At 34.4% G+C, this 72,089-nt stretch overlaps 4 protein-coding genes and 1 non-coding gene across 5 annotated transcripts; 3 read left to right on the top strand and 2 right to left on the bottom strand.

The window, feature by feature from the left end:
- Positions 1–15,402: 15,402 nt before the first annotated feature.
- Positions 15,403–23,889, top strand: LOC112772816 (uncharacterized). Its single transcript, XM_072224923.1, has 13 exons — positions 15,403–15,453; positions 18,566–18,823; positions 19,134–19,181; positions 19,360–19,437; positions 19,538–19,604; positions 19,710–19,778; positions 20,408–20,530; positions 20,812–20,869; positions 20,948–21,021; positions 21,379–22,709; positions 22,994–23,056; positions 23,141–23,257; positions 23,644–23,889. The coding sequence occupies exons 1-6, from the start codon at positions 15,403–15,405 to the stop codon at positions 19,736–19,738; spliced, it is 531 nt and encodes a 176-aa protein (XP_072081024.1). The 3' UTR covers positions 19,739–19,778; positions 20,408–20,530; positions 20,812–20,869; positions 20,948–21,021; positions 21,379–22,709; positions 22,994–23,056; positions 23,141–23,257; positions 23,644–23,889.
- Positions 23,890–48,010: 24,121 nt separating this feature from the next.
- LOC112770016 (phosphatidylinositol 4-kinase gamma 4) lies at positions 48,011–49,458 on the bottom strand. The gene is made up of 4 exons (XM_029295173.2): positions 49,211–49,458; positions 48,957–49,020; positions 48,745–48,848; positions 48,011–48,528 (listed from the first exon to the last, which is right to left on the bottom strand). Coding segments are annotated over exons 2-4 (327 nt in total). The 5' UTR covers positions 48,958–49,020; positions 49,211–49,458; the 3' UTR covers positions 48,011–48,306.
- A 3,215-nt stretch (positions 49,459–52,673) lies between these two features.
- LOC112770015 (probable arabinosyltransferase ARAD1) lies at positions 52,674–53,096 on the bottom strand. Its single transcript, XM_025814450.1, has one exon. It carries the CDS (start codon positions 53,094–53,096, stop codon positions 52,674–52,676), a length of 423 nt encoding a protein of 140 aa, XP_025670235.1.
- A 2,921-nt stretch (positions 53,097–56,017) lies between these two features.
- On the top strand, positions 56,018–58,280 carry LOC112772253 (glutathione S-transferase 3). Its single transcript, XM_025817157.2, has 2 exons — positions 56,018–56,843; positions 57,671–58,280. The coding sequence occupies exons 1-2, from the start codon at positions 56,529–56,531 to the stop codon at positions 58,016–58,018; spliced, it is 663 nt and encodes a 220-aa protein (XP_025672942.1). The 5' UTR covers positions 56,018–56,528; the 3' UTR covers positions 58,019–58,280.
- An 11,702-nt stretch (positions 58,281–69,982) lies between these two features.
- Positions 69,983–70,090, top strand: LOC112774642 (small nucleolar RNA R71). The gene has a single exon (XR_003189117.1). It is a non-coding gene; the product is annotated as a small nucleolar RNA R71 (small nucleolar RNA).
- The last annotated feature ends 1,999 nt before the right edge of the window (positions 70,091–72,089 follow it).

The following is a 72,089-nucleotide window of genomic DNA, read 5'->3' as shown; positions in this document are numbered from 1 at the left end:
TTTTATTGATTAAAATATTTTTGTAATTACAAACAGATTGTTCGTTTGAATTCTGTGGTAATTTAACTGGGACATTAAATGCTTGATCTATGCTACTCATGCCTTTGCCTGCATGCCAATAAACACCTTGCATTTAATTGTCATCATATGCACTTCCTATACTTCCATTTATGATTTTTCACATGTAGTCATGACCATGTGTTAACTTCATTCATCTTTTAATGTGCATTGATTACCACCTTACCCACCCTCTTCCTTGCTTTATCCCTTGACATTTTGACATACTTTCTCTTTTCTCCCTTTTAGGATGGCCACCAAGAAAGGCAAGGAGAAAGCTACTCCCAAACCACCAGCAAGGAGAGGAACAAAGAGAGCATTAGTGGCAGAGCCATCTTCAACTGCAGTAAGGCCCTCAACAAAGAGAATTAAGAGGATTATAAAGGTTGAGAAAAAGGCGAAAGCCTTCCCAGCAAAGGACACTGCACGATTTCCTAATCGCTTCTGTGAGCAGATGTTCCCCATCCTGGCAGAAAGGAGTTACAACAATGAATACCTTCTTATCCTCCCGACCCGTATTGCTGAATTTGTTGAGCCGCAAATTGAACGAAGACAATGGGGTTTCCTACAGAGATAGCCACAGCAGGTTAATCTTTCTTGGGTAGTAGAGTTCTACTCCAATTTCCACCTGCCAACCCTGCAGTCTGTCTATGTCCAACAGAAGCAAGTCCCCATTACAGAAGAGGCCATTCGACGAGCTTTAGATCTTCTCCCTACTCCAGAAGGACTGGACGCATTTTAAGAAGCCGCACTCAAGCGCCAGATGTACCAATTTAACTAGGACGCTGTTCTTAGAGTTATCGCCCTACCTGGCAGCAGATGGATCTACGGATACCATCGTTCCCGTCCTAAGGGAATATTGGCTTCTGTACTTACCTTGGAGGCTCGCGTATGGGCACAGATTATGTCCCATTACGTCTTTCCGAGCACTCACGAGTCCTCCTTCACTGCAGACATGGCCGTTCTACTATGGTGCATCCTTACAGATCAACCTCTGAACCTCCCAAGACACATCGGAATGCCATGGGACACGTACAAATTGCGGGCAACTTACCTTTTCTTGCCTTGGTCTCAGATCTTGTCTCAACAGCCGGAGTCTCCTATAGAGCTGGGGACACCAAAGCCATGCTTCCACGGGATGATCAGTATGTCTCTAATGGGAAATATATTAGACCTCCAGCAGCCACTACAAGACAGCCTACTGAACCGGCTGAAGACATTCCTCCTTCAACACCACAAGCACCTACAACCAATCAACTGCTCCATCAGATACTTGAAAGGTTGGATCGGCAGGAACACAAAGCAAAGCTAAGAGAGCGCCGTAACAAGCGCCGATTCACGTACCTCAAGGAGCTACTTAAGGGAAAATACAGAGACTCAGACACCCCGGACTCCACTTTCTTTACCAGCACAGGGAGCCATGATGGTCCCGATTGTGGAGATACTGCTACCAGCCCACCCTTGTTCCTGACAGACGGAACCGAGGACGGTGCAAAGCCTTAAGTGTGGGGAGGTCGGTCAGTACCTGACTTTCGGAGGTAATTTCTCTTCCCTAATACCAATAAAATAGGATATTTAGTTAGTTTTTCTTTTGTAGAATAAGATAGATTGCATAGTAATAGATTAGTTGCATGCATGTTCTACTTGATTGAAAAGACAATAAGTTTCTTCTAAGCATAGTTGTCAGAACCGAACCGATAATTGAACCGGTCAAGTCACTGGGTCACTGGGTCACTGGTTCAACCGGTGGGTCACTGGTTGAACCGGTTGACTCGGTACTATGCAAATAAAAAATAAAAATAGTCAAAAACCTAAAATTAAATTTTGAAAAATTATATTTTTACTAACATTTTAAGAACAATTAAGTCGAATTCTATAAATAACTAATACAAAAATAGACATATAATTAGTTCATACTACTATATAGTATCTTAATTAGGCACAATAAGAATAATAATCTATGAATTATATCTAAAGAATAATTTCAAGGTCTAAATATTTTTATATAATTAAATAATTATATAAATTAATTTTTTTCTCAGAATAAATAATTTTTATTTTATTTTTATATTCATTATTATTTTTTATTTTAAAATTAATTAATTTGTACTTCAATTAAAAAATAATTAATTTAAAAAATATTGAGTTAAGTATTTCCATGTATATATATATGGAAATATATATATATAAAAAGCATTAGTTATAAAAAATTGAAATATATATTATAAAAAGCATTAGCAATACTAAAGCAATGGGTTAGTGCAGTGGTTGTCAACTTGGTCTTCAATCTAGAAGATCCAAGTTCGATTCCTACTCCTTGCATTGTATTTTGCAAATTTCACAACCCGCATGCTGACGTCAACGTGACGTCATCGGCACGCAGGTTGACTACGTTGTTGACTGGACCGGTTCGGTTCTGGTCCGTGTCGGTTTGAGCCGGTTTGATCGGTTCGTACCGATTTTGACCGGTTCGTTTTCTTAAACGGTCAATATATCAAACCGGACCGGTACAAGATCCGGTTCATCGGTTTTCCGGTCGAACCGGCCGGTCAGGTCTGGTTTTTACAACTATGCTTCTAAGATCCTATTTTTAGAACAAAATTTCACTAATTTTAATCAAAACTTTCATGTTAAAATTTGCTTGAAGTTATGTTTGGAACATGGTTTTTGAGTTAAAGAACACACAACCTGTGAGATTTGAGCCTTTATACATGGTTACATTATTTAATCATAATCATTTTGTTCTTGTGTGTTTACTTCTCTATGATTGTAATTTATATTTTGTTTCATCATATATGTCCAATGTTTAATATATTTATATGCTTGCATATGATTGAGGCCATTATTTGTTTAGCTCACTTATCCCAAATAAGCCTACCCTTTCAATTACCTTTGTTAGCCATTTTGAGCCTTCAAATCCCATTTGTTCTGTATTTCACCACATCACTAACCTTAAGCAGAAAAACAATTTTATATCCCAATTGAATCTTTAGTTAGCTTAAGATAGAATTGTGTGTTAATTGAGTATGGGAAGATTGTGAGAACAAAGGATAATAAGGGGATGTGTCATGATAATATAATGGGAATTTGGGTACCTACTCATGTGAAACTATAGAAAATTAAAAATCTATGTGCATTGATAAACTATGTTTACTTTTATTTAAAAAATAAAAAAATAAAAAAATAATAAAATAATAAGGGGACAAAATTACCCCAATGCTAAGTTAAATTTCAAAGATCAATGCAGGTATGATAAAATTAACATAAAAGTTGATACATGAGTAAGGAATGTGAAAAGAAAATTTTGGGTAGCTAGGTGTGAAATTTAAGTCATATAGAATATATATATGTGTTAGGTGAAAGCTTGGGTTAATTAAAGATTCAATTTATAAGCTTACTTAGCCATATATGTACCTTTACCCATACCTTGGCCCCATTACAACCTTGAAAAGACTTCATGATGTTTGCATTGGTATATTAAATGTTGTTGATTGGTTAGGGGAAGAACAAAAATTAGAAAGCATGATTAGAGAAGGATAGAGGGATTGCCCTATACACTAGAGAGATTAGAGTGTACATACATCGTCAATGAGGGTTCAATGCTTAAATTCTATGTTCCCTGCTTTCATGAGCTACCTTCTTGCATTTTTTTATCTGTTCTTACTGTATCAGAATTGAATTAATGGAATTGATTTGTGATTGTCTTGAAGAGCTTATTTACTTTTGACCAAGTGGACAAGAATCATATAATTGCATTCACATATATAGGTTGCATTGCATTGCATGAGTTTTACATGTTCCTACTCATTTATTTTATCTCCTTCAACTAAGCATGACGACATGCTAATGAATAAGTGTGGGGAGGTTGATAAACCGTTATTTTATGGTTTATATTGTTCTTAATTGTGTGGTTTTATCAAATCTTTACCCACTTATTCATATGATTAGCATGCATTGACAATTCCTTCCTAAAAATACTTCATGGTTGAAAACTTGCTTCCTAGAGACTTTTAATTTTGTAATTTAATTCTCCTTTATTCCATTCGATGCCGTGATCTGTGTGTTAAGTGTTTCAGGCTTTGTAGGGCATGAATGACTTGGAGATTAGAAAGGAAGCTTGCAAAAATGGAAGGAACACAAGAAATTGAGGAGATGACCAGCGAGAAGTGACGCGGACGCATGGCTCACGCGACCGCGCGAAAAAGAGGAAATTGCAGTGACGCGCTCGCATGCATGACGCGAACGCGTGAATTGGAAGCTGCACAAGTGACGCGAAGGCGTGGACAACGCGCACGCGTGGAAAAGCAAAATGCTGGATGACGCGAACGCATGACTGACGCGACCGCGTGACGTGTGCAGAATTCACTGGGGGAGATTTTGGGCCCTGTTTTGACCCAGTTTTCGGCCCAGAAAAGCATATTAGAGCCAGGGAACATGCAGAGACCAGAGGACAACATTCATTCCGCATAATTTTAGTTTTAGATCTGGTTTTACTTCTCCTCTAGGTTTTCTCTCTATACATTCATAGTTCTTAGGATTTTGATTTTATTGCTTTTTGGATTGGGATATTGAGAAGAGTTATTACCTCCGTCAAGACTTCGTCATTCTAGTTTGTTTCCTTACTTGTCACTTACTCTTCCATGTCCTTTATTTACTCAGAGTTACTCTTGGATTATTTTTAGAATTTATTAATACAAGAACTATTTCTATTTTAATTGATCCTTTTGATTATTATTTATCATGTATTTCAATATTTCCCTTTCTTATTTCGTGGATTTTACAATCATAATGAGCGAGTAGTTCCATAACTTGATTGGGAGTTGATTGACAGGAAGACCTTGAGTTGGATGCTCAAGAGTAAAATTATAGTTGGGTTTCGCGTTGGGTCGCCCTCTAATCACTGACACTAGTCCTTCCCAAGGGAGAGGATTAGAACTTATGAATAGAAATTGACTTCCAACTTGCTTAACTTTCCTTTACCTAGTAAAGGATAACTGAGCAGGCAACCTTTAATTATCACTTTTACTTTGAGAGAACTCCATCAAGGATAGGACTTCCAACTAATCTACTCCCGGTCAAGGTTTTTATTTAAATTACATAAATTCTCTGATTTAATTTCCTGTTTATCAACTTAACCCATTTTTAGAAAATATCTTATTAATAAAATAGCACATCTTCCTGCAACTCGTTGGGAGACGACCTGGGATTCATACTCCCAGTATTTTAATTTTAATTTTGTGACAACCCCTTCTAAATTGATAAGTGAATTTTTGGTTGGTTAAGAACTGTACTTGCAACCTATCTCTTATAACAATTTCTTAACTCGCCAATTTCCGCCACGTCAGCATCAACCCCTTCCACTAATGGTCCGGTCTTAAGCACATTTTGAATGGCCTCCTCCGTGACGGGAACTTGCCGTCGGTGCACAAATACCGATGTAAGAGAAGAGGAGTGGTAGTTGTTGTAAAATTCAACTACCCAAGACAAGTTTGCCTCCCGTGGCTTTCTCAATAGGAATTCCCATTGCCTCCATTCGATGCGGGACATAATGAGCGGTATGACATGAGCCGAAGGGGCTAGAAGGGGCTCCGCATGATAGTTCTTTGGCTTGATCAAGGGATACACAAGTTCACAATAGCGGTTGGGGAACTTGTTCGGATCCCTCGCCGGATTGTCTTTTTCCAAAACATCAATGTTAGTGACGCTCCTAGTCTTGGTGATGAGGGACTTAGCTCGCGGGCCTTGTTGTGCTTTGCTAGTAGACCGTGGTGGGGCCTTCTTGGGCACCTTTCCATTGTCTCTTTTGATCACCATCCTAGAAGAGAAGGAAATGTGGTGAAATAAAGTTTAAAGAGGCGCCAAGAAAGAATAATCATGCAAGTGATAAAGCACAAAAGAATAAATGACTTAGATACATGACAGCTGCAACATGTAACCAAGGCAACAATGAAGATCATAACTAGTCACTAGCATGTGGTACATGAGCGGTATAAGCATGCAAACAATAAGCATGAGAAGCGCATACTCTTAACAACAACAAGAAGAAGTGGGAAAAATAGGGGATGAGCTTGTAGAAATAAAGCAAGAGATGTAGTAAGCTCAATGTATACATGAACAAACAAGTGAATGAGAAAGAACGCCAAAATAGAGAACACTTAGTCAAAATAATTCCAATAAGTCATATGGGTCTTTCATCAAACACTTGGTGTGCATCCCTTTATGACAAAAACTTAGAGGAAAGTGACAATGTAGCATCCCATAAAGCATCATCAATCATCATATCACACCACTAAATACAAAAGAAAGTAAGCAAATTAAACAAACTCATCAATGCAAGAGTGAGCTCCACTTAGAACACCCAAAAAAAATGAAAAAAATAAGGAAAGAAAATGCAATCAAATAAAGAGAACATGAATGCAACTACTTAAGAAAAAGAGTAAAAGCATGTAATTAAGGGAATGGAAAGAGAGAAAAGGAAACAACAAAACAAAAGAAAGAATTAGAAAGGACGGGTACCTTGAAGGGGAAGAAGGAAATAGGGTGTGGAAGTGAGAGAAAGGTTAGTGAAGAAGAGGAGAGGGAAGAGAGGTGTGGGTCCGCCGGTCGGAGGTGGTTGTTACTGCCGGTGGTGGCGGAGAGGAAGAGGTAGGGATGGTGGAGGAGGGTAGAGGTGAAGAAGAGAGATGATGGTAAGAGGAAAGAAAGAAAATGGGGGGAGAAAGGCACACTCTCAATTAAATTGCTCGCGAAACCGACGCGCGCGCGCCATGCATGCGTGCGCGTGCACGGGCAAAATCAGTAACGGCGTGGACGCGCACGGTGCGCGTCTGTGTGAAGTAGCGAAATGTGAGTGTGCGCGCGAGCGCCAGGTGCGCATGCGCGTGCATATGTGTTGTGCCCTCAGCACAGGTCGGGCACAACTTTGGCCCAACTCTCGGGAAAAAAGTACCAGAAAATAAAATTTGGTGAGAGACGCGGACGCGCACCGTGCGATGTCGCGTCGATTGGTATTATGGCCGAGATGCGCGTGAGCGCCAGGTGCGCCTACGCGTGAGTTGAGCTGGGCCAGTAGCATGGAATTTGCTCAACCAGGGCACAACTCTCTGGGCGATGGCCCAGGGTCGCAAAATGTAGTAGTGACGCGTACGCGGCTAAAGTGCGCACGCGTGTTTTTATGCGAATGGCCATGGGCGCGTACGCGTCCAGTGCGCGCACGCGTGATGAAGGTTATGCCCAGGGTCCAAAGCTGGCCCAGAATTTTCACAACTCTCTAGTAAATCGCCCAGGAGTTGCGAAAGCCTAGGGACGCATACGCGCATTGTGCGCGCATGCGTGCCCCCCCCCCCTTTTTTTAACAGAAAAGTGCCTAATTATCATGTGTTTTCAAGCCAAACAAGCCAAAGAAGTCAAAAACACCTAAAATCAATGCAAAATCGAAGGAGAATTGTGCTTCTACCACATAATCAAGTCATTCATGGAAAAATCAATGTAGGTCTTTAGGAACAAGTTATCCAAGGTACTCACAAGCAATTCTAATCAAAGAAGGCTATAGCTAAGCAATTACAAACCAATGAAAAGGTTAAAAAAACTATATACAAAAGGGGAAAGAGGATAGATCTCACCATGGTGGGGTGTTTTCCACCTAGCACTTTTGTTTAATGTCCTTAAGTTGGACTTTCACTTGTTCATTGTTCTTTGCCAAGAGGTGCATCTTCCAAAAGGAATACCTCAATCTCTTTGTTGCTCTTCGTTTGCTCACCATGATACAACTTGAGACGGTGCTCATTGACCTTGAAAATATCCGAACTTGAGGGATGGCGCAAATGGTAAACCCCATAGGGCTCCGCCTTCACTACTTGATATGGGCCTTCCCATTTCAACCTTAGTTTACCGGGCAACAATCTCAATCTAAAATTGTAAAGAAGGACGAGATCACTGGCCTTGAATTCTTTGCCTCTTATGTTCCTATCATGGACGGCTTTCATTTTCTCCTTGTAAAGTCTAGAGTTCTCATAAGCTTCAAGCTCAAACATTCCAACTCCGCTAGTTGAAGCTTCCTTTAAACTCCGGCTCCACCCAAACTCGGATTACACTCCTTGATGGCCCAATACGCCTTGTGCTCTATTTCCACCGGTAAGTGGCAAGCTTTGTCGTACACCAACCGAAAGGGACTCATGCCAATTAGCGTTTTGTATGCCGTTCGGTAGGCCCATAATGCATCGGTGAGCTTGGCACTCCAATCTTTCCTATTAGGTTTCACAATCCTTTCTAAGATGCGTTTAATCTCCCGATTGGAAACCTCGACTTGGCCGTTTGTTTATGGGTGGTAGGCCGTGGCTACTTTATGCATGATGCCATATTTCCTCATTAGTCCGTCCATTCTTTTGTTGCAAAAGTGTGAACCTTGGTCACTCACAATTGCTAGTGGCGACCCAAACCTACAAATGATATTATGTCTCACAAAAGAAAGGACCACATTAGCATCATCCGTTCGGGTGGGTATCGCTTCCACCTATTTGGACGCATAATCAATGGCGAGTAGGATGTAGAGGAAGCCATTAGAATTTGGGAATGGCCCCATGAAGTCGATTCTCCACACATCAAAAATTTCACAAAATAGCATGGTTCGTTGGGAAATTTCATCCTTCTTAGAGATATTACCAAATCTAATGTATTGAGAACAATATTTACAAAAATGAGAAGAGTCCTTGAAAAGAGTTGACCACAAAAAGCCACAATCTAAGATTTTTCTTGCCGTTCTTTGAGGTCCAAAGTGGTCTCCTCCTTCGGAGGAATGGCAAGCTTCCAAGATTGAGTGGAATTCGGTTTGTGGAATGCACCTCCGAATTACTTGATCCGCCCCACATCTCCAAAGGTATGGGTCATCCCACACGTAGTATTTGGATTCGCTTTTTAGCTTATCCCTTTGATGTTTGGAGAGATTTGGAGGGAATGAGTGAGATACTAAGTAATTGGCTATTGGTGCATACCAAGGAATGGTTTCTGAGATTGCATGCAAGCCTTCAAAGGGAAATGAATCTTTGATAGGAGTAGTATCGCCTTTTGTGTGTTCAAGGCGACTTAAATGGTCCGCCACTAAGTTTTGCGTACCACTCCTATCCTTGATTTCCAAGTCAAACTCTTGCAACAATAAAACCCATCTAATCAATCTTGGTTTGGATTCCTTCTTAGCCAACAAATACTTTAATGCCGCATGATCCGAGTACACTACCACCTTTGAACCGAGAAGATATGCTTGAAACTTGTCCAAGGCAAAAACAATGGCCAAAAGTTCTTTTTCGGTAGTAGTGTAGTTGGATTGGGCTCCGTCTAATGTTTTTTATGCATAGGCTATAACATATGGATTCTTACCCTCGCGTTGTGCTAACGCAGCTCCTACGGAAAAGTTTGAGGCATCACACATGATTTCAAATGGCCGACTCCAATCTGGCCCTTGCACAATGGGAGCTTGGGTCAATGCTACCTTGAGCTTGTCGAAAGCCTCATGCATTCCTTGCTTAAATCAAACTCAACATCCTTTTGTAGCAACCTTGAGAGAGGCAATGCTACCTTGCTAGAATCCTTGATGAATCTCCGATAAAATCCTACATATCCAAGAAAAGAGTGGACCTCCCTCTCGGAAGAGGGGTAAGGCAAACTAGATATGACATTAATCTTATCCGGATCTATGGAGATACCATCTTTGGAAACAATGTGTCCTAAAACAATACCTTGCTTGACCATGAAATGACACTTCTCAAAATTTAAGACAAGGTTGGTTTTAGTACATCTTTCCAAAACTTTTTCAAGACTATCCAAGCAATGATAAAAAAAATCACCATATACCGTGAAGTCATCCATGAATACCTCCATGCATTGCTCTAGAAAATCCACAAAGATTCTCATCATGCACCTTTGGAAAGTTGCCAGTGCATTGTATAAGCCGAATGGCATACGCTTGTAGGCATAAGTTCCAAAAGGGCAAGTAAATGTTGTTTTTTCTTGGTCCTCTAGAGCAATGTGTATTTGGAAGTATCCCGAATAGCCATCTAAGAAGCAATAATGAGATTTACCGGATAATCGATCGAGCATTTGATCGATAAACGGAAGTGGAAAATGATCCTTTCTAGTGGCCACATTCAACCTTCGGTAGTCTATGCATACTCGCCAAGAGTTTTGCATCCTCGTTGCGATGAGCTCTCCGCTTTCATTCTTGATTGTGGTTACCTCGGACTTCTTAGGCACAACTTGAATGGGACTTACCCATTCACTATCCGAAATAGGGTAGATGATGTCCGCCTCAAGTAACCATGTCACCTCTTTCTTGACAACCTCCAAAATAGTAGGATTTAATCGCCTTTGAGGTTGTCTCACGGGTCTAGCTTTCTCTTCCAAAAAGATCCGGTGCTCACACACTTGGGGACTTATTCCCACTAGATCCGCCAAACTCCACCCTATTACCCTTTTGTTCTTCCTCAAAACACATAGCAACTTTTATTCTTATTGAGAATTTAGTTCCCTTGCTATGATTACCGGAAACTTGTGGGCTTCATCAAGGTATGAGTATTTTAGATGGGGTGACAATGGCTTCAATTCTAGCTTTTACTCTTGGCTTGTCACTTGAGCTTCTTCACTTGGATTGTCACTATTTTCTTCAATCATATGTTTCTCTTCTAGCTTCGCACAATGTACTTCTGCCACAATGTTATCAATTAGATCACACCGAAATATGGAATGGTTCTCCGGTGGGTGCCTCATTGCTTTTTCTAGGCTAAAACTTACAACTCTCCCATCTATCTCGAATGAGTAGGTTCCCAAATGGGCATCCAACTTGAATCTAGAGGTCCTCAAAAATGGCCTCCCAAGTAGGATAGATGACGTCCTCTCGGATTCACTTGGTGCCATCTCAATGATATGGAAGTCAATTGGAAATATCAAACCCTTAATGTCGACCAACACATCTTCCGCAATACCTGACACGGTTATTATGCTCTTGTCCGCCAAGACAAACCTAGCCGCCGACCGCTTCAACGGTGGGAGCTTCAATAAATGATAAACGGAGAGAGGCATAATGCTAACGCATGCACCAAGGTCGCACATACAATCAACGAATTGGACCCCATCAATGATACAAGAAACTAAGCAAGGACCTGGATCAACACACTTTTCCGGAATGGATCCCATTAAAGCCGAAATGGAACTACCCAATGGAATGGTTTCCAACTCATGAATTCTATCTTTGTTCATACACAAGTCCTTAAGAAATTTTGCATATTTAGGCACTTGATGTATAGCATCAAAGAGGGGGATGGTTACCTCCACTTTCTTGAACATCTTTACCATGGTTGGGTCAAGCTCCACATGCTTTTTAGCTTTTCTTACCAATGTAGGAAATGGAATTGGTTGAGCCGCTTCTTCTAAAATTTTCTCCTTTCTAGTGACTTCACTCCTTGGTTGAGGATTTTCATCTTCAACTATTACATGTGACTCCTTCTCCTCTTCAATTTCTTCTATCTCAACTCCATCTTCCTCTTGAGCAACTTTCATTGGGTTAGGTGCCTTTGAGTCTCTTTCCTTCAATTGCGTTATGGACCTCAAGGTTACGGTGTTGATGCCACCTTTGGGGTTGGGTAAAGGTTGAGAGGGTATGGCGCTAGAGGTTGAGGCTTGAGGATTGGGAATAGAAGGTGGCTCTATGCAAGCAATGAGAGCTTGGAGAGTAGAAGTGAGGCCATTAAGACTTGAGTTGAGGGTGTTTTGGAGTTCTTTTTGTCCCTGGAGTATGGATCGGAGTGTGTCATCTTGATTTGGGGATGTGGAAGGGTAGGTAATTTGTGGTGCTTGGGGTTGGTTGGTTGGAAGTGGTTGTCTATGAGGTGGTATGTAGGTTTGATAGTTCCTTCCTTGATTTGGTTGTTGGTTTGGAGGGTTTTGTGAATAGCGGTTTTGTGAAGTGTTGTTGTTCCATCTTTGGTCGCCTCCATTGTCCCTTCCTCCTTGTTGATAATTGTCCCGCCAACTTTGGTTGGAGCTATCCCTCCATCCTTGATTGGAGTTGTTACTCCCTTGGCTATAGTTGCCTCCTTGTTGGGGGGTACCCTTGGTTATAATTGCTCTCTTGGTTATGGTATCCTTGATTAGAACGTTCATAGTAGGGGCGATCATAAAAGTTGTGGGTAGCCGCTAGAGTGTTATCTTCTTGGAGACTTGGACATTCGTCCGTGTAGTGGGAGTAGCATGAGCAAATGCCACACACTCTTTGGGGGACCAATTGTTGACATTGTTGGTTTTGAGGAGAAGGTTGTTGTTGAGATGGAGGTTGTTGTTGATTTACTTGGAGTTGCTTTAAAAGGCTCGTCATTTCACACAAGGTCTTAGTGAGGGTAGCAGTCTCACCACTAGAAGAAACTTCATTTATGGCCTTTGGACGGTTGACTCTCTGTCTAGCATGTTGAGTGGACTCGGCAAAGTCAGTAATGAGTTGTCATGCCTCCTCCACCATCCTATACTTTGACAAAGAACCGTTGCTTGAAGCATCCAACAAATTCTTATCTTGCTCCCTCATGCCTTGGCACACATAGCTAAGTAAGACTTGAGTGTCAATCATATGGTTAGGACATGAATCAAGGAGTTTGCGAAACCGTTCCCAATATTCATACAAAGTTTCCATCTCATCTTGTACAATACATGAGATCTCCTTCCTTAGCTTGTCCGTCATTTCCACGGGCATGAACTTATCAAGGAATTCTCTCCTAAGCAAATCCCAATCAGACACAACATCACTAGGTAAGGTATAGAACCACTCCTTGGCTCTTCCCTCAAGAGAGAAGGGGAAAGCGAACAACCATATAGCCACTTCATCGGATCCTTCCCGCCTAGTAGTCGAGCATACACCATGAAAGTCCTTGAGGTGTCTAATTGGATCTTGTGCGGGAAGTCCGTGGAACTTTGGTAAGAGATTGATGAGAGTGGTCTTGAGTTCAAAGTTTGCATTCAAGTTGGGATGAAGCACATGTAGAGGTTGGAGAACATAATCCGGTGCACCCGCTTCCTTGAGAGTAACTCTCCTTGGAGCGGCCATGTTATCAAAACCTAGATCAAAAGAAAAACTATTAGTAGTATCAATAGAAGAGTAATTGGTGCCTTCGTTGGATGACGATGATATGGTTGGTGAATCGGTAAAAACCTTTTCACCTTCCTCAAAGACTAACCGCCTCCGAGCTTGCCTAATATGAAGCAAGGTTCTTTCAATTTCCGAATCAAAGGGTGCTAAGCTTGGGTTTGGTAGTGAACGCGTCATACAATGAAAGAGATAAGAAACTCATGACATCAATTGGTATCTAAGCAAAGACTAATCCTAACTAACAATCAAACAAGCAAACAATCAATTAAGAGAGAAATGTAAGTATTCACATATCAACATATTCACACTAACCAATAGAATGGCACACATAAGCAAATCCCCAGCAACGGTGCTATTTTGATGAACGTAAATATCCTTATGCCGGTTAGAAACTAGTGATGAATCCGATCATGAGTATAGTCTAACCAACACACGAATACCGCATCAAACAAGTCTAAAATCTATGACCGAGAGTGTTGATCCCGAGTCGTTCTCCCTAGGAATTGCTTTAGAATGTGCATCATCGATTAGAAAAGCTTTTGTGGTTTTGAGAATTGGTGCAAGAATTCAAACTAGCAAGACAATCAACAATTACTTGGAATAAAAGCCTTGGCCAAGGGTAAGTATTGGAAGTTCCATCATTATAGTTTCCTTCAATTGTGATAGGAGTTGATTGTTGCTTCACTTAGTTAACCTCCTAAACAATGGAGGAAAGTCAAGTGAAATTAACTAACTTGAGTCACAAGTCCTAGTCTCACCCTAGGAAAGTCTAGCTTTAGTGCACTCCAAGTCAATTAGCAATTCCCAATTCATAATCTACAATTGATATCCACTATTCAAGTGTCTCCAATAACTCAACCCCTAAGCCAAGTAAGGGAAATCTACTCCATAGCTAAGGTTGTCATTATCACAAACAATTGGTAGGCAATTATAGAAAACATGATGTAATTGAGAGAAGAGGATTGAATCTAAGCTATCTAATCCAAATAATCATCAACAATTATAAAATTGAATAAAACCTCAATTCATTAATCCAAATTCAAAGTAGCAAAATGAACCAAATTTAGATCTAAGGAATTGAATCAAAAGAACATCAATTAAGAGTAGAAGAAGAGTAGATCTACACTTGTAGCAAGACAAAAAGTCAATTATCAATGGATCTCACCAAGAATTCCAAGGAAACTTGCAATGGAAGATGAAAACCTAGAGAGAAGTTGGAGCTTCTCTCTCTAGAAATAAAATGTAACTAACTTTTCCCAAAAATCTAGAATTATCACTAATTGTCCTACCACTCCTAATCCTTGGTCTTCTTAAGCTTTTCCCTCCAAAATCTGTTCCAAAACAGGGCTTGGGAACCCCCTGAAATCGCTGGGTACGTATTTCATTTAAAAAATCATGTGCGCACATCGACGCGTACGCGCACTACGCGCGCACGCGTCCCTGGTTCCTTTGCGATATTGCGCGCAGGCGTAAGGTGCGCGCGAGCGTCATAAGGGATATGGCCCAGCCATATAGGCACGCCGGCTCCTTGCTCGACTCTACTGCGCTGGCTCTGGATGAACGCATCCACGCGTATGCGCACGGTGCGCGTGCGTGTGCAAATTCAATTCTTTGATTTTGCTTCATGCTCCTTCCATTTATGCATGCTTCCTTCATTCCTCTTAGCCATTTTTGCCCTGTAACTTCTGAAATCACTCAACAAACGGATCAAGGCATCTAATGGAAATTGAGGAGGATTACAATGTATCAATTTTGATACAAAAGAAGCACATTTTCATCTATGAGGAAAAACGGGAAAGAGCCACAAAATCATGCAGTTTTATATGAATAAGTGTGGAAGATCATTGATAAAACCGTTAGATTCTATGCATGATAAACCTTGAAAATGGGGTTTATCAGCACTCTCCCTGCCACCGGTGCTGAGCCTCCTCCAATAACTGATATATCACAAACTCCACGAACTGGTTTTCGGAACATGTTGGGCTTGTAACGCACGTTCCATTGCTTGGAACCAGTTGTCTGCTTCAGTAGGATTCACCAATCCCTTGAATGTGGGTGGCTTTAATTTAGGAAATGCAGCTAAAGTTATTGGTCCAACCCCTAAGTTGTTCCCAGTTCCTTCTCCAGTTCCATTCCCATTTCCTTGTCCCATTCTCTCCATGGCATGAGCAGTCGCAGCAGCGCTCGTTTGTATCATATTCGCTAGGTTAGTCATTGCTACCATGAATTCAGCATGGTTGTCAGCTAACGGATTACCCTCACTCACTTCTCGTGTACGTGGTCAACCTTGCTTGCGAGGTGCCATTTAGGTATCTTGTCCATACCAAACAATCGATATCAAGGTGATCAGTCTCAATACCTCAAGTTCAGTACTTCAACTATCCCGAAAAGATACTCACAAAGCATGCTATTTATACCAAATAGATATCCTAAATAGAACGAAAGAAAAACAACCTAGAGTATGCAATGAAGCACAATCGGTCTATCCCCCAAGCTCACAGAGACGAACCGCTCTGATACCACTAAATGTAACCCTCTATCATACTAAGCTTTACCCTATAGCCGTAAAGCAAAGGCGATAAAGCATCACGACAGTTCTGAAGCTCTATACAATAGTATATAACCAAGAAATAGTATAACTAGAAGCCCAATGAAGGGAATAAAGGATCAAAGACTCATAGAACGAAGATACAAAGCGCAAAGCGTCTACACACGATAACTAAACGCGTTAACACGAGAAGAACAAAATATAATATATTAAACCTTGCAGATAACTCCAGGATACACAAGGTAATAATTAAAGTAAACAATATATATATATATATATATATATATATAAAAGAGAACTAGTCACAGTGGTGCGCAAAATTAGAACTCGCACAACTTAGTCGGCAAGTGCACCGGGTCATCCAAGTAATACCTCAGGTGAGTGAGGGTCGATCCTACGAGGATTGTCAGACTGAGCAAGCAATAGTTATCCTGTTGGACTTAGTCAGGCAAACAATAAAAGATGGTTGTTGTTTAAAACGCATAAATAAATAAATAAGAAAAGAAATAAAGGGTTTGGTATCTAAAAACAATATAAGAAAATAGTTAAGGTCTCGGAGATGTTTATCTTTCCAGATTAAAACTTCTTATTAACTATTTTAACAATGAATGATTCATTCTTTGGCAAACTATAAGTGATTAAACTCTAATCCGTTAGTGATTTAATCTCCTCTGATCCTCATCAAATGCCACTTCCGTGGCCATTCAGTTCGGATTGGAGGGTGAAGTTCAAAAAGCTAGTTTATACCACAAAGGCCCTAATCACCCCAAATCCCGGCTGAATAGATGTTGCTTATCCCCATCAGGTTATAGATTAGCCATCTAGGAGGTGTGTTCTCAAGCTGTAGTTCAAGCGAAATAACTCTCCCGAGAATCACAAGAACTCATGTAGAAAAAAGGGTCATACTCCCGTTCCACCCAGTTTCATAAGATTAAGAACAAAAACACACCTTATAATTGAATCAAACATATATTAAAATAGAAGAATAACAATCTTAATCCATAGAAATAAACAGAGCTCCTAACTTTAACCAGGAGGCTTAGTTGCTCATAACTTACAAAGAAAACAGGGTTCTGAATAAGTGGAAGGAAGAAGATCCTAAACCTAATTGATCTTTTCCTTTAAATACTAACCTCATAATAAATGCTAAACCTAAAAGATATTATTTTTAAATAAATATTACAAAGATAAAATAAGATAAAACTAATAAGTGCTAAATCCACTTGGAGGCCCAATTGAGTGTGATTCAGGCTGCTTGCTGGCATTCAGTGCCAAGAATGGGCGTTCAGGGGGAAGCTTGCTTCTAGTCTCTGCCCCCTGATGGCATTGAATGCCAGGTTGGCGTTCAGCGCCCAGGGAGGGTGCTACCAGCATTTTCCTTTCTTGCTACAAGCTTCTCCAAACTGCTCCGAATTTCACCTAAAACCATAAAAAGACCAGAAAAACTCAAAGTAAAATCCAAAGGTGATTTTTGCACTAAAATCAAGCAAAAGTAAATAAAATCTAACTAAAAATAATATAAAAATGACTAAAAAAGGGTATAAGATGCTCACGCATTACAACACCAAACTTAAACTATTGCTTGTCCTTAAGCAACCAAAACAATATAAGACCAAGAACAGAAAATACACAAGATTAGAATTGTCACCTAAGCTCAGGTCTAATCACTGAATGGAGCTAATGACACTTTATTTCTGAATAGTTTTGGCATCTCACTATCCTTTGAAGCTAAGAAATATTGGTGTCCTTCAGAACTAGAACTCCGATGATATTATTGATTCTCTTCCTTAAGCTCTAGTCGATTCTTGAACACAGCTTTTCTTTTCTTTGGTGCTTTGCACCTGTGAGCCTAGTTGTGACTCTAAGTGTTTTGTCTTTAAGCATAACTTGAAACAAGAACACCATAAGAACTTAATGTGGGGGAACCTTTTGGGTTCGAATTTTTCTTTTTATTTCTCCCAGACAGTGGTGCTCAGAGCCTTAGGCATACTCTATAACAGCAATAGGTCACGACTTTAAGTGTTCAGTCTCAAGGGTTACCTGACACTTTCACACCACAAGCATATGATTAGGAAAAACCACTCTTTGAGCTTTAGATCAATTTTGACCCTCCTAATCATTGATGCTCAAAGCCTTAAACCTTTTTCTTTTGATTTTTCTTTTCTTTTCAATTCTTTTTGCTGTTTGTTTTTATTTAAGAATCAATCTTTTTCTTATTTCAGATAATCAATAATATTGCTCTAAGTTCCTGTTCCTCAAGAACCAATATACTCAACTCCAATATCAAATATACACAGTTAATTTATACATAAGAAAATAGAGATAAGGCCACCACATCAAAGTAATAAGAATAACTCATAATATAACTCAAGATCTTATGCATATTACTACTTCTTTTTCCATAGATTTTTCTTTTTAAGCTTAATGCGTAATACATAAGACATCTTGAAACCATAAAAAAAATTTGAAACTAAACACTACTAGAAAACTAGTTATTACAGACGGATATTTCTGACGGATTTTATCCCACGAAAATACAGACGGAATTTCAGAGGGATTTTTTGTTAGAAAACAAAAAAAATGAATTAGCATAAATTACAGACAGAAAAGAGAATCCGTCGATAATTCTGTCGAAAAAATAATTTTTTTCGTAGAAAATGGTTACAGACGGAAAATCCGTCTGTAATTAAATGGACAAAAACGATGCACTTTATTAAATTATTACAGATGAAAAATCCGTCTGTAATTTAAAATTTTCCGTCGAAAATATTCAATTAAACCTAAATGAAACACGAGCTTCTTCCAAATCAAACACGAGCTTCTTCTTCTCTCCGTAGCACGAGCTACTTCTTCTCTCCGTGGCTGCTACTTCTGCTTCTTCCGCCGCTGTCGCTGCCGCCGTTGCGTCGCACAATCTCTCTCTGTCATCCCTTGCGTCGCACGAAATCCCTCCGCCGCCGCTCTCGTCGCATCTACTCCCATCGTTGCAGAGCTCTCTCTGCCGCCGCTCTCATCGCATCTGCTTCCTCTGTCTCCTCTTCCATCTAATCTCAACTCACTCTCTCAGTTCTTCTCCTAACCATCTCAAATTTCAGGTATATATATCTTGATTTTGTGATTCTGTTCTTCGTGATAAATCTTAGGGCTCAATTTTTCTGTGCCATTTTTAGGTTTATCATACTATGCTTTTGTGCTTTGTTTGAATCTACAAGTTTACTCTGATTTTGATGAATTATTTTCTGCAATCGAAGCTTTTTTGACCTAAAATTCATGGTAGGCCATTGCTTTCTAGAGTTTTTAATATTTTTTTTTGTCATTGTGCTCTTGAAACTTGTTTATTGTGTGTTGCCTTGTTGTTCTATTTGAACTTGGTGACCTGAGGTTTTCTTAATTATGACTTGGAAGGTCCCTGAAGAATATAGTACTAAATTTGATGGATCTTCTATTTTGAAGGTATAAAATTCTAATTCTTCCTCATATTAATCATCTAAATGTTAGTAGTTATTAACACATAAGCTTTCTTGTTGAACTGGTGGCAGAGATGTAGTTCCAAGCGTTGAAGGTAACTTAGCTTCTTTTTTTTTAATTAATTTTATTTTCCTGTATAATAGTGTTTGGTTTTTCCTTGCAGGAGACTGACATTGGGAGGCACGTGAATCGGTTGCAGAAGCATTCCTCCAATGACGTTCGTAGATTGGTGAAGCTACTTGTGAGGTTGTTGATTAAACACTACTTTTCTTTTTATTTTCAAAATTGAATTAATCTTATCATAATTTCAGTGTACTTGATTGAGCTGTTTTATTTGCAAGAAGTGGAAGGAAATTGTGGATGAATGGGTGAGGTTGAATCAACCAGGTGGAACAGCTTTTCTCATGGGTAAAACCAAACCTCAACTCAAATGTTTTGGGACATTTTTCATGAGTGGAGTTTCAGTTGTTATTCTTATATGGTGCTTCTCTTCTTTCTTTTTCATGAATATAGACAGGGCTTATGGAAAAATCGCTGATTGAGTTCCAGTCTAAAAAAGGAGATGTTCTTCCTGCACACAAGGTGAATGATTGACTTTCTTTTATCAATTACTTTGCATTTCATAAATCTCTAACCATTATATCGTTCAACTCATATTTGAAGAAGTTATCTTTAGTACTCAGTTTATATGAACCTATTCGATTGTTCACATTTCTCGGTCTTTAAGTAATTTTCTGTGTTACATTCTCTTCCGCCTTTTGTTATTCATAGTAGAAATACTTTCTTCAATACAATTTCTCTTTTTAAAAGGTTACCACTGTTAGGTCTAAGCTTTGTCATTGGGTCATTCTAGTTTTATTTAAGCTAAGCTTCTCTATGCTTTCTTATTTCAATGGTTACTATAGAGAAACCTGCTGTTGACTGATAGTGACTAGTTGATCCTCTTAAGGATGAGAAAAAAAAAGATCCCTTATTTGGGGTTATTTCTGTTGGAAGCTTTGATTGTTTAACTTCCCTAAGCATAAATAATTTCCTATCAATAATATTCTTTTATCATTTTGATATTAAGATATTGGGTATTGGCCTGTCTGAATTTTAAAACTAGAAATTCTATTGAAAGAAACAAAAAAGACTTATGGCTTTCTTTGCTCAACATTACATGTAGACATGTAGTAGCATCACTAACTGAAAGATCATTGTGCTTGATCCAGAATCAGAGCCAGTGCTTAGTAGATCTATGTGGCGCATTGCACTGTGACATTGAAATCAATTTTGGGTTGAAAAAATCAAAATGTAATCCTGCTGCTGCTGCAAGAAATAAACATCTGTGCGAGGTGTGCATCAGTCTATCTATTCATTTGTTTTAACCAGATTTGTTTCAAGCCACCAATTTATCTCAAAAGATTGAAAAGTTGACAATTTAGCCCTTGAAGGAATAAACAAGTGCAACATCAGTTGCTATGTGGGTTTGGGAAATTTATCAAACTGAGTAAATCATTTGAACACAATGGACTTATTTAGTTATTTAGAGGTTAAATTGTCTATGTTATTAAGTATTCAAGGGCTAAATTGATGGTATAAACAATTTATATCTGTCTCTAATTGTTTTCTACAGAGCTTAGCAGATAGTTGTTTTCCTGTTAATGACGGTTCTGCAGCAAGCCGACTCCATGGTATGATATTAGTTTCTTTTCTGTAAAATGTTGCATGTTATTGGTAGCTACTACTTTCTTACATTGACAGTTTGTCAGAATTCTTCTTGCAACAATTCTGTGATGCACACAGCTGCACTGGAAGCAGGAAACCTTTCTCCAGAGGCCGCCGGGTAATTTAATTAAAATATATAAATGATTTCTATCCCTTTCTTTAATTTGCCTTAAGAGGATTATTCTGAAAAATCTTAAAAGATTCAGAAATCCTGAAGAATTTAACTTGACAAATTGCAAAATAATGACAGAGTGAATTTTCAAAGACTCCTTAATGCCTTGTCCAACTATGTGGTGAAAATGAATCTATTTAATGTAATTCGTTTGAATTCATTTAACTGGTTCTTGATATATGCAGAAGAAGACAAATGCATTCTAGATCGTTGCTTCCATTTTGCTTTTGATGTTGCTGCTACTTTACTATCTCTATATCTACTTTATCAACTTGTGATAAGGTTTTGATTTTTGTCTTACAGAGGGATGAAAAGGGAAACTCAACTGTTGAGGCGCATCTTTCAAACTGGCAGAAAGAAAAACCATCTTAATGGATAGATCTGTCGCCTTTGGAAGTTCTCGCTTCTCCAACACTTTCAGAATCCATAGAAGTTTACTAATCTGTGACAGTGGTTACTGCACTCCCAATTCGGCCATAGGCGAGTGCAGTTGGAGGAGAAGAGCGAGAAAGACCGCCAAATCTGCTCCTCATTTTACATGTTTTTTGTAAGCCAATTTCTTTACGGAGACTTAGCAAACACAAATTTGAGCTGCAGGATTGAATTCGCCCTTGGTGGCTTTTGTATTTGATTCTAACTGACATTACTAACAAGAAAAATTATACCTTATCATCGTGTTCTTTTTGTTTGTTGAAACTTGATCAGGATCTATTTATAAACTTTTTCATTGTGTAGCATCAGTGTAAACTCCTTTTGTAATGCCTTGCATTGAAGCTTGGTTCCCCTGATAAAGGATGCAGCCCTTTTGGCAAATATGCAAACATTCCCTCCCAGCAATGCAGGAGGAAGAAGAGGACAAGTATATCAACCTATTACAGCTCAAACTGCTGGTATGTCAAACTTATCTATCATACTTCTTTACAACCAAATATGAGATGCATGTTTCTATTTGTAGCTCTTGTTTTCTGGTGTTATATTCTTGACAATTGACATGCTACATACCTTGGTATGTCTTCAGTATTTTGTTGTCAACGGATGGATTATATCAAAGGAGAAAAGGTAAACCTCAATCTTGTCTCTAAACAAAAATATAGACATCAAATTAGTTCCTCGGGATTTGAAAGTAACAAATTTGTCCTTCATCATTCAGTTTTTTATGCTAGGATTAATCTGTTACCCTTTTTCTAAATTGTGAGGGAATTTGTCATTTCTAAATCTGTCACTCTTCCATGTGTTTGGCCAAGGATGAGATTGGGAGTCTAAAAAGTTAGGGTGAACTTCAGCATATGGCTCCCAACTAATTAACCTTGTTTCTAGATTCTAAGCAATCTTCTGTTGTATCGGTTGACCTAGAGAAGATTCATACTACTGATTTATGCTGCAGTCAGATACAAGACTGATTCCAATTCTGTATTTTTATTGCAACTTAATTTATAATAGTGCCATTCATTCCTGTCCAAAAAAAATGACGTTCATTGATCTTTAATTTGTTGATCAGTGCAGGGAGTTTTTAGTGTCTCATCTTACTCATAGTATTTCAATGTGGAGACGGATGTTGTTGTTGATAGAATAATATGTTCCTTGAATCCAGTCCGTGATGATTTTTTCAGCAAGATAGATGCTAACCCTGATTTGTGAGTTTTGACTTTTGACTTGTGCAGCACTCCTGCTATGATTTCAATAATCAAAACTAAGTTACCGGTTTGGTTTAGATGTGAAAATATTATTCATCAAGCAAAAATAGAACTACTACCATAACATTTACTGGGAGAATGCTTCATGTTTGCTTCTTCCATCTGCTTTCTTTATTAATATTATGATGGATTTTTTTTGTCTTCTTCCCTTACCAGATCTCCAACTTTATGATTGGACTGTATTCCATCTCTACCTAATTCTCTTCCTTTCCTTTGTTTTGCAGAACTACAACACCACCTCTTCCTTTCTCGCTTCTTTGCAAATTCTTCTTCCTTGTCCTTGTTGGGTATAATATTTTCAGAAATTGTTCTTATATCTTTGGTTTCTCATTCAGTGATGATACCTTTTGTTGCTAAGATATACATTTCAGTATAACTATGATGCAGAATTGTGTTTTCACTGGCATAAGCTACAACTCTCACACTCTTGGATCAGCTATGAGCAACTTGACTCTGACAATTACTTTTTTGTTGGCTATCATCTTCAGGTAACTAATTACAGGGCATACATCTATGCATCTATGCATGTTTGGATATTTGCATGCATATGGATTTTGACAATGTCTCTTTCTATATAGACTCTTAACCTTGGAAAGTTAATTTGAAATTGTGCTCATTGGCCTTTTCTTTCCATAAAATTTGTTTGTGGTCTTTTATTTCTAAGAGTTAATAAATTATATATTGAAATATTTTCATATTGTACAGATCATGGTTAGTTCTTATGCTTTCAATTGACATAATTTTCATTAAGGATGTTGAGTAATGAGTTTTTTGTGCCATAACAAAGTGAATAACTTTTATTATTGACATTTTTTCATGTATTTTTTTCTGCTGTGTACTTTTACTGACATGCACTACTTTGAAATTTTTGTAGCCAAGAAGTGTATCCCTTTTCTAATTGCATTAAGAGATATAAAGCAACACGACATTACTCAAAGCATGTGCGGGATACTGGTTGATTGGCTTGTAGAGATTTGCATAATGTAATTTTTCTCATATAATACAATGTTATGAATTATAGTTGATAAATTTAGTATGGTTGAACAATACACTGAGGACTATTGTTAATGTATCAATACATTTTGTCTATGTTTTGAATCATATTGACTTGCTTGATAAATACGATGAATTTGTTTATTTTTTGAAATATTATAAATATTCGAATACAAATTAGATAAAAATTTGTATTAAATTTATATTTATTTTGTATGAAAACAAGTTTATTTTGTAATTGGAAAAATAAAAAAAATTCTATTTTACCTTACTGACGAATTTACAGACGGATTTTCTGTCTATAATCAGAGTGTCAAATGATTTTCCAAGGTTCAAATTACAGACAGAAAATCTGTCGAAAAATTCGTTTGTAATTACAGACGGAAAATTTGTCAAAAAATCCGTCTGTAATTACAGACGGAAAATCCGTCGAAAAATCTGTCTGTAATTATCGACGAAAAATCCGTCGGAAAGTTCGTCGCCTTTTGGAAATGGATGGAGAATTTACAGAGAAAAAATTCATCGGTAACTGGTAAAAATCCGTCGGTAATTTTTCGACGAAAAAAATCCGTCGGTAAATAAATTTCGACGAGGCTTTTACAGAGGCACAAAATCTGTCAGTAATTTCGTCGGTAACCAAAAATCTGTCTGTAATAAAGACTAAATCTGTTTGTAAATCTGTCTGTATTAATTCATTTTCTAGTTGTGAAACTACTAAGGCAAAGAAATCCTAAGAGTGATCATGCAACTAGAATAGAAAACAGATAACATAGTGAAATACTAGGAAAACAGAGATAAAATAAAGGCAAGGAGAATGAAACTAGACCACCTTAGTGATGGAAGCTACTGCTCCCTCCGGGGAATCCTCTGGAGCGTTTAAGCTCCTCAATGTCACGTCCCTGCCTCCTCTGCTCCTCCATCATCCTCCTTTGATCTTTCATCATCTGATGGACAAAAGCAGACTAGTCCTGATGCTCCAGCCTCAGCTGATCAACTAATGATGTCAACTCCCCTAAAGATGTGGTCAGCTGATCACAGTAGTCACGGGGAGGGAAGTACATTCCTTGAGGAATCTCCGGAATATCCTATGGAGGTGGTGGAAATAGCTCTTGCTGTGATCCTTGCACGGGCTCCCTAGCATGCTCCATACCCTTCTTTGTGATTGGTCTCTCCTTTTCGATCAGGATATCTCCCTCTATGTGAGCTTCAACTGCTACACATAGGCGGTAAATGAGATGAGGGAAGGCCAACCTCGCAGAGGTGGAGGGCTTGTCAGTTATTCTGTAAAACTCCTGTGGGATCACCTTGATAAACCACTAGTTTAGGGTATATTTTGGATTAAATTGAGTGAATTTTGTCAACTATTCTCACATTTATCCATATAAATTGCATGTTTTTAAGTTTCCTTCCTAATTTTGTGCTATGATTGGAAGCATACTTTTTTGGCTTTAAAATTGCTAATTTTTAATCCTCCTTTATTACCATTCAATGCCGTGATATGTGCGTTAAGTGATTTCAGGTTTTATAAGGCAGGAATGGCTTAGAGGATGGAAAGGAAGCATGCAAAAGTAGAAGGAACACAAGAAATTAAGGATTTGAGAAGCTAGCATCGACGCGTACGCATGGCTGAAGCGTGCACGTGACCAAGCCGTAGTCCAAATGACGCGTACGTGTGGCCAGTGAATTATCAAAGTGACGCGTACGCGTGGCTGACACTTTTGAAGCGTGTCCAAAAAGTTGGTTTTGGGTATGCTTCAAAAGCGTGCCAATAGAGAAAGATATGGCTACGTTTTTTAAGCGTGCCAATAGGGTAATATATAGCTGCGCTTAGTAAGCGTGACTATTGATGATTACAAGATATGGCTACACTTATAAAGTGTGCCAATAGCTACATAAACCTTTCCCTAGGCCACTTCATATTACTTTTAACATTTTGAAAGCCAGCATAATCAAATATTAAATAACTAATCATTATGGAAAAACTAAATCATGTTATTAAAACAAACTTCATATAAAAATACAAACATAAACTAGTATAGAAAAATTGAAAAAATAAAAAGAAAAGAAAACAAATTCACTATAGAGTCATTACTTTGCAAAGTATAATTTACAACATCTAAAACATACTATTCAGCTGAATGTACAGCTTCATCTAAGACTTCATGATTTTATATCTAATAGAACAGTTGAAGTGGTTATTATATTCACCATCTGTCAATATCATAATCCACAAATGGCTCTTTTTGTTCTCATAAAACTCAGGGAAAGATTCAACTAATCTATAGAAAAGCAAAAATGGCTATTGTATGATTAGTATTTTATCAGTTGCATCCTATTTGTTTCTGATGTGAAAAATTTAAGCTAAAATGCAAAACTCTGTCAAATTTATAACTGTTTTCATATTGAAGGCTTAAAAAATATGGGGTTGATAGCTATCAATGATTGAAATCAAGAAAAGCGACCACGCTTGACAAGACTGGGACTCAGATTACCAAATTCTTGAGTTAACTTGCTAGAATATATGTACTACCCTGCCAATATCATCATGTCATAAATCTCAAGCCTTTGCTCTCTAACTAGAATAATTTCAATGTTTACACTTTGTTTGGATGCAAAAAAGAAAATGGAAGGAAAGAAAATAAAAGTAAAGAAGATAAAAAAAGAAAATGAAAGAAAAAATGAAATTATTTGTGTATTGTTTGAATGAATAGAAAATAGATAGAAAGAAAATAGAGAGAAAATTTTCTTTTGTTTGGATGGAAAGAAAAATAAAAAAAAATCATAATAGTATAAAATTACATTAATACTCTTATCATAAAATAAAGTATAAATATTTTTATTTATTCATGTTTTATTACATTTTATAAATATTATAAAATATTATAATTTTATATATTTGATTTAAATTATTTATCTAATACATATAATATTTAAATATAAATCTCTATTATAATAATATATTAAAATAAATTTATATTAAAAATTATTAATAATAATATAACTAAGGATAATATTGAAAATACAAAAATATAGAATTTTCTTTCTTGTTTTCTTACTTGTGATAGAAAGAAAATTTTTTTGTGAGACCCATACAAAAATTTTGCTTCCTTTCTATTTTTTTATAACTAAATAAAAAAAATATTATTTTTCATTCATTTTCTTTTCATTCATTTTCTTTCAACTCATTTTCTCTCGAACCAAACATAGCGTTAGTGTTGAAACTAATGTACATGAACACGCCCACCAAATAGTGGTTAAAATTTTTGTTCATTGGATTTCTGAACAAGCAAAGAAGCAATTAAAGAAACAAAAGAAAACAAAGTCATTTTTCAAAGTAAATTAAGGCCTAGTTTAAATAAACAGTTTAATTAAGCTCCTTTTGAAAAAATAACTTAAACAATAAATGTTTATATTAAAGATAGCTTATAAATAAGTTATTTTGTATTTGATTTTTTAATTTTAAAAGTACTTATTTTAAAAAAATGTGATAAAAAGCTTTTTATTATGAGAGAAGTCATTTTTTTTACTTCTCCATAAGCACTTAAATAAGTTTTAGAAAATTACAATTTGATTTTAAAAATTGTACCAAATATTAATACTACTACTTTACATTAGTCAAAAGTTAAAAAAGTAACATATAAAGCATCCGAAACGGGCTTAAAACATCACAGACCATTGTATTTCATAAATCACAAACACCTTAAAAGGGGTTCATATTCCAACTTTGTTAATATGGTACAAAGCATGGACACTTTTTTAATTTATCGTGTTCGCATGTCGAACACATTTTAAACATGACACTCACTGATACTCGCTGTAAGAAATTACCGGAATAGCAACTGATTTAGTGACCGATTCTGGTGGACGCTAAAACCTTGGTCGCTAATTTAAAAATAGCTACCAACTTCGGTCGCTAACTATTAGCAACCGATATTAGCGACCGATTTTCAACCAATACTACCAAACTAGTACCAAACGATATTGGTCGCTAAATCGGTCGCTAAAAGGCGACCACTTTTTTTGTTGCTAAATTGGTTGCTGAGAAAATCGGTTGCTAAATAGCAACCAACTTTTCGGTCACTGATAAAATCGGTCGCTAATGTCTGATATGAAAATCTAAAATTGGTAGCTAAATCGATCACTGTTATTGATTTTTACTAATTTCACATATATCACTAATAAAACTTGATTTTAATAAATAATTATATTTTAATAAAATATAAAAAGAATCAAACATAGATCAATTTTTTAAATAAATACAAAAAATATTCACAATATCTATATCAAAATAAAAAAATTTTACAATATATTAATTTTTTTGTTACAATTACAATCTTAATTGTGTTCTGATGGGAACAAACCGAAATAGAGCGAGGTTCACCACATTAACATTTTTAGCATCACAAAATTCAATTCATATAGTAATTAATAATTATTGTATTGACTTATAAAACACAACCCTAAATCAAGAGAAATTAAAGACGGTAACAATTAATTTAAGGATGAAAGAGGTTCCACAGAATCTCCACTAACATTAAGTCTCTCTTTAGCTTCAGCATCTTCAGAATCCAATTTTAATCCTGGATGTGGTTTCCTGCCTCTTTGACTATACGTATAATTTCTTCAACACTCTGGCTTGGTCGCTCCTCCTTTTCCTTCACACTTTTTTCATTGATTCTTCTATCAGCCTCAATTATCTCTCTAGGCAAGTTCTTCAAGAACCATGTGTGCTGTTTTATCTCTGGGATAGTAATCCTCTTTAAAAACCATCACATGTGTGAGTTAAGAGAGAAGGGGATAGTGAATCAAATAGCGCAATTCTTCAAGGCATGTGTTACACATACTTTTCTTTAGGCTTAATTCGCCCCCACCAATATACAATGGTGTGCAAAATGGGTTACTGGAGAATTTCCTGTAGGATACAATGAAGAACACTTGACTTGTTTATGCACTCACACAGTCAAGCCTTACACTAAATGATAATTTACAAAATAATATTCTCTATTCTTTCTTTTGCGCATAAAGAAAGTGTTGATATGGATTCCTGGCAATAATGAAATGAGAGAAATTTATAGAGACGGAGTACATGCAGCTACGTACTCAACAGACACAACTTTTCAAATAGTTACAACCTTTCAACAGACATAACTATTCAAATAGTTGCAACCTTTTAACAGACATAACTTTTGATTAAGTCACAACTCTATGAAGAGATGTAACTCTTCAAAATAGCTTTTCACATATTTTGAAAATATATCTCACAATCCCCCACCATTTTCAAAATTTCTTTTCAATCCTATTATTCTGGAAGTTTTATGCTTCCAGTAGAGGTATCTTGCGATTTGAACCTTTACCTAGTAACCAGTGGTATTCACTCATCCGAATTTAAAATGGTAGACAAGCTTTGAACCATTTAACTCATATGAACAAGCGTGCATTGATGACACATAAAATTTCGGTATCATTTAAATGTTATATTTAATATGACACATTTAGTAGGCCTTGTGTCTAGTATCCTTTCGTGAGTGCTTTAAGAGTAAAATCTTAACTCTAAGAACCGGCCTCAGTTCACACTCATATAGGTAGACTCTATCAAAGTATCCCATAATTAAATACTTCAGCAATAATATACTTGCTATAGGTCTATTAAGAGCAAAGCTCATCCTGTTCCTTTATACCATTATGGTTCCAAGTACTTTTTACCTTGGGATGAAAGAAATTATTATGAGTACTTGCAATTACTCTAATAGTGTACTTTACCACATTGAACTCAAGACTTGATGTTACTCAAGTGTGAGTTGGGTTTCCACCATTGGTAATTATTTAAAATACGGATTTTAGTCCCATCCCTTTTGATGTTTTAAACACCAAATCCCTTGTCAATCCTTTCGTCAAAGGATCTGCAAGATTTTGTTCTGACCTTATAAAATTTATAGATATAACTCCATTACCAATAAGGTTTTTAAGATAGCTATGTCTTACTCCAATGTGCCTAGATTTTCCATTATAGACTTGGCTGTAAGCCTTTGATAATGTTGCTTGGCTATCACAATGTATAGAGATTGGTGCCATTGGTTTTAGCCAAACTGAAATTTCATGTAATAAATCTCTAAGCCATTCAGCTTCCTTGCTTGCAGTTGCCAAAGCAACAAATTCTGCAGCCATGGTAGAGTCTGTTATGCAAGTTTATTTCTTGGATCCCCAAAAAATAGCACCTCCACCAAGAGTAAAGATCCAACCACTTGTTGATGCATGATCCTCTGTATAGCTTATCCAACTGGCATCTGTATATCCTTCTAAAACAGAAGGTTCACCACTATACAACAAAGTATAGTTTATTGTTCCTTCAAATATTTTAATATTTTTCGGACAGCATGCCAATGGTCTTTACTTGGATTGCTTGTATACCGACTTAAGTGACCTACAGCATATGCTATATCTGGTCTAGTACAAGTCATAACATACATTAAGCATCCAATTATTTTGCATACTCAACTTGTGAAACAAACGAACCTGTATTGGGTACTAATTTAATACTTGGATCAAAAGGAGTACTCACCGAATATCCTTCAAACTCATCAAACCTTTTTAATAATTTTTCTATATAATGAGATTGAGATAATCCTAAATTATGACCATCTCTAACAATTTTAATTCCTAAAATTATATCTGCAGCTCCCATATCTTTCATATCAAAATTACTAGACAAAAAATGTTTAGTTTTTTCTACCTCTTCTAAATCAGTACCAAAAATAAGCATATCATCAACATATAAACAAATCATAACACCTTTACCATTTTTAACTTTACTATACACACATTTATCAGATTCATTTATTTTATATGCATTAGCACGAACAGTTTCATCAAATTTTTTATGCCATTGCTTAGGGGCTTGTTTCAGTCCATATAAAGACTTAACTAATTTGCACACTTTATTTTCTTGACCAGCAACTATAAATCCTTTGGGTTGCTTCATATACATCTCTTCGTCTAGTTCACCATTTAAGAAAGTTATTTTAACATCCATTTGGTGAATGACAAAATTAAAGATTGAAGCAAGTGCTATAAGCACTCTAATTGTAGCAATTCTTGCTACTAGTGCATATGTATCAAAGTAATCAATTCCTTCTTTTTGTGCAAACCCCTTAGCAACTAATTGTGCTTTGAACTTATCAATAGTTTCATCTACTTTTATTTTCTTTTTGAAAATCCATTTAGAACCAATGGCTTTTGACCCACGAGGAAGATCAACTAATTTCCAAGTGTTATTTCTCATTATTGAGTCCATCTCATCTTGTATTGCTTCTTTCCAAAAATCTGAATCTCGAGACCTTATAGCCTCTTCATAGGTCTCAGTATCACCTTCCATATGAAGGCATATAGGTGCAATGCTATCTATTGATTCTCCTGTCCCTTCCACAAGGAACATAAAGAAATCTGGTCCATAAGTCTTTGCTTTTCTTATTCTTTTACTTTTTCTAAGTTCAATATTTTCAACGGGCTTATTTTCTATATTTTCTTCTATTTCTAAGTGAATTTTACTTTCAAGTCTTGGAGTTGAATTAAATCTATCTTTTAAGAAAATTGCATCTCTTGATTCAATAACTGTATTAGTAGAGTATGATTCATTAGATTCAATAACTACAAACCTATAAGCTTTACTGTTCTCAGCATATCCTAAGAAAATATATTCTATACCTCTTTTTCCTAATTTCTTTCTTTTAGGCTCAGGAACTTTTACTATTGCTCTACAGCCCCAAACTTTAAGATATTTAAGATTAAGCTTTTTATTCTTCCAAAGTTCATATGGAGTTATTTTATTCCTTTTATTAGGAATTCTATTTAAAATATAACAGGCAGTTAACACAGCCTCACCCCAATAACCTTTTGCTAGACTAGAATAAGATAGCATAGCATTAACCATTTCTTCCAGCACCCTATTTTTTCTTTCAGCAATACCATTCTGTTGTGGAGAATATGGTGCAGTAGTTTGATGAATAATACCAGTGGACTCAAAATAACTAGGATTATAATATTCTCCTCCACGGTCAGACCTTAAGCACTTAATAAAGGCTTCATGTTGTAATTCAACTTCAGTTTTAAAATCTTAAATTTATCCAAAACTTCATCTTTAGAATGCATCAAATATATGTAACAATATCTACTAAAATCATCAATAAAAGTTACAAAATATTTCTTTCTACCTATAGTAGGCCAACCATGCAAATCACATACATCAGAATGTATTAATTCTAATAACTTTGAATTTCTTTGTACTCTTTGAAAAGGAAGTCTTGTTATCTTGGTTAACATACAAGTTGTAAATACATCTGAATTTTTAATTAATTTTGGAATAAGATCATATTTTATCATATCATTTAATTTATGAAAATTAACATGTCCTAAACGATTATGCTATAAATCAAAGGACTCAGCAATATAAACAGAAACATTATTATTATTAATAGTATTTACAATATTCAATTTAAACATATTCTCACATAGATATCCTTTACCCATAAACACTCCATCCTTAGAAAGAATAAATTTGTCTCCTTCAAATACAGACTTAAACCCATACTTGTTAAGTAGAGGGACAGAAACTAAATTTTTTCTGATTTCGGGTACATAATATACATCAGTAGGAGTCAGTACTCTTCCAGAAGTGAATTCAAGTTCCACCGTTTCTTTGCCCATTACTTGAATAGTTGATGCATTTCCCATGTACAGAATAGTCCCATTCTCTTCTTTGAATGTCTTGAAAAAATCTCTATTCTTACATACATGTCGAGTTGCACCAGAATCCATCCACCATGATCTAATGTCTTCAATCATGTTGATCTCAAAAATTACAGCAATAAGATTATCTTTTATTGTTCTGTCATTCTTTTCTTTCCTTTTTCTTAAGAAATGACATTCTTTCTTAAAATGTCCTAGTTTTCCACAATGAAAACAATTTCCTTTCTTTTTATTTTTTTTGAAATCACCATTGTTACTTTGAGATTTATTAAAATCTCTGTATCTCTTCTTGTTGGGCTTGTTGGATTTTCCATCTTCCATTACGTGAAGATTAGCATGAGTACTTTGCTCTTTAGTATCGTCTTGTTTACGATACTCTTCTTCAAGACGAAGGTTGATTACTTAGTTGCTCAAGAGAAACATCATCCTTTCTATGTTTCATAGTTCTTTGAATTCTTTCCATGATGGAGGGAGTTTGTCAATAATTGAAGATACAATGATGGTATCATCCATGTGTATGTTATGTTGCTTAAAATTATTTAAAATACGCTCAATTTTATGCAGTTGTTCCATGACAGATCTACCATCAACCATCTTATAATTATTAAAGCGAGTGACAAGAAATTTCTTACTTGTTGCGTCCTCGGCCATATATTTTGCCTCTAATTTGTCCCATAATTCTTTTGCGCTCGCAACATTTTGGTAGACATCAAATAGTGCATCAGTCATGCCATTGAGTATGTGCCCGATGCATATATAGTCATCGTTGTCCCATTTTTGCCTGGCTCATGTTTTTGCAATGACCTCCCTTTTAATTTCTGGTGGTCTTGGTATGGTAAGAACATATGCCACTTTTAGTGTTGTGAGAAGGAAGTACATCTTTTTTTGCCATCGTATGAAATTTTTACCATCAAATCTTTCTAACTTGACAAAATTCGACGTCATCTCCTTAATTGATGCGGTGACCATTTTTGTTTTATTGGTGAATATTAAGCCTAAAGATTGTGAGTTAAGAGAGAAGGGGATAGTGAATCAAATAGCGCAATTCTTCAAGGCGTGTGTTACACACACTTTCCTTTAGGCTTAATTTGCCCCCACCAATATACAATGGTGTGCAAAATGGGTTACTAGCGAATTTTCTATAGGATACAATGAAGAACACTTGACTTGGTTATGCACTCACACAGTCAAGCCTTACACTAAATGATAATTTACAGAATAATATTCTCTATTCTTTCTTTTGCGCATAAAGAAAGTGTTGAGATGGATTCCTGGCAATAATGAAATGAGGGAAATTTATAGAGACGGAGTACATGCAGCTACGTACTCAACAGACACAACTTTTTAAATAGTTACAACCTTTCAACAGACATAACTATTCAAATAGTTGCAACCTTTTAACAGGCATAACTTTTGATTAAGTCATAACTCTATGAAGAGATGTAACTCTTCAGAATAGCTTTTTACATATTTTGAAAATATATCTCACAACATGTAATTTATTTAATGATTAGTATACAATACAATACAATAGAATCTAACTCTAAATATTTTATCAAATATTTACAGAGTATAAAATCTCAAAGGGTAATGCTAGGGAGCTAATGGTCTAATCATACAATGTGTACAATGGGCTAAATCTTTGGTCTAAGAATAAAATAAACATTACCTATACTATCCAGAATAATCATCCGAATACCAGGGATAATAAACATCTCATGTCATAAAACCACTCATCTCAAAAGCTTAAGCTGATCTTGGGGTTCACCAAGGATCGAACTCTTGACCTTTCAGATCTAGAACTCTAATACCATGTCATAAAACCACTCATCCCAAAAGCATAACCTGATAGGACAATGTAACACTAATGATCATATCTCTAATACTTCCTAAACCTCCATTGTACACATTGTATGCTTAGGCCATTGGCTCCCTATACTTTCTCAATCTCAAACTATAGTATCCAACATTTATAGACTAATATAATACTTGCCTTGACTGAATTGGCAACAAAAATAAAAAACATGGTGAAAGATGGACTTATAGCCCCTGTATCTGTAGTTCTAAACCAAAAATCAACACAAACTAATTCATCCAAATGAAAAATACTCAAAAGAACATTCAAGAACAAAAATCTATTCTATTATATAAAAGTCAGATTATTGCACTTAATGATAAAACTGTCGTGGCATGCTTCGGAGAGTGTTTCCTGATTTATTTCTTTTAATCATTAAATACAATTCATTACAATAGATTAATTATATCAACTAATTGATTTGATTAGATATTTAAGTATCACACAATTTAGTATTATGTATATTAATTAATTGAATATAATTATCATAGTATAATTATGATCAATTAGATCAATTAGTATTATTCAGCATATCTGAATATTTATTATAGGATATTACGTCTTTATTATTTCGATTCTCTTATCACTTCTAAATACCCTTCTATATTGTATCATTTTACACAACTTGAATACTCACAAATCTTTTTCCTATTGTTCCCTCTCTCCTTTCTAACATGGCATCAGAGCCATGGTATCCTTCTTGAGTAGGATAAGTTGATTTTCTTCTAGTGAAATCACCGTAATTTTTATACTTTTCTTCTGTGCCATTTTTTTTCTTTCTCTTTTCTCAATGCTTTGATGCTTTTCTTACCTTACCGATTAGCTCATCTACTACTTACTTATTCTCATGGAGAAACTATAAGTTTTTCGTCACCTTCCGATAGTTTGTCATCTCTTCGCACTTTGTCGCTTTTCAGAAGTTTTTTGGCAGTTCGCCATCTTTTCAGCAGTTGGCCACTCTTACGGCAGTTTCGTCTGCATTCTTTTCCGACAGTTCTGTCTGCGTTCCCTTCCAACAGTTTCGTCTGTACTTCCTTCCGGTAGTTTTGCCTACGTTTCCTTGTGGCAGTTCCATCTGCGTTTTCCTATGGCAGTTCTGTCTACACTTCCTTTCGACAGTTTCGTCTGCGTTTCATTCTAACAATTCTGTCTGCGCTTTCTTCAAGCAGTTTCGTCTGCACACGTTCTATCAGTTTATGCATTCGTTTTTATTTAGTTGTTTCAAATAAGTTTCAAACTCAAGTGACGGAGGATGTTAGATTATAATTAAGATCAATTAGATCCATTAGAATTATTTAACATATCTAAATATTTATTATAGGATATTACGTCTTTATTATTTCGATTCTCTTAGCACCTATAAATACCCTTCTATATTGTATCATTCTACACAACTTGAAAACACACAAACCTTTTCTCTACTACTCTCTCTTACCCTTTCTAATAATAATAAATACAATTTGATTTAGTTAAAAGTTCATTGCTTTATAGTCTTCTATATATATATATATATATATATATATATATATATATATATATATATATATATATTACCACATTGAATATTTTATTTTTTTTTCTCTTTACGTGTATTTTGTTTTGCATTAACTTTGTTTATTTAATGATAAAATATACTCATGTTAATTCTATCATATAATAATTTTATTTTTCGCTTATGTTGATACGTGGTCAAGAGGGCATTTTCGTCATCTTAGAGTTAAGGGACAAAATGGTAATCTCGTCACATTCAAAGATCTGAATACTAGAAGAATCATACCATGCCGGTCTTGGAGATCTAGAAGACCGAGAGTTCGTCTCAAAAATAGTGGTGCTGAAAGGGCGACAACTCATAAGGCCCAATAGGCTAAGTCAGGACAGCAAGAAGCCCAATAATGCTTTTCAAATTCAGTGGGAGGCATAATTTATTATTTATTTTGAATTTATTAAGCTTTTATTTTAATTTATTTTTCTATTAGAGTTTGTTAGAAGATTTGATTTAGTTATAATTTGCTTAGTAGTATTTTTAGGATTTTAAAATTTAAATCAAATCTGATTTAATCCAATAACATCAAATCTGATTTAAATTAGTTATCATATCTTTAGGATTTTAAAATATAAATCAAATCTGATCTAATCCAATAAGATCAAATCTGATTTAAATTAAGTTATCTTATCTTATCTTTTAGTTAGTTTGTTAGGTGCCTATTTAAACACCTTCTGGTGAGACAATTTACATAACTTTGATGAATAAATTTTCAGTTGCTTTTAAGTACGTTTATTATGTGAGAAGTAAGGTGAGTGATTTGCTTCACTTGTTGCATGAGGAAGATTGAAGGATCCAACACTAAAGTGATCTGTGTGGTGGTTTCTTTCAGTTTTCGTCCCTCTGATCTAGGTTGTCAAGGACAGGTTCTTTGAAGGTCTAGTAGGGAATCCTTTCCGGTGACCTAGGTTGCTAAGAACAGGTTTCTTAGAGGTCTAGTAGGAAAAACCACCTTTATCTATCTTTTATATTTCCGCTGTGTCTCTTTATGCTAATAAATTCCTCTTTTAATCCCATCCTTTTCTGGTCCCCCATCCATTAGGATTTTACTACTTTGAATGTATTAAACCCTTAATGCCCAACATAAATCTTTATCATCTGGTATCAGTTACAGGTCGTAGGTAAATTCTTATTTATCTACACGTTCCATGGGTCTTGTTTAGTCTCTTTTTTTTTCTCTTTAATTTCTGTAAATTCACGTTAGAGTCAAACAAAAAAAATGAAAAAAAACAAAAAAAAATTTCTTTTTTAATTTTGTTTTTGCAATTATTCCATCTTTAAGTCAATGTCTGAAAAAAAAATAATAAAAAAATGATTGAGTATTACGATAGTGATGATGAAGGAATCTCATATGCGAAAAAGAGTTCTCAGTTTCAAATCCCTGCATTCAAAGGGAGGGATGATCCTGAAGCGTATTTCAAATGGGAAAGGAAGGTAGAATCGATTTTTGCAAATTGCATCCTTTCGGAAGAAAAGAAGGTTCAACTGGTACAAGCCAATTTTTCCAATGCTGCCCGTATATGGTGGACGGAATTAGGAAGATCTAGAAGACGGTATGAAAAGCGCCCAATTAGCAGCTGGGAGAAGATGAAGAAAATCATGAGGAGACAGTTTGTGCCAATCATCATACCACATGAGGAATCGAGTTGTACCATCATCTTACCACAATGAATTTTTTGGAAGATTTTGTAAGTTGCAACAAGGTTCACAATCAATAATGGAGTACCACAAGGAGTTTTTATATTTGATGGACAAGGCTAATATCAAAAGGAGTCCTGAGGTTCTTATGGACCGATTTTTGTTTCGATTACGCGAAGAACTTGCAGATACAGTCCAACGTTACCGTTACATGACCATGGACGATTTGGTCAAATTGGCCATTAACTGGGAGCAAGTGCAACAAATGATAGATCGCCATAACAAGAGGAATTCTTCTACGCCTATCTTTCATTCTTCTTCAAAGCCAGAGATGGAAGAATTTGTTGAGTATGCTGTAGAGGGTGATGTGTCCTTGGAAGATTCAACAATGCAGAATTTCTCAACTGGGTCCTTGGGATGTGAGCAATTTGAAAAATATGAGAGAAAAGAAATTGAGAAAGAGATTGAATGTTTGAGTGAAAAGAATCCATGTTTGATTGAAAGCGAGAGTTTTGAGAGAAAAGATGCGAATAGTGAGCGAGAGGAGTCAATGAGCGAAAAAGAAACTGAGTTCAATAAACACACTTGTGAGAGAGATCTAGAAAGTTCTAGCTTAGACAAGAGTGCATTAGTCTCATTGAAATCCACAGAGTCCTTAGTTTCTCATACAACTAACTATGAAATTCCTGGTGTTTTTATATCAAGTTTTCCAGGCTTTGTAGATTCGCTGGTCAATTATGGAGGCATTAATAGGGATGAAAAGGAAGGAAGACAAATTACACACTTTGGACAAGATGGTGAACGTATGGTTGGAAAAATTGAACTGGAACACATGAAGGACATAGCCACAATTCAATGGGTAGAGAAGAGTCATCAAACTATGGTATATAAACTCGGAGATTGGGTTTGGATTCCTTGGAGGGACGAAGAGCATCTCATGCAAGATTCGAGGACGAATCTTTTTGAAGAGGGAGAGAATGATACGTGGTCAAGAGGGCATTTTTGTCATCTTAGAGTTAAGGGACAGAATGGTAATCTCGTCACATTCAAAGATCTGAATACTAGAAGAATCATACCATGCTGGTCTTGGAGATCTAGAAGACCGAGAGTTCGTCTCAAAAACAGTGGTGCTGAAAGGGCGACAACTCATAAGGCCCAATAGGCTAAGTTAGGACAGCAAGAAGCCCAATAATGCTTTTCAAATTCAGTGGGAGGCATAATTTATTATTTATTTTGAATTTATTAGGCTTTTATTTTAATTTATTTTTCTGTTAGAGTTTGTTAGAAGATTTGATTTAGTTATAATTTGCTTAGTAGTATTTTTAGAATTTTAAAATTTAAATCAAATCTGATCTAATCCAATAAGATCAAATCTGATTTAAATTAGTTATCATATCTTTAGGATTTTAAAATATAAATCAAATCTGATCTAATCCAATAAGATCAAATCTGATTTAAATTAAGTTATCTTATCTTATCTTTTAGTTAGTTTGTTAGGTGCCTATTTAAACACCTTCTGGTGAGACAATTTACATAACTTTGATGAATAAATTTTTAGTTGCTTTTAAGCACGTTTATTATGTGAGAAATGAGGTGAGTGATTTGCTTCGCTTGTTGCATGAGGAAGATTGAAGGATCCAACACTAAAGTGATCTGCGTGGTGGTTTCTTTCAATTTTTGTCCCTCTTATCTAGGTTCTCAAGGACAGGTTCTTTGAAGGTCTAGTAGGGAATCCTTTCCGGTGACCTAGGTTGCTAAGAACAGGTTTCTTAGAGGTCTAGTAGGAAAAACCACCTTTATCTATCTTTTATATTTCCGCTGTGTCTCTTTATGCTAATAAATTCCTCTTTTAATCCCATCATTTTCTGGTCCTCCTTCCATTAGGATTTTACTACTTTAAATGTATTAAACCCTTAATGCCCAACATAAATCTTTATCATCTGGTATCAGTTACAGGTCGTAGGTAAATTCTTATTTATCTACACGTTCCATGGGTCTTGTTTAGTCTCTTTTTTTTCTCTTTAATTTCTGTAAATTCACGTTAGAGTCAAACAAAAAAATGAAAAAAAAATTTCTTTTTTAATTTTGTTTTTGCAATTATTCCATCTTTAAGTCAATGTCTGAAAAAAAATAATAAAAAAAGGATTGAGTATTACGATAGTGATGATGATGGAAGCTCATATGCGAAAAAGAGTTCTCAGTTTCAAATCCCTGCATTCAAAAGGAGGGATGATCCTGAAGCATATTTCAAATGGGAAAGGAAGGTAGAATCGATTTTTGCAAATTGCATCCTTTCGGAAGAAAAGAAGGTTCAACTAGTACAAGCCAATTTTTCCAATGATGCCCGTATATGGTAGACTGAATTAGGAAGATCTAGAAGACGGTACGAAAAGCGCCCAATTAGTAGCTGGGAGAAGATGAAGAAAATCATGAGGAGACAGTTTGTGCCATCATCATACCACATGAGGAATCGAGTTGTACCATCATCTTACCACAATGAATTTTTTGGAAGATTTTGTAAGTTGCAACAAGGTTCACAATCAATGATGGAGTACCACAAGGAATTTTTATATTTGATGGACAAGGCTAATATCAAAAGGAGTCCTGAGGTTCTTATGGACCGATTTTTGTTTGGATTACGCGAAGAACTTGCAGATACAGTCCAACGTTACCGTTACACGACCATGGACGATTTGGTCAAATTGGCCATTAACCGGGAGCAAGTGCAACAAATGATAGATCGCCATAACAAGAAGAATTCTTCTACGCCTATCTTTCATTCTTCTTCAAAGCCAGAGTTGGAAGAATTTGTTGAGTATGCTATAGAGGGTGATGTGTCCTTGGAAGATTCAACAGTGCAAAATTTCTCAACTGGGTCCTTGGGATGTGAGCAATTTAAAAAATATGAGAGAAAAGAAATTGAGAAAGAGATTGAATGTTTGAGTGAAAAGAATCCATGTTTGATTGAAAGCGAGAGTTTTGAGAGAAAAGATGCGAATAGTGAGCGAGAGGAGTCAATGAGCGAAAAAGAAACTGAGTTCAATAAACACACTTGTGAGAGAGATCTAGAAAGTTCTAGCTTAGACAAGAGTGCATTAGTCTCATTGAAATCCACAGAGTCCTTAGTTTCTCATACAACTAACTATGAAGTTCCTGGTGTTTTTATATCAAGTTTTCCAGGCTTTGTAGATTCGCTGGTCAATTATGGAGGCATTAATAGGGATGAAAAGGAAGGAAGATAAATTACACACTTTGGACAAGATGGTGAACGTATGGTTGGAAAAATTAAACTGGAACACATGAAGGACATAGCCACAATTCAATGGGTAGAGAAGAGTCATCAAACTATGGTATATAAACTCGGAGATTGGGTTTGGATTCCTTGGAGGGACGAAGAGCATCTCATGCAAGATTCGAGGACGAATCTTTTTGAAGAGGGAGAGAATGATACGTGGTCAAGAGGGCATTTTTGTCATCTTAGAGTTAAGGGACAGAATGGTAATCTCATCACATTCAAAGATCTGAATACTAGAAGAATCATACCATGCTGGTCTTGGAGATCTAGAAGACCGAGAGTTCGTCTCAAAAACAGTGGTGCTGAAAGGGCGACAACTCATAAGGCCCAATAGGCTAAGTTAGGACAGCAAGAAGCCCAATAATGCTTTTCAAATTCAATGGGAGGCATAATTTATTATTTATTTTGAATTTATTAGGCTTTTATTTTAATTTATTTTTCTGTTAGAGTTTGTTAGAAGATTTGATTTAGTTATAATTTGCTTAGTAGTATTTTTAGGATTTTAAAATTTAAATCAAATCTGATCTAATCCAATAAGATCAAATCTGATTTAAATTAGTTATTATATCTTTAGGATTTTAAAATATAAATCAAATCTGATCTAATCCAATAAGATCAAATCTGATTTAAATTAAGTTATCTTATCTTATCTTTTAGTTAGTTTGTTAGGTGCCTATTTAAACACCTTCTGGTGAGACAATTTACATAACTTTGATGAATAAATTTTCAGTTGCTTTTAAGCACGTTTATTATGTGAGAAGTGAGGTGAGTGATTTGCTTCGCTTGTTGCATAAGGAAGATTGAAGGATCCAACACTAAAGTGATTTGCGTGGTGGTTTCTTTCATTTTTCGTCCCTCTGATCTAGGTTGTTAAGGACAGGTTCTTTGAAGGTCTAGTAGGGAATCCTTTCCGGTGACCTAGGTTGCTAAGAACAGGTTTCTTAGAGGTCTAGTAGGAAAAACCACCTTTATCTATCTTTTATATTTCCGCTGTGTCTCTTTATGCTAATAAATTCTTCTTTTAATCCCATCCTTTTCTGGTCCCCCTTCCATTAGGATTTTACTACTTTGAATATATTAAACCCTTAATGCCCAACATAAATCTTTATCATATGTATTTTAATTTGTATAGTTACTATTGATCTTGCTGTTTTCATTTTCTTGAATTATTCTTTATTTTTTTATGACTTGATAATTTAAATAAAAAATAAAGAAAAGAAAAAACGATGGGCAAAGGCGGAGGTTAGAAGGCTAAAGCAGTAATATTATTACTCAGCATTATTATTATTAATATGAACTTTATTATTTCTTTTCTAACATTCTTTAATATGAGCTTCATTTCTTTTTATTTATTATTATTAATGCTTTTATTATTTTTTTCTAATTATAAATTTTATTATAATAATTCTTTGATAGAATATTTTTTTGGTCTAATTGATTTTTTTTCCTATTTTTTGTCAAAAATAATTTATATTAGGAGAAAAAAAGATGCAAATTAAATTTTAAAATTCAAATTTAAATAAGATGTGTAAAGGGTAACTATTGAATTGAGATCTGGAATAAAATTAGTAGATTTAAACTCTTTGTATTATTGTCATTGAAAATTTTAAATACTATTATAAAATTCTAGATTTTTTTTATCTTATTATTCTTAAATTATACATTATACCGTATATTTAAAGAATTTCATCTTTTTTGAAATAAGTGTGACATTATATACTTTTTTGGATACAAATAGATAATGAAGTTGAAGTGAGTAACAAAATTAATTATATAATAAGATACAAATTTTTTGAATTTCTAGCACAATTGACAAATTTTTAGTTTCAAAATAAATTTTTACTCTATTTTTTATTGTTTATTTGATATTTTTTATAATTTTTCTTGATTTTCTTAATTAATTATGATTGTAATAATTCATCACAAATTTGTGTTTTATAGAGAAAATTTATCAATCATAAAATAAAGAAGACTTAACTAAAAAAATTTTAAAAATGTTGATTAATCACAAAATAAAAAATTATGAATTGTGCTTTAATTATGTTGTAAAATATAAATTGGGGCTATTTAAAATTAGTTTTTTACCATTAATGTTAACTTAAATTATAATAAGATAAAAAATAAAAATTGTATATAATAATTTAATCTAATTATTTATACTACCAAAATTATTTTTTATTATATTCTATTTATTTTTATTCATTAGTGATATTTGATTGTCTATTTTAAATAAAAATTTGAATTGATTGAATTGATTTTTTTAATTAGTAATATAACTATTGTGACATTTGCTTTGCTCAGTAATATTTTTTAGTTTATTTATTTTGATTAATCATCTCTTTTTTATTTTATACTAATTTAACTAATTAAAGTTAATAAATTTTAGTTATTTTAATTCTTTCAAATTTTTATTCTAATAATGTATTTTAATTAATGCATTAATATAATTTTAATATTTATATGTTATTAATAATAATAATCTCATTTTAAAGTGGCGTTTTAAAGTAATTATTTTCAATTTATTTGATTATTTAATTAGAATTAATTATATTAAAAGATTAGATTAAAATTATGGTAGATTAATTATATTATTATTAATTAATTATATTAAAATATTAAGATTATGAAAGATTATCCTTATTTTATTGCTTTTTATTTTTTATATTAATTCAGATATTTAGTTTTTTTATTATTATTTTTATTTTCTTTTTCTATGTGTTTATTTTCATAAATTTTGCTAAATTACACAAAGTATGGTATGTTTTATTTTTATTCCTCTTTTATATACACATAAAATTTATTAATTATTTCTCTTTCGTCTAACAATTTTTTTTCTTCTATTTATATTTCTTTCTTTTAATATTTTATTAGTTTTTATTTTTCTAAATTTTATTTTAATTTGTGTATTTATTCTTATTATACCTAACATTTTTTATTTATGTGTAATATACATTCTTATATATGTTATAGAAATATGATTTGATTTCATTAACTTGCCAATTTTTTTTGAAAAATCGAAAGCTAAAGTACAAAAATATATTTATAGATATTTTACTTTTTGAACTAAAAATATAATTTTTTTTGTTATATTTGTTGAAATCCTAAGTTAAATATGAATATTGATTTTTGAAATAGAATAAATATATTTTAAATTTTTTGCATTTAAAAAATAATATTCTATCAATGTTAGAATTATTTAGATGGATAAGTAATAGTGGATAATTATTTAGGATGGATAGAACTAAGTACACATTTCAATTGAAAATAAAAATTTAAAAATATTATATTCAATTCTCCATAGTTAACCTCTAATTAAACCATTATATGTTTAGAAGATTTTTAAAGAATTGAAATAATTTTAGGTATATAATTTTTTGCAAACATTTAATTAATTTAAGATATTTATTGCGGTTGATTAAAAAAGTAAATTGACATGACAATTTAATATTTTTATACTCTTAAAATATTATTTATTTATTTTTCTAGCATTCTTTATCATCCGGTGATCATATTAATATAATTTAATTCAATAAAATTATTTATCATCACTTGATTAAAGAAAAATTCTATTTTATTAGAAAATTTTAGAATTACTCAACCTCAAGATCATCCATGTTAAATCATTAAGAAATATAACTGAGAGCGTGGAAGCGTTCCTTCATTCGAGAGCATGATTGAGATCAAAGAGCTTGGCTCTTGTAGTTCTTTGATCTTCGTCAATCAAAACCTTCTGTATCCTTGATAGGGCTAAATCACAACTTTACTGTGGGAAAAGAGCTACGGAAGCAAGTTTGATGTGTCGGAGACTAAAATCCTGAAGTCATTTGAATAGTATCTATGGTTTTAATCTCATTTATCCAAATCAAAAGTAATAATGACTTATTTAATTCAACATTTATGACAATAAATGATATCACTGTTATATAAGTCATTTAATGTGAAATTACTTAATTTGCGATTATAAATATATGTATTGCCCATAAATATATTAAGAAATAATAATTTCCTAACAATCTTTCACTTGAGTTACACATATATATTTTCTGAGATAATCACATCTTATAAATTTTATGCGTACGTCTGAATGTTATTTCCCTTATTACTTTAATAATCTGGTCTGTCTCATATATTAGTTATGAAATTACCACAACTTTTATCACATTAGTGTCAAAAAGAAATCACAATGATCGCCATATTAAAATACTCAACCACATAGATCAAATTTGGATGAGAAATTCAGAAATTACATGCAAAAATGATCTCATGCATGCCTATTTCTAACTGCTCCAACTTGAATAAAAAATTTATTTTATTCAGTAACAGACTCAGATGAAACTGCAACGGCAACGCCCGTGCTCATAGCGACAATGACTAAGTGATGAGTCTGTGGAAGAAGAAGAGAAGAACTTAACATATGAGAGAGAGAGAGAGAGAGAGAGAGAGAGAGAGAGAGAGAGAGAGAGAGAGAGAGAGAGAGAGAGAGGAGAAATGTAGCGATGGTAATGGGATAAGCAAGAATGGCGACATGAGCTGTGAAGGAAGATGGGAGCTGTGAAAGGGTAGGCGGCGATGGGCTCAGCAACAACGATGACGGGAGCTATAAGATTTTTTGTGAAGAAGCCGAGAAGAAGAAGACTCTGGGTGAGAATGACTGGGTTTCTCTTGTATGGCTATAGAGTATGGACTGAAGCTGTGAATCACTGAATCTATGATGTGAGGCAAATCTTAATTCCTAAAAAGTGTTTATATGTATATATTCGGAGCGGGTACATACTAAACCCAACCCTGTCATGAGCAAAATCTGCCCCGACTCGGGTCAAGTTATTACCCTTCCCAACCAGGTATGGACGGGTCGGGTACCCACATATTCGGGTACTCCTACCAAGTCTAACACTCTTACTAGGGGTGGCAAGTGGGGAAGCTTGCCTTGCCCCGCCCCGCCAGAAGCCCGTCCCGCCCCGCCTAGTGAGGTGGTCCTAAAATTCTACTCCACCCCGCCTAACTGCGGGCTGGCGGGCTAAGCCTGCCAAAGCTCCTCTTTTTTTTTTACTATTAACTTCTAAATAGTATATATAATTTCACAACCATATTAATAAATTTATAATTTCTAATGGCATTAAAAATTATATTTTTTATATTCACAAACATTAAAGTCTTTGTAATTATAAATATCTAATAAATATAATTATAAACCAAGTTTTCATCCAAAATATAAGTATAAATATTCTCTCCAAAGCAAAATAAACATAATCTAAAACATAATTATAAATATTGTCTCCAAAGTAACATAAACATAATTTAAAACACTCAATTTTTATTTTCATACTCTTCTAAGTTAGATTCGGGGAAGTTAGGTTTTGGCCAAACAATTGCGAAAATACCCCCTCATTAAAAAAAACCTTAGCCCGGTGGAGAATCCCGCCCCGCCCTGCCAAAGCCCGCGGTTTAAGCGTTGCGGGTTAGGTAGGCTTTTGCTATTTGGCGGTCCCGATTTTTTAGCCCGACCCACTTTTTTTGGCGGGTTACGCGGGCTGGCCCAGCGGGTTTAGGCCCGTTTGCCACCCCTAACTCTTACCACATAATGATGCTCTATTTATTAAGGGTTTACTGTTAGCCAATGAATTGCTACAGATACAAAGCGAGATTCTAACTCCTAATAGTTGTTTAAGCAAACGAGTAAGATGATTACTCAACAAACTCAAATTAATTAAGACAAATACTAATTATTTTTAATATTTTAATATTAAAAATTCTAAAAATTTAATTTTAATTATAACTTTGTAAAATATTTATAATAATAATTATAATATATATTTTATTTAATTTTTAATAAAAAATTTTATATAATTTTATGTATTATTCGTATACACTAGTTACTGAATAAAAAAAAAGGTACGACATCACATTACAAAATAAAATCCATGCCGCAATACACAAGATTAAAAAACTAAAAATAAAATAAAAAAACAAAACAAAACACAATACAGACGGTTTCCATATGCGGCAACCTTGCATATAAATGCATCTTTATTAAAAGAGGCCGGTTATACATACAAGTCTTTTTAGCTTACAAGTTTTATAAGTTAGCACAAGCCCAACAAAACACACGCATTACACTCCTACATTCAAGAGTAAATAAACGCACGTTATTCAACCACTTCCTGTTTCCAAAGCGCGCTACTCACCATACATTATGAACGACTCTTCTTCTTCTTCCTCCATGAAAACGAGTTTTTTGTCAAATTTGAAGATAATGGAACTTCAGAAATACACTCAAACCATTACAGAAATACATCCAAACGATTATAGAAATACATCCAAAGAATTACAAAACTACACCCAAAGGATTTATAGAAATACACCCAAAGGATTACAAAACTACACCCAAAGGATTTAAGAAATACACCCAAAAATCGTTGAAGTACACCTTATGCATAATTCAGAACTCTTTCTCTTTCTCCTCCTCATCTGCTGCTTTTTCTTTTTCAAAAACGATTTCAGAGCTTGATGTCAAAAAACAATAGAAATCGAGAATAACGAAGAAAGAAAACAGAGAGAAAAGCACGTAAATGAAAAAGGAGAAAGAAAAGGCAAAAAACGAAAGAAAGGAAGAAGAAGAAGAGGAAGGGAAAGAAGAACGTGCAGCAAGAAGAAGAAGAAGGTGCAGTGAAAATGTGCAGTAACGGTTCGAAGCGCGTTAATATAAATAATTTGTAAAGACTTGTATAAAAAAACGCTTGTATGTGGAGAATTATTCTTATTAAAAACATGAAATTTCTGGTTTACCAACTAAACGAGATCCACGCCTAGTTCATGTAGGCCTCAATTCCAATCATATCAAGCTGCATTGAAACATAGTTCTCTACTTCTCAGTGCCATCAATCAGAACAGAACTATTCCTAATTTTATTAGAACTGAACTTCACTGGTATATTGCCACCATAATAAGGCAACAGTGCCTCCAATTGCAGCACCAATCTTGACCTTGCTTTCATTGTTTGTCTCTTCGATGGTTTATTTTCACACATAGCACAAAATTTAGTTGCGATAATAATAATAATAATAATAATAATAATAATAATAATAATAATAATAATAATAATAAATTCATAGGAGAAATTATGCCATGTAGTATATTTGCGGTAATATTATCTTGATCCCTTCTGAATACACATATTATGAAAAAATTTTATAAGTAGCACAATCTTATGAAAAATTAGTTTGATACATATAAGTATTTGATGTGCATATGGTATATGCATGTAAAAGTACATTTGAAGTATTTGTGTAGCATAGATATTAAAGTGCTATGTGGTGCCCTGTCAATAATCATATTTGTGTTTAACCCATAAACAAAACAGTTTAAAAGTTGAACTGAATAGTAAGGGTATGAGATACCTAACACCGAAGCAGGAACTCTGACATATAGATCGTGTTCTGCATCAGCTAGGTGAACCCTCAAGTCATTAAGATCACCAAACCACATAGCACAACCACCCCCCGATCCCCTGGTGTCTGAGTTTGAATAAGCTAGCCATACAAGAACAGTTTCTGAAGCATTTCTCTCTGCACTCAACAAGATTCATATAATCAACAGTTTCAGCATCTAAGGACTTAATATAATCAACTGTATCAGCAGAGTAAGGTTGGCGCGCTTGGGGCCAGTATAGCCAATCAAATGTGCAATCTTCAAACTGCATATAGAACAAATAAAACAGGTAAGCCCTGATATTCAACTAAGGTTAATAAGAATCATATAAATTTCAACAGGCTAATACTTTTTTCTACCAATGCAACACCCAATTTCAAGCCTGCATAGATAACACATTTATCCACATTCACCAATTTTACATATACTAATCAGATATGCGGACAAAAGATATCAATGCACAGAAAGTGAAATTGCTTACTTTTTCTGGTAGACAGTAGCCGTGATCAATAGGAATGAGAGAAATGTGGCCACCTGCCTCCTTCTTGAAAAAAATGTTCCCCGCATGCCTATTTTCATTGGCCACTCTCAGAAACAAAAATATGAAATTAAAAACTGCATAATACAAATAATTTGAAAAGAGCACCAAAAGCGAAGAACAACGAAGATAGTATAAAATAAAAAATTATATACTTGTCAGCTTCACCAGAGGATTTGGACAACGAGCAACAGCAGATCTGAACGGCGATGCAACGATCTGCAACAAAGCTAATAATTTGAAATTAAAACACATAATAGACAAAAAGATAGAGAAATAGATAAGCAACAGCAAATTAGAGAGGCTTAATTAATATCCTAATAGATAAAACTAAATCAAAATCAAAATAGTGAAAAATTCTCTTAAATTATAGTGAGAAATCAAAATTAGAGATACGAAGATGAAGTACCTTGACTGAAGGAGAAAATCTACTTAACCGGAAGACTGCTGTTGTTACCGGAGAAGAAGTTACCACAGGAGGCGGCGTTGAGAAAAGAACTACGCGATGCGAGCAACGGCAGATCTGGACAGGGATGCGACGATCTGCGACAATGGATGAATGAGCACAAGAAGAACGCGGCGAAGGGGTAGACGATGATGAAGACTCGAGGAGGCAAGATGGCACTGACGAGAATGGCGCCGACAAGAAAGGTGCTGATCAGGACTTGCCGGAGAGTGAGGGAGGCAGTGAGAGGGACATTGTGTGAGGAGAGAGCTCATTGTAAATTAGGGTTCAAAAATTACGTTTTCTTTTAATTTATTTTGAAATTTAATTTGTTTAATATATTGATTAGTAAAAAAATAATAGTGACTGATTTAGCAACCAATTAATTTATAACAAATTTTTTAGTGGTCGTAAATTCAGTCGCTAAAAATTACAATAGCATTCGATTTAACGACCAATTGCTCTAACTCCATGATTTTATAGTTGGTCGCTAAAATCGGTTGCTATATTATCCCTTAGCAACCGATTTAGCGATCGCTACATTAGCGACCAACTGTTTCTTCAGCCTATTTTTCTATCGGTTGCTAATTCAGTCACTAAATTATAAAATAGCAACCAATTTAGCGACCAACTAATTTAAAATCTGCATTTTAAAGTTGGTCACTAAATCAGTTGCTATTTTAACACTTAGCAACTGATTTTGCGACCAACTTCTTAGCAACCGATTTAGCGACCAACAATTATTAAGCTTGTTTTTATATTGGTCACAAAATCGGTTGCTAAATTAAAAATAGCGACCGATTTAGTAAACAACGGACTCCAAAAGCCTTTTTTTGTTTTGATTGCTAATTCGGTCACTAAATTTAAAAATAGCGACTAATTTTAGCGACCAAGAGTGGGTAGTCACTAAATCACTCGCTAATTGAAATTTAGCGACCGATTTAGCAACCAACTTTTTCTTTTCCTAAAAAATTTTGATTGGTCGCAAAATCGGTCGCTAATAGCGACCGATTTTGTTGGTTACTAAAATCCGTCGCTATTCTGAAACTTTCTTGTAGTGCTCGTTCGACACATGTGTCTTCTATGTCCAATCGTGTGCTTTAATAAAAAACAAAAAAATTCTTCTTCAAACACGGTTGAATACACTTAAATATCATCATATGTCTGCGTGTCTAATTTGATTCTAAACATGTATTCTCGAAATAAAGTTAGAAATAGTATATATTATTAATTATTAATTAAAACAAAAAATATTTTAAATACTTTATATAATAAAAAATACTAAATTAATTAAAAAAATTATTTATATTTTAATATCACTAAAATACTAAATATTATTATAATTTGTCTAAAAATATTTTATATATATCTTGTATCTCCATGTCTTATAAAAATTTTAAAATAGTGTGTCTGCATTCCTGTATTATATCGTATTTCATGTCTGTATTAATATCCGTACATCATAGTTAATATGTAATTCTTCTTAAGATACTAGAATTTGTTAATCCCAATTGCTATTTGGGGAGAAATGCACCAATACAAACTAAGAATTTTGCAATTCATAAAAAGCATATAAAATCAGATACACGTACCTTATCAATTGAGGGTGAGGTAGCAAGGGAAAGGAGGAAGAGAAAACCAATAACAATGAACATGCCTGCAATCCTGAGAAACAACGATAACACTATTTGAATGAGATTAGAAATTGAATTTTGGAAAAAGAACAAGTTGAATGAAAAAATCTTGAAAAAAAGGAGGTAAACTACCAAATTCATTGATACAAGATGAAATATAATTTAGCAGTAAATCATGCATTTGACCCAATTTGATGGAGAGCGTTCGATTTTGCCGTAATGAATATTGCGTCTGTGCCAATTAAGAGAGCTCAGATTAATTTATTATCATGGAAAAATGAGTCCATGGCAAACTTCTAAGTAATTTGGTCACAGAGATAAAGTTGTTGCAATTCATTGCTATAGTAAGGAATTTTCGCCACTGATTTGAAGTTAAATTTGCTAGGTAACTAATAGGGGATTTAGGCAACTCCTACCAATTCTTATTGAACTGGACCTAAAGTCCACTAAAACAAAAAAAAAATTTACTCCGTTTATACTCTTATTAACCCTAGTTTAAAAAAAAAAAAACATGCAGCCGCTTCACTCTCCTACTCTACAGACCGTCATCTGTGCCGTTATCCTCCATCAAAGACCACATTTGTGCCGCCGTCGCCTCCTCCAATGCTGCTGTGAACGAGCCCATCACGCCGTGTTGCTTTTGCTGCGAGGATGCCGTCCACCACAGTTGAGAAGTCACGCCAAGTCGTACGCTTCTTCTGCCGCGCTGCACAGCCTTCCATTCCGTCGCCACTGCGTCGTTGCGCCATGTTGTCTGCCTCTTCCATCATGTCGCGCCGCAACCGGCTTGACGCCGTGTCTCTTCCTCCTCCTCCATCGTGTCTTGCCTCCTCCTCTCCTCTTCCATCACGCCATCAAGTCACGTCCCATCCTCCAAAGGTTTGTGGATGTTGTTTCTTCAATTTGCTGGATGTTCCTTTTATTCGAGATTGGATATTTCTTTTATTTGAGATTGGATGTTTCTTGTGTCCTTGCACCAGCGACGTGAATGGTGTTCTGCACGATGAGACGGTGGTCTATGCGATGAGAATGGTGGCGCACTGCTTGATGGACCACACGTGCAACTCGCTCAAGAAATCTGGCGAGAACGATGGTGCACCACGGAGGCAGCGATGCAGTTGTTTATGCAGCGGGAACAATGGCGCACTGTAGTAGCAGCGAAGCGGTGGTCTACACGAGAGAGAAGATTGACGCTATGAAAAAAAAATTGACGTCAATGTGTTTAGGGAGTGGTTAATTTACTAAATCTTTATTATTTAAAAGGTGATTGCTACGGTACGATGATAAATTCATACGTATCGATACGTTTAAAATATGGACAAATAACAATAAGACTTGTGGAATTTATTTTCCACGTCAGCATTTAATTTTTTCCTTTTTAAATATATAGTATATCACAACTTTTACTAAAATACCATTTTAATTAAATAAAAATAAAAAACATTTATTTATTTAATTTTATAAAAAGATTTAAACATCTTTTCTTTATTTGATTAGACAAAAATACCCTTTTAAATTAATCAAATTTTAGAATTCAATTAATTCTAATTTTATAGTTTCAAATAATTGAAACAACAAAACAAAAACATATTAAAAAAACAAAAAATCAAAATTGTTCTTCATCTGTGTTAAACATATTAAAAAAATAAAAAACTAAAATTGTTCTTCGTCTGAATTCAAAAACCCTCTCGTTCACCACATCCTATGAGGGTAAGGAACCACCACATCCTTCACCAGAGAACCCTGATCCCCTGTCAACCTCCCAAACCCAACCACAAGAAGCACACTATTCTTCACCTTATCCACACATGCAACAGCGACTTGGGGTCCGCCGCCGTGAACACGTGGTCCCTCCCTCCACTCCTCTGCCAGTACTTCTGCCCCTCCAGCCACTCCACCAGCGCTTCCTGCGTCTCCTTGTCACTGTAAGCCGCCTCCGACCCATCGCCTTGTTGGCTCGTCGACACCAACTGGCTCAGCGACGAGAAGAACGGCACGTAGAACAGCTCCGCTTCTTCCGGGTCCATCACCTGGGTCACCAGTGACCCTATCCGATCTGACTCTGGACGGTTCATGTCCAGGAACAGAAACCACTCTCCCATGTGCTGGTGTCCCGGGTAGCTCAGTGAGGTTAGATTCTCTGGCGTGCCGCCGCCTTCGGAGGCGGATCGGGTAGCGATGACACCGTAGGTGAACCGAATGGGAAGGTCATACATGTAGACCTTAATGGCGGACGAGGAATCTGCAGTGGCTATGGCGGCGGTGTCGGAGCAGGGTTGACTGGCGGAGGCAAAATTTACCGATTCAGATTCTGGTATGGTGGTGTGGCGGTTCGGGAAGGTGTTGAAGAGTGCGCAAGTGACGAAGATTACGAAGAAGATTTTGCGTTTGGGAATAAAGGAGGGATGTTTAAGTCTTTTTATAAAATTAAATAAATATTTTTTTTATTTTTATTTAATTAAAAGGGTATTTTAGTAAAAATGGTGACATACTATATATTTAAAAAAGAAAAAATTAAATGCTGATGTGAAAAATAAATTCCACATGTCTTATTGTTATTTGTCTATATTTAAACGTATCGGTACGTATGAATTTATCATCGTATCGTAGCAAACACCTATTTAAAAATGTAATTAATATCATAATCAGATTCTGATTTTAAAAAATAATATAAAATTAATTAATATAAAATAGAATTGTTTAAAATTGACTAGTTTTGGAGTTGGTTTTTTAGTTTTTTTTTTTTTGAAATTGTGAAAAATTTTCCGTGGCTGACTTCTGTTTTTTTTATAATGTTATTTTTTTATTATAATTTAATCATGCACTCCAAAAGATTTTAATTTTTCGTTTGTTTGGCTATAATAAATATTATCTTATTTTCTTTTAATAAATCTCTTTTACAAGTATATATTTTTAATTTCATTTTACTTGAACTTTATCATAGATTTATGATTTAATATTAGCTCATTATCGTAATATTTTTATTCGGGCAAATCACAATAATAAGCCAAGGGGAGTAAAATTTTACAGGAATCAACCAAAACGAAAACTGCGAACTCCATTTCTACATAATTCGAACCAGCTAAGTTCAAATTATACACAAACACACGCACATACTAATTCGAATCAGCTGGGTTCGAATTATACACAAACACACGCACACCAGCTGGGTTCGAATTATAGATAAACACACGTACACACTAATTCGAACACGCTAGGTTCGAATTACACACAGTAATTCATGGTATAATTCGAATTATGCTGTTAAAAATTAATAATTTATTAAAAAAAATTTATTAAAAAATTTATTAAAAAAATTAATAATTTAAAAATTAAAAAATATATATTTAATTTCATACGTTAAAAAAAAGCTAGCAAAATATTTAATTACGAGACTTCTTTAAAATATTAATGAGCTATCAATTCGAATTTCATACAATATTTTTCTGTCCATTTTTAATAGCTCATGAATATTTTTTAATAAATTTTTTTAATAAATTTATTTAAATTATACTACAAAAAATATTTTATCCTATGCAAAATAATTTAAAAAAAAAAAGGCTTAAAAAATATTAGGAGTACTATAAAAATTTGTAATGTTCTAATAACTTAGGTAAATACATGCATGTACTCAAATTTTAAATAAAATACTCTACATAGTCAATAATAATTTAGAAATGAAAGAAAATATTTTATTTCATACAAAATAATTAAAAAATATATTTTATTCTATACAAAATAATTTTAAAAAATGGCTTAAAAGATGTTATGAGTACTATAAAAGTTTGTAATATTATAGTGATTTAGGTAAATACATAATAAAAATATTTTTTCTTTGATTTCTAAATTATTAGTGACTATATAGAGTATTTCTTTAATGTCCTAAGTCATTAGGACATTACAAATTTTTATAGTACTTCTAACATCTTTTAAGCTATTTTTTAAATTATTTTGCATAGAATAAAATATTTTTTTTGTGGTATAATTTAAATAAATTTATTAAAAAATATTCATAAACTATCAAGAATGGGTAGAAGAGTATTGTATAGAATTCGAATTGCTCACCATATAATTTGAATCAGAGTGATTCGAACTTCTCCATGCGTAATTCGAATCATGTAATATCTCATCAAATAATTTAAATAATTTTATTAAAAAATTATCATGAATATTTTTTAATAAATTTATTTAAATTATACCATAAAAAAATATTTTATTCTATGCAAAATAATTTAAAAAAATGCTTAAAAGATGTTAGGAGTATTATAAAAATTTGTAATATCCTAATGACTTATGACATTAAAGAAATACTCTACATAGTCAATAATAATTTAGAAATTAAAGAAAAAATATTTTTATCATGTATTTACCTAAATCACTAGAATATTACAAATTTTTATAGTACTCCTAATATTTTTTAAGCCATTTTTTAAATTATTTTGCATAGGATAAAATATTTTTTGTAGTATAATTTAAATAAATTTATTAAAAAAATTCATGAGCTATTAAAAATGGACAGAAAAGTATTGTATGAAATTCGAATTGATAGCTCATTAATATTTTAAAGAAGTCTCGTAATTAAATATTTTGTTAGTTTTTTTTTAACGTATGAAATAAAATATATATTTTTTTAATAAATTTTTTTTAATAAATTATTAATTTTTTAACAGCATAATTCAAATTATACCATAAATTACTGTGTGTAATTCGAATCTAGCTGGTTCGAATTAGTGTGTGCGTGTGTTTATGTATAATTCGAACTTAGCTGGTTCGAATTATATAGAAATAAAGTTCGATTTTAGCCGATTCAAACTATATATAAATGTGTATTGGTTGATTTATAAAACAATTTTTGTTTTGGTTAATTCCTGTAAAATTTTGCTTCCCTGACTTATTATTGTGATATGCCATTTTTATTCTTCTTCATCATCTATGCATACATAGCACAACATAGATCCTTATAATAGTATTTACATAAATAAAAAAGGATTTATTAATTGGATAATGAAGACAAACTTATGGTTGCCACATCTTCTTGAAGGAGATTAAATACAAAACGCAATCCACATAAATTTAGCAATATCTGAAGTCGTCAGATATTTTTCCTTTTATATACAGAGAGAGAATATATTTATTTATTAGAAATCCTATATGGACAAAAAAAAAAGACAAAAAAAATTAGGCATCCTATATCCCTAATTTAATATTGTTTGTATTTTTATTATTTTTTAATATTTTAATTTTTAAAGTATTTTTGACATGACAATAATTAATCTATAATGAATTTAAAGATTATTTATCAATTTTTGTTGACTAATTAATAATTACATGAACAAAACGAAATTTAAATTTTTGACATTTATTTTAATAAACGAGTGAATTAAGTATTCAATTAACCTAAGTTAATTTTTATATTATTATTATTATTATTATTATTATTATTATTATTTATAAAAATTTCAAATTGGATAAAAATAAATGTTAAAAACTTTCACGCGAAACTTGCGTGTTTATATGGCAATATTCTCAAATTATTGGTGGTGCCTAACTCCATCCATAACCATAAATAGGGGTACAAGTAGCTAGCGAGTAGCCACTTCTCAAACTTGCATTGAGTCTTGAGTGTTTCGTGACTTGCAACAGCAACAATGGCAGACGAGGTTGTTCTGTTGGATACATGGGCCAGCATGTTTGGTATGAGGGTTAGACTTGCTTTGGCTGAAAAGGGTGTCAATTATGACTATAAGGAACAAGATATCGAAAACAAGAGCCCTTTGCTTCTTCAGATGAACCCAATTCACAAGAAGATCCCAGTTCTGATCCACAATGGTAGAATAATTTGTGAATCTGCAATTATAGTGCAGTACATTGATGAGGTTTGGAATGACAAATCTCCTTTCATGCCTTCTGATCCTTATGAGAGAGCTGAAGCTAGATTCTGGGTTGATTTCATTGACAAAAAGGTACCTCCTTTATTCTTAGTATTTCTTACAATCCTGTTATATTCTTCTCCTCTCTTTAATTTTGGTGGGTATAATGAATGATTTGAAGGTCTATGATTTTATCTCTCTTGTATAATTTTATCTTGTTCATACCAACGACAAATTGGTGTATTAATGGTGCAGGACTATAGTTATATAAAGAGAACGTCTAGAGGCCAGTATTTTTATTAAAATTTGGTCTACACTTAATCATAAAATAAATGAGTAATCTCACACCATTGACCAGCGACAAACCCTTAAATGGAGTTCGGTATCGCGATAAATTAGTCTTTAACCTGCCGGATTGGGGAATACCATAGAAAACCAAAAAATATTGATGATAACTAATTGATAACTAGACATCACAAATTCTGCTGTCCCTATAACTCCTCTTTAATTTGTTCATTAATTAAATGACGTACAGCGTGTTAGTTCCTAATCAATCTGTGTACTAAAATGTCATAAATACACTTTTTCGCATCAAATATTTAATATGTGACGTTCCACATACCACGTATCCGTCGTTCTCTTATCGAAACGTAGTAGGACTCCATGATTTTGTCTTTGTGGTATCGATTTCGTGGAACCCTCTATGTTGAAGCTAAGCCATATTATTTTGGAATTTTGTGGTAATTAATCTTTCTACCCTTTTACCTGTCATTATCATTTAATTTTTATGGTAAATTCTTGGATGAGTCTTTTTATCTAAGAATGCATATTGGTCCAAAAAAAGACTTAAAAATTATATAGATAAAATAGAAAGAAGGAAATATATAATTTATTCAATATCAATGTTGATTATATTGCAGACATATGTAACATGGAGGAAAATGTGGCTTTCCGAAGGAGAAGAGCATGAGGCAAGCAAGAAAGAGTTGATTTCTATTTTCAAGCAACTTGAAGATGTATTGGGAGACAAAACATTTTATGGAGGTGACACATTTGGGTTTCTTGACATTGCTCTAATCACATTTTCTCGTTGGTTTTATACCTACGAGACTTATGGAAACTTTAAAATGGAAGTAGAGTGCCCCAAACTAATGGCATGGGTCAAAAGGTGCTTTCAGAGAGAGACTGTGTCCAAGACACTCCCTGATGACAAGAAGGTCTATGATTACGTGTTTGCTTGGGAGAAAAGACTTAAAAATAATAAATAAATTAATTTTCCTCAACATATGTATTTTCAAGTTAAATGTTATCCTTTGTGTAATTTGTTTTATGGTATTATGCTGTGTTGTGTTTATTAGGAATGATCTTGTGTTGTGTTTGGTAGGTTTTGGGGATATGGTAATTCGTGGCTTTGATAGACACTCTGGTGTGTCAAATATTTGAAGCTGAGGAGGGTTGAATAATTTTATGTCTGTCTAAATTGTGCAATTATGATCAATAAAAAAGCTTGTGTTATATTTGGCTTATAAATGTTTCGTTACCATAGTTTTTCTGTCAAGAGTACCAAAATCTGCTTAAAAGATAATTAAAAAAGAATTGTATATTTAAAATCTGCTTTTAATGTAACTTTTTAATTTAAGATGTATAAAATGGTGAAACTTTAGAATTTAAAATATATTTATAACCTTTTAAAAAAATTTCTTGAAAAGTTTTTATTGTACAACAAGACTTTTAATTTTCTTAACCAATATAATAATCTGGAAGGCATTCAAATTTTTCTGGTCGGTGGGAAAAAATATTAAGAACACTACAAGAATATGGCCGATTAGCTACCACAATAAGAGTCGTAAAATCATCGCTAATCTGACGCAAAATATAATTTGTGACGGATTAGTTACCGCCTAGCAACTAATGCTTTCCTCGCTAATTACAAGTCGCAGATCAGTGAGGCAAACACAATAGTCGCTAATTCATCGGAAAAATTTTTAGTTACCAATAGATAGTCGCAAATCCATCACTAAAGTTAAAGCTAATTCCATAGAAGAAATAGACTAAACGGTAGTCGCTAATTAGCGACAAAATCTACTGCAGCAGTGTCATCGCTAAATACAAGCTAACTTAGTAGACGAAATAGAATGCTTAGTTGACGCTGATTAGCGAGGAATTTTTCCGAACCTAACTCGTCGCAAGTTGTCCGCTAATATGATCGCAAATCTGTCACATTTTGTAAATCTATAGCTAATCTTTGAAAATCCTTAATCAAATTTGTAGGAATGTTGTCGCTAAACCAAAGCTATTCGAAATGAGAAAGTAGAGTTATGAAATAGTCGCTAATTTGCTAGGAAATAATATGTAGTCAATTAGTTGCAATACTATCGCAAAATATCATCGCAAATTCCTTTTAAACTAGTAACAAATCTATAGGTATCTCACAAATATTTCAGTCACAATAGAGTCTTTAATTTGTCACCATCATCAACAGCGAGTATGTCGCTAATTTTTTTAGAATATCAGTTAAGATTCCAATTTTATCGCTATACTAACATAAACATCATATTATTTTTTTATTTTAGTGATTGAACTAAGATTATAATGCATACAAATAAAATTAGTTCATCAAAATTATACATGTCTAAAAAAAATCAAACCCAACATATTTATTAAAATAAAAGTCTAATGTAACATCTCCAACATAGGCACTTCACAAATAAAATACCAAAACAAGCTAAATCTAACAATATCAGTAACTATAAAAATCAATCCAAGTAATTATTTATCAACTAAGTAAACTACCAATAAAAATAAGCTAACTTCTATAAAACCTGAAAATGCATCAAATTGCCCAATCAATTATCTATCAAATAAATAAACTACCTAAATAAGCTAAGCCTAAATTAACATAAGCCACCTAATCAATATTATTGCCAGCAAAATCTCTCTAATGGTCCTTCTTCTTGGGGGAATCCTGAAATCTTAGAAAGGAGAGATAGTAAATTACTTTGTATAGCTTCATTTACAACACTAGGCAACACTGCATTTATAGCATTAGGTAATGCTTCTTTAATAGCTTCAGTGATGTCCACTTGTGAAACTAGTTTGACTGTAGAAACACCTGTATCTTCTGGTAATGGCACATTTCTATAATCATGAATACCAATATCTAGACTGCGGCCTAACCCACGAACTTGTCCTTTCTTATTGGTTCCTGCAACTTCTGTCCACACGTCAGAATCAACTTCAGGTTGATCCAATAAATCTTCTCTATATTTTTGTGATATTGCCTCTCCATATAAGTCCTACAACAGAAAAATAAAGACATATTATTAAGAAAACTGAAAATAAATTATACTACAAAATTAAAGACACTTACAATAATTTTCTTGGATACTTCAGAAACATATTCTCCACTTTTTTTCTTATTAACATCATCATATACTTCAAGGAAAGATACACGATGCTTCAACTTAGCTTCCTGTAACAACATTTATTAGAATATAGTATCATAAATCATTTGAGATAGGCAATATTTTTTTTATACCTTTCTTCTCTTGTGTTCGCCAAATCTGATAGACCCTGCAGTGTGTAGTTTATGAGCAGGCATAGCAACCCTATTTTTTTGATCAGCCACAGACTTATTTTTCCACTTTGAATCTAACTAGTGATCAACTAAGCCATTCCAAATATCAACTTTCATTGCTTTAGGTCCATGACCCTTAATGTCAGCAATACTAGTTGAGTTTGCCTTCTTAAAAGCTCTTTCCCTTGCTCTTTTCAAAATATTAGGATAGCGGTCAAGCATTGTCCTATTCCAAACAATTCTTGCTATAGCCTTATCATAATTTGATGCAAATTCATGTTTTTCCTAAATTTAAGCATTCGAAAGACTTAGTAACTACTCAATCCAATTATATATTAAAATCGCATTGAAGCAACATCATAATCACTTACCAGGAAACCTTTACACAACTCGCCCTTCATGTTTGGACAATAATCCTGCCATCTTGGTGCTGGAGAAGGCATCCTACTTAGCAAATCTTTCGTAACGTCACGAATTACCATATGATCTGTAAATCTCTTCCTACTTTAAAAAATACAGGATTATCAAAAATAGTTTAACACACAACAACATAGATCATCAAAGCAACAACAAATTCTAGGCTTAGCTATACTACTCACAACTTTAAAATAATTCATGAAAATAACATAGATCATAAGAATGTAAAGCTCCCAAGAGTACATCAACTAAATTAAGAAAAAATAACCGCATCAATTAAATTAAGAATATATTAGAAAAAAAACAAGTAATAATCAGACCAAATATTTAGTTTACTCACGAAGCATGTATTAACGGCTGGTCACATACCATTTTCATGGAGTTGCTGTTATCCGTATTTATGTTTGCTGTTTTGACAAATTTCAGATGAAAGGAATGCAAAAAATATGCACATATTTATATTTATTTTTCTTAATTGAGCAGAAGTGATAATACTGGATCAGAAGATATAAAAGAAAAGAGATGATTTATTTATTTGAAACTATTTACTGATCATATAGTGATTTAAAATAGCCATATGTTTTGTATTTTAGTGAAATGCATTCCCTGTGTCGCAAACTTAATCTTAGATTAATATCAATGTTTTGCAAAGAAGAAGAATATCCACATATTTATATTTATTTTTCTGTTTATTTTATAAAGATAAATATAATAAATTAATAAACATTATAATATAAATGACACATATATAAGACTCTAACAGCAAACATACTTTTATGATAATTTGTGATTGCATGAAAAAAACAAGTAGGTACAAATTGGGTCAATTTTAATAAATCTAGCAATAAACTAATAAATTAAAGATACTGCACCTAATGATACCCTTCTTTTTCATTTTAAGTAGAAAGTATGCTGCTATAGAAAGGTCAAATTAATAGTATAACTACTTACGGTTTATCGCCTTTCTCTACAGCTATTAACAGCTTTCTGTTACTCCTAGTTTCAGTATGCACACTTGATTGTCCAACATTAGGTAGCTCATTATCTTCTGCGTCTAAAGCAGATGTGTCAGACAAATTCACACCTACAATGAACAAGAGAATTTTCAATTAGATGTGTAGTTATTTGTGAATATGTAAATATTTAGCAGCCGAAGTAAATCATACCATCTAATTGTGGTGACGATTGTGACAAAACTTGTGGGGATGGTTGTGATGTTGATCCCACATTCAAATGTGAAAGATGAAATTCATCATTATTATCACTCTGTTGACCTAAACAAAAAAAACACAAAAAAAAAAAGATATGATAAAACCACTTCCTTGCCTAGGATTAATTAAATCACAATAAAGACATGCAGCTCAAACCTATAGTACAACTACATACCTAACATGCGTATCGGTGGTTGAGAAGAATCAATGTCAGCAGTTTGCTCACCTAAACTCAATAAGATAAGACTACATCATATTTCCTAAATCAAGAGTTGTTAACGGTAAAATAAATTCAACGGCGAATGTATACTTGGACTACGTAAGGAAAGCCGAAATTGATCCAGACGAGTGTTTCGTATTATTCGTCTACCTCTACCTTTTGGTGTCATAATTATCTGTCAAATAAGAAATAAATTAAAAAGAAAGTGTTATTAAAATATTTAAAATACAACCAATTAAAATATTTAGAAGCGATAGTTACCAATAAAAGAGAATATTAAAACATTATTCAACAGTTTAGATCACAAAATTTGAATTAGCATATTCCAGTAAAATTAATTTAAAAGATATTCAGTACAAGATAATGACAAGATTGCACCGAGAAAAGGATTTACCGTAAACAGCTAATCTATAATGATATTACCACTAATTAAAAGAAGAAATAGTCATTAAATTTATTCCATTAACATGATATAGCACTGCAAACAGCTAGTTCAAGGAGCAAAAAAAAAAATAAAATAAAATAAAGCACTCAATATGAATATAGGAAGAGTAGTGGGTTTTCACGTGGTGCATCCATTTATCTTAGATTAACAAGGTACATTTGATTGTTTTCACGTGGTGCATCCATTTATCTTAGATTAACAAGGTACATTTGATTATTAGAACCTAAAATATGTCTATGCAATAGTGTATAATGTAGTTATTAATAACCGGCATAATTAAGATTTGAATATACAGTGAACTTAATTGATATGTAAAGTATTAAAATATAAAGAATTACTGTTATTCTTTTTTGCCTACCCCAAACTGTGTTAAGACTTTCTCTTATCCAAGTATCATAATGTTATTAGAGAGTTCATTATTCTATTTTAAAATATGAATGCAGGCATCATCAAACATGGTAGATGGCAAGCTCAGATTGAAAGAATTGCAGGCAACAAAGATCTCTATCTAGGAACTTTTAGTAAGTGAATCTAGGCATCTAGCTATTCTATTTCACTTCTATTTTCTATTCTCTGTGGTAATTCAGTAGCACATGCCAACCAAAATTTTTAATTATGGGCAAAGAAACCTCCAAGTAATTACTAAAACAAGAAAAAGAACCATGATTACTAATTTTTGGTGCCTCACTTTCAATTGCGTTGAATTAAATAAAACACCTCCTAAAATGTCATGACTCATTAGGTACACGTACATATAGAATCAATGAAAGCAATAATCGATAGATACATTAAAATTGGATGAACCTATAATAAACTGTGTAAAAAAAGTTATTACCAAAATAACAGCGCAAAAATAAAATAATATCTTTATTTATTTTATTTAATCAAAAGAGCATTTTACTATGGAAAATAACCGTATCTTTTAAGGGTTTGAGAAAAAATAATTTGGGTTTGGGAAGAGATGATTTTAAAGGTTTAAAAACATTTTTCAATCTCAAGATGCATGGTTTCCATGAACAATAAAATTCACAACAGCAGCAGAATATATATATGTAAAACCATATGCATTAATACTTTACATATACCTTATTGCAAAAGAAAAAAAAAGAAAGAAAGAAAAAAGAGAAATATATATATATATATATATATATATATATATATATATATATATATATATATATATACTAAATAGAAGAAGAAAGAAGAAAAAAAAAAGAAAAAAAAAGAGAAGCAATAAAAAAGGGGACAAAATGCCCCTAAGTGAAGCTCAATAATAATCAATGCATATGTGTTGTGATAAAACGAAAGAATGCATGAGTATGTGAAAGAGTGAAGAATGAGTAGTTAGGCTTGTCTTAGGTTTTTATAGGTTGTTGCATAGGCTAGGTGGGAAGCTTATGTTAATCAAAGATTCAAATTTCGAGCTCACTTATCCATATACAACCTTACCTTGACCCTAGCCCCATTACAACCTAAGAAAAGAACTCATGATATGTGTATGCATGCATTGAATAAGTTTCGATTGTTAGATGAAAAACAAATTTTAGAAATCATGATTAGAGGAGAATTGAGTGAATCAACCCTAAACACTTGAGCGACTAGAGTGCAAACACTTACAGTGAGGGTTTGATGCTCAATTCCTTGTTCCCGGCTGGTGCACGAAATTGTGATCTCAGGCAACGGTGCCAAAAACTCTGTACGCACGTCTTAATAAATCGTTTTTCATTCACAACTTCGATATAACTAGCCAGCAAGTGCACTGGGTCGTCCAAGTAATAAACTTTACGTGAGTAAGGGTCGATCCCACGGAGATTGTCGGCTTGAAGCAAGCTATGGTTACCTTGTAAATCTCAGTCAGACGGATAATAATTGATTATGGAGTTTTCGAAATTTAATAATAAATAGACAGAAAATAAAGATAGAAATACTTATGTATATCACTGGTGAGAATTTCAGATAAGCGTATAGAGATGCTTTCGTTCCTCTGAATCTCTGCTTTCCTGCTGTCTTCATCCAATCAGTCTTACTCCTTTCTATGGCAAGCTTTATGTAGGGCATCACCGTTGTCAATGGCTACATCCCATCCTCTTTGTGAAAAAGGTCCAAATGCTCTGTCATGGCACAGCTAATCATCTGTCGGTTCTCGATCATACTGGAATAGGATCCATTGATCCTTTTGCGTCTGTCACTACGCCCAGCACTCGCGAGTTTTAAGCTCGTCACAGCCATCCCTTCCCAAATCCTACTTGGAATACCACAGACAAGGTTTAGACTTTTCGGATCTCAAGAATGGCCATCCATGGGTTCTAACTTATACCACGAAGACACTAATAACTCGGACTCGGTCCCCTGTATTAGATATCCAAGAGATATCCATTCAATCTAAGGTAGAACGGAAGTGGTTGTCAGGCACGCGTTCGTGGGGGAATGATGATGATTGTCACGTTCATTACATTCATGTTGAAGTGCGAATGAATATCTTAGAAGCGGAATAAATTGAGTTGAATAGAAAAACAGTAGTACTTTGCATTAATCTTTGAGGAACAGCAGAGCTCCACACCTTGATCTATGGAGTGTAGAAACTCTACCGTTGAAAATACATAAGTGAAAGGTCCAGGCATGGCCGAGAGGCCATCCCCCTAAACGTGATCAATAGTCTCCTAAGATGAACAATAGATTAAAACTGAGAACAAAGATGTCTAATACAATAGTAAAAAGTCCTATTTATACTAAACTAGTTACTAGGGTTTACAGAAGTAAGTAATTGATGCATAAATCCACTTCCGGGGCCCACTTGGTGTGTGCTTGGGCTGAGCTTAAATGTTACACGTGCAGAGGCTCTTTCTGGAGTTGAACGCCAGGTTGTAACGTATTTCTGGTGTTCAACTCTGGTTTGTGACGTGTTTTTGGCGTTTAACTCCAGACAGCAGCGTAGAACTGGTGTTCAACGCCCTTTTACGTCATCTAAACGCGACCAAAGTATGGAGTATTATATTTTGCTGGAAAGCCCTGAATTTCTACTTTCCAACGCAATTGGAAGCGCGCCATTTTGAGTTCTGTAGCTCCAGAAAATCCACTTTGAGTGCAGGGAGGTCAGAATCCAACAGCATCAGCAGTCCTTCTTCAACCTCTGAATCTGATTTTTGCTCAAGTCCCTCAATTTCAGCCAGAAAATACCTGAAATCACAGAAAAACACACAAACTCATAGTAAAGTCCAGAAATGTGAATTTAACATAAAAACTAATGAAAACATCCCTAAAAGTAACTAGATCCTACTAAAAACATACTAAAAACAATGCCAAAAAGCGTATAAATTATCCGCTCATCACAACACCAAACTTAAATTGTTGCTTGTCCCCAAGCAACTAAAAATCAAATAGGATAAAAAGAAGAGAATATACTATAAATTCTAAACTATCAATGAAACATAGCTCCAATCAGATGAGCGGGACTTGTAGCTTTTTGCCTCTTGAATAGTTTTGGCATCTCACTTTATCCATTGAGGTACAGAATGATTGGCATCTATAGGAACTCAGAGTTCAGATAGTGTTATTGATTCTCCTAGTTCAGTATGTTGATTTTTGAACACAGCTACTTTATGAGTCTTGGCCGTGGCCCTAAGCACTTTGTTTTCCAGTATTACCACCGGATACATAAATGCCACAGACACATAACTGGGTGAACTTTTTCAGATTGTGACTCAGCTTTGCTAAAGTCTCCAATTAGAGGTGTCCAGGGTTCTTAAGCACACTCTTCTTTTGCTTTGGACCTTGACTTTAACCGCTCAGTCTCAAGTTTTTACTTGACACCTTCACGCCACAAGCACATGGTTAGGGACAGCTTGATTTAGCCGCTTAGGCCAGGATTTTTTTCCTTTAGGCCCTCCTATCCACTGATGCTCAAAGCCTTGGGATCCTTTTTATTTACCCTTGCCTTTTGGTTTTAAGGGCTATTGGCTTTTTGCTCTTGCCTTTTGGTTTTAAGAGCTTTTGGCTTTTTCTGCTTGCTTTTTCTCTTTTTTTTTTTTCTATATTTTTTTTTCGCCATTTTTTTTTCTGCAAGCTTTGTTCTTTGCTGCTTTTTCTTGCTTCAAGAATCATTTTTATGATTTTTCAGATTATCAAATAACATGTCTCCTTATCATCATTCTTTCAAGAGCCAACATATTTAACATTCTAAAACACCAACTTCAAAAGACATATGCACTGTTCAAACATATATTCCGAAAACAAAAAGTATTGTCACCACATCAATATGATTAAACTAAGTTCAAGGATAAATTCGAAACTCATGTACTTCTTGTTCTTTTGAATTAAAACATTTTTTCATTTAAGAGAGGTGATGGATTCATAGGACATTCATAACTTTAAGACATAGTTACTAAATACTAATGATCATGTAATAAGACACAAACATGGATGAGCACTTAACATAAAGAAAACGAAAAACAGAGAATTTAAGAACAAGGAATGAATCCACCTTAGTGATGGTGGCATTTCCTTCTTGAGGAACCAATGATGTCCTTGAGCTCTTCTATGTCTCTTCCTTGTCTTTGTTGCTCCTCCCTCATTGCTTTTTGATCTTCTCTAATTTCATGAAGGATGATGGAGTGCTCTTGATGTTCCACCCTTAATTGTCCCATGTTGGAACTTAATTCTCCTAGAGAGGTGTTGATTTGCTCCCAATAGTTTTGTGGAGGAAAATGCATTTGAGGCATCTCCGGGATTTCTTGATGATGAGCTTCTTCATGTGCCTGTTGAGATCCATGAATGTGCTCTCTTGTTTGCTCCATCCTTTTCTTAGTGATGGGTTTGTGAGATGAATCTTTCCATCTCCCATGGCTCAGAGGTGGAAGCAATTGTTTTCCCTTTCCTCTTTCTTGAGGTTTCTCTGGCCTTAGGTGCCATTAATGGTTATGGAAAAACAAAAAAGCTATGCTTTTATCACACCAAACTTAGAATGTTGCTCGTCCTCGAGCAAAAGAAGAAAGAATAGAAGAAGAAGAAGAAGAAGAAGAAGATATGGAGGAGATGGAGGGATGTGTGTATTCGGCCATATGGGTGGGAGTTGGGTAGGGAGGAGATGTTGAATTTTGAAGGTAGGTGGAGTTTATGATGTAGGTTTATGGGGAAGAGTGGATGTTGGGAAGAGAGGATGAACATTGAGAAGAGGGAAGAGAATGAGTGGTGGTAGTGGGGATCCTGTGGGATCCACAGATCCTGAGATGATCCTGTGAGGTTCACAGATCTTGAGGTGTCAAGGATTTACATCCCTGCACCAATTAGGCATGTAAAATGCCTTTGCATGCAATTCTGGCGTTTAAACGCCGGATTGATGCTTGTTCTGGGCGTTCAGCGCCAGCTCTTCTTCACTGTGCATTTCTGGCGTCTGAACGCCAGGATGCTCCAGAAACATGCTCTGTTCTGGCATTGAACGCTAGACAGATGCTCCTTACTGGCGTTTAAACGCCAGTGAGATCCTCCTCCAGGGTGTGATTTTTCTTCTGCTGTTTTTGATTCTGTTTTCAATTTTTTGATTTATTTTGTGACTCCACATGATCATGAACCTATAAAGACATATAACTAATAAAAATATAATTAAATAAAAATTGGGTTGCCTCCCAACAAGCGCTTCTTTAATGTCCATAGCTTGACAGTGGGCTCTCATGGAGCCTTACAGATGTTCAAAGCATTGTTGAGACTCCCCAACACCAAACTTAGAGTTTGGATATGGGAGTTCAACACCAAACTTAGAATTTGGTTGTGGCCTCCCAACACCAAACTTAGAGTTTGACTGTGGGGGCTTTGGTTGACTCTGTTTTGAGAGAAGCTTACTGTGCCTCTTTTCCATGTTTACAGAAGGATGTCCTTGAGTTTTAAACTCAAGGGAGTCCTCATTCAATTGAAGAACTAGTTCACCTCTGTTAACATCAATCACAGCTCTTGCTGTGGCTAGGAAGGGTCTTCCAAGGATGATGGATTCATCCTCATCCTTCCCAGTATCTAGGATTATGAAATCAGCAGGGATGTAAAGGCCTTCAACCTTTACTAACACGTCCTCTACTTGTCCATAAGCCTGTTTTCTTGAGTTGTCTGCCATCTCTAATGAGATTTTAGCAGCTTGCACCCCAAAGATTCCCAGTTTCTCTATTACAGAGAGGGGCATGAGGTTTATCCCTGAACCAAGGTCACATAGAGCATTCTCAAAGGTCATGGTGCCTATGGTACAAGGTATTAGGAACTTTCCAGGATCATGTTTCTTCTGAGGCAATGTCAGTTGATCCAGATCACTCAGTTCATTGGTGAACAAGGGAGGTTCATCTTTCCAAGTCTCAATACCAAAAAATTTGGCATTCAGCTTCATGATTGCACCAAGGTACTTGGTAACTTGCTCCTTAGTAACATCCTCATTCTCTTCAGAAGAGGAATACTCATCAGAGCTCATGAATGGCATAAGGAGGTTTAATGGAATCTCTATGGTCTCTAGATGAGCCTCAGATTCCTTTGGTTCCTCAGAGGGAAACTCCTTATTGATCACTGGACGTCCCAGGAGGTCTTCCTCCTTGGGATTCACGTCCTCCTCCTCTTTTGTGGTTTCGGCCATGATGGTCATTTCAATGGCCTTGCACTCTCCTTTTGGATTTTCTTCTGTATTGCTTGGGAGAGTACTAGGAGGGATTTTAGTGACCCTTTTACTCAGTTGGCCCACTTGTGCCTCCAAATTTCTAATGGAGGACCTTGTTTCATTCATGAAACTTACAGTGGCCTTAGATAGATCAGAGACTAAGTTTGCTAAATTAGAGGTATTTTGTTCAGAGTTCTCTGTTTGTTGCTGAGTGGATGATGGAAAAGGTTTACTATTGTTAAACCTGTTTCTTCCACCATTATTAAAGCCTTGTTGAGGCTTTTGATCCTTTCATGAGAGATTTAGGTGATTTCTCCATGAGGGATTATAGGTGTTTCCATATGGTTCACCCATGTAATTCACCTCTGCTATTGCAAGTTCTCAGGATCATAAGCTTCTTCTTCAAAAGATGCCTCTTGAGTACTGTTGGATGCAGCTTGTATTCCATTCAGACTCTGAGAAATCATATTGACTTGCTGAGTCAATATTTTATTCTGAGCCAATATGGCATTCAGAGTATCAATTTCAAGAACTCCCTTCTTCTGAGGTGTCCCATTACTCACAGGATTCCTCTCAGAAGTGTACATAAACTGGTTGTTAGCAACCATGTCAATGAGTTCTTGAGCTTCTGCAGGTGTTTTCTTTAGGTGAATGGATCTACCTGCAGAAGTATCCAATGACATCTTAGCTAATTCAGACAGACCATCATAGAATATATCCAGGATGGTCCATTCTAAAAGCATGTCAGAAGGACACTTTTTGGTCAGTTCCTTGTATCTCTCCCAAGCTTCATAGAGGGATTCACCTTCTTTCTGTCTGAAGGTTTGAACATCCACTCTAAGCTTACTAAGCTTTTGAGGAGGAAAGAACTTGGCTAAGAAAGCCGTGACCAGCTTATCCCAAAAGTTCAGGCTATCTTTGGGTTGAGAGTCCAACCACACTCTAGCTTTGTCTCTTAGAGCAAAGGGGAAAAGCATGGGCCTATAGACTTCAGGATCTACTCCATTAGTCTTAATAGTATCATAGATCTGCAAGAATTCAGTTAAGAACTGAAAAGGATCTTCAGATGGAAGTCCATGGAACTTGCAGTTTTGCTGCATCAGAGAAACTAATTGAGGTTTCAGCTCAAAATTGTTTGCTCCAATGGTAGGGATGGAGATGCTTCTTCCATGTAAATTGGAATTAGGTGCAGTGAAGTCACCAAGCATCCTCCTTGCATTATTATTATTTTCGGCTGCCATCTCCTCTTCCTGTTCGAAAATTCCTGTAAGGTTGTCTCTGGATTGTTGTATTTTAGCTTCTCTTAGTTTCCTCTTCAGAGTCCTTTCAGGTTCTGGATCTGATTCAACAAGAATGTTCTTGTCCTTGCTCCTGCTCATATGAAAAAGGAGGGAACAGAAAAATAATAATAATAATAGGGATCCTTTTTGTCCAGGTATAGAGGTTCCCTTATGTATAAGAAAAGAAGAAGAAAATCTGAACTCAGAGAGAGAGGGAGTTCGGATTTTTGGTGAGTGATGTGCGGAAGAGATGTTAGTAAATAAATAAATAAATAGAAGGAGATGAGAGAGAAAGAGGAATTTCGAAAATTATTTTTGAAAAATGATTAGTGATTTTCGAAATTAATTTTTGAAAAAGGTTAGTAATTTCGAAAATTAGGAATAAAATTAAAACCAAAAATTAAAATAATTAGTTAATTAAAAAGAATTTTTTGAAAAAGAGGGAGATATTTTCGAAAATTAGAGAGAGAGAGTTAGTTAGGTAGTTTTGAAAAAGATAAGAAACAAAGAAAAAGTTAGTTAGTTAGTTGAAACAAATTTGAAAATCAATTTTGAAAAAGATAAGAAGATAAGAAGTTAGAAAAGATATTTTAAAATCAAATTTTTGAAAAAGATAAGATAAGAAGATATTTTTGAAAAGATATGATTGAAATTATTTTTTGAAAAAGATTCGATTTTTAAAATCACAATTAATGACTTGATTCACAAGAAATCACAAGATATGATTCTAGAACTTAAAGTTTGAATCTTTCTTAACACGCAAGTAACAAACTTGAAATTTTTGAATCAAAACATTAATTGATGGTGTTATTTTCGAAAATTATGATATAAGATTAAGAAAAAAGATTTTTGAAAAATATTTTTATAATTTTCGAAATTAATTAAGAAAAATGAAAAAGATTTGATTTTTGAAAAATATTTTGAAAAAGATAAGATTTTTAAATTGAAAATTTGATTTGACTCATAAAAACAACTAGATTTTAAAATTTTTTGAATAAGTCAAATCTAATTTTCAAAATTTTGAGAGAGAAAAAGGGGAAGATAATTTTTTGATTTTTTGAAATTTTTAATGATGAAAGAGAAAAACATGAAAATGATGCAATGCATGGAAATTTTTAGATCAAAATAATGAATGCATGCAAGAATGCTATGAATGTCAAGATGAACACCAAGAACACTTTAAAGATCATGATGAACATCAAGAACATATTTTTGAAAAATTTTCAATGCAAAGAAAACATGCAAGACACCAAACTTAGAAATCTTTTATGTTTAGACACTATGAATGCAAAAATGCACATGAAAAATAAGAAAAGACACAAAATAAGAAAACATCAAGATCAAACAAGAAGACTTACCAAGAACAACTTGAAGATCATGAAGAACACTATGAATGCATGAATTTTTCGAAAAAATGCATAAAAATTTTAGAAAAAATGCAATTGACACCACACTTGAAATTGACTCAAGACTCAAATAAGAAACACAAAATATTTTTGATTTTTATGATTTTATAATTTTTTTTTGGATTTTTTGAAAATTAATGTGAAAAAGAAAAATAAGG

Source organism: Arachis hypogaea, chromosome 18 (assembly GCF_003086295.3).
Source record: "Arachis hypogaea cultivar Tifrunner chromosome 18, arahy.Tifrunner.gnm2.J5K5, whole genome shotgun sequence".
Taxonomy (NCBI): domain Eukaryota; kingdom Viridiplantae; phylum Streptophyta; class Magnoliopsida; order Fabales; family Fabaceae; genus Arachis; species Arachis hypogaea.
The sequence above is the reverse complement of the archived record's forward strand: the minus strand, read 5'-3'. Positions and strand labels throughout refer to the sequence as shown.

Excerpts from the sequence above, each read along its gene's own strand:
- LOC112772816 (XM_072224923.1), top strand. The coding sequence starts at position 15,403 with ATGAATTCAGCATGGTTGTCAGCTAACGGATTACCCTCACTCACTTCT. Across the intron at positions 15,454-18,565 it reads TACCCTCACTCACTTCTCGT|CACGAGCTACTTCTTCTCTC; the intron begins GTACGTGGTCAA and ends TTCTCTCCGTAG. Across the intron at positions 18,824-19,133 it reads CTAACCATCTCAAATTTCAG|GTCCCTGAAGAATATAGTAC; the intron begins GTATATATATCT and ends ATGACTTGGAAG.
- LOC112770016 (XM_029295173.2), bottom strand. Across the intron at positions 48,529-48,744 it reads GCTACTGTCTACCAGAAAAA|TTTGAAGATTGCACATTTGA; the intron begins GTAAGCAATTTC and ends TTCTATATGCAG.
- LOC112770015 (XM_025814450.1), bottom strand. The coding sequence starts at position 53,096 with ATGTATGACCTTCCCATTCGGTTCACCTACGGTGTCATCGCTACCCGA.
- LOC112772253 (XM_025817157.2), top strand. The coding sequence starts at position 56,529 with ATGGCAGACGAGGTTGTTCTGTTGGATACATGGGCCAGCATGTTTGGT. Across the intron at positions 56,844-57,670 it reads TTGATTTCATTGACAAAAAG|ACATATGTAACATGGAGGAA; the intron begins GTACCTCCTTTA and ends ATTATATTGCAG.